General features: G+C 40.7%; 2 protein-coding genes across 3 annotated transcripts; both read right to left on the bottom strand.

Moving 5' to 3' along the window:
• Nucleotides 1-881: 881 nt before the first annotated feature.
• Nucleotides 882-33,787, bottom strand: LOC117259202 (uncharacterized). Its single transcript, XM_078167091.1, has 19 exons — nt 33,748-33,787; nt 33,617-33,649; nt 31,846-31,882; nt 28,315-28,430; nt 23,969-24,091; nt 22,690-22,866; nt 21,888-21,992; nt 21,591-21,767; nt 20,789-20,893; nt 20,492-20,668; nt 18,225-18,238; nt 16,130-16,152; nt 15,721-15,824; nt 13,120-13,211; nt 12,252-12,478; nt 6,547-6,697; nt 3,315-3,465; nt 3,178-3,231; nt 882-3,072 (listed from the first exon to the last, which is right to left on the bottom strand). The coding sequence occupies exons 1-19, from the start codon at nt 33,770-33,772 to the stop codon at nt 2,816-2,818; spliced, it is 2,148 nt and encodes a 715-aa protein (XP_078023217.1). The 5' UTR covers nt 33,773-33,787; the 3' UTR covers nt 882-2,815.
• Nucleotides 33,788-45,487: 11,700 nt separating this feature from the next.
• LOC117251931 (uncharacterized) lies at nt 45,488-49,248 on the bottom strand. 2 transcript variants are annotated; one of them, XM_078167510.1, is made up of 10 exons: nt 49,075-49,248; nt 48,840-48,964; nt 48,092-48,407; nt 47,905-47,987; nt 47,680-47,732; nt 47,442-47,481; nt 47,297-47,364; nt 47,106-47,198; nt 46,662-46,969; nt 45,488-46,010 (listed from the first exon to the last, which is right to left on the bottom strand). In XM_078167510.1, exons 1-10 carry the CDS (start codon nt 49,214-49,216, stop codon nt 45,775-45,777), a joined length of 1,464 nt encoding a protein of 487 aa, XP_078023636.1. In that variant the 5' UTR covers nt 49,217-49,248; the 3' UTR covers nt 45,488-45,774. The 2 variants fall into 2 exon arrangements, with proteins under 2 accessions (XP_078023636.1, XP_078023637.1); XM_078167511.1 differs by lacking the exon at nt 45,488-46,010 and adding an exon at nt 46,189-46,514.
• Between the last annotated feature and the right edge of the window lie 11,700 nt (nt 49,249-60,948).

The raw sequence follows: 60,948 nt of genomic DNA, 5'->3' as shown, positions 1-60,948 counted from the left end.
ACCTTGTAAGCCAAGACTTAGTTGACAAAAACCTCGCTGAACACAGGACCTGCTGATCTACTGCATCCTTGATCCATTAGTTTGTGTTGTTGTGTGACTTTGGCATTTAAAAGGGTAAGTTCAAATTCAGTTCAGTTCCCAGTTGGAAAGGGCTGTCTGGGAAGTACAGTGCACTTGGCAAATAGTTTTGCTGTTTGAAAAGACAAACCCTTCTGACTTAAATTCATTAACTTTTCTTTTATTTGGATTCTTTGTACATCAGCACAGGCATGCAAAAAATGCTAGATTTTTAATATTTGTAAATTACATGCCATCTCTGCTTTATGTATCTTATTTCTTTGTGTTTACAAGTAAAGGATGGATGAAAACTCTAAAATATCTGATGTTCTGAAAAACATGTCTAATGGGAAGGCCAGGGACATTGTGAATTAAGAGCAATTTATCATCTACATACAGAGAAATCTAGTGTGTGGTGTTACAGGGTCATGGCTAAATTATTGTTGAATGTAAGTGTTGTTGAGAGCTACATGAGAGATATTTTGAGCTGACGTTCTTTGTCAACATCATAGCAGCGGGGCAAAGTTATCAATGCTACCCATGCAGCATATGAGTAACATTGCCCCTCAAAGAAATTAAAAGGTTTGTTTGCATCAAGAGACAGAATGATTTCTATCTAGGCAAGAGCCTACCTGAAGTAGGGGAACAGCTCAATGGATGAGGAAGTCTGGTCTTAATTATTTTATTTTTTTTTAATTTATTTTCTTTTGCAGATTTTCTGTCCAACATAAAACATCAGGCTACTGTGTAGAATAAAATATGCATCCTGCAATTCCAAAGTATTCACCATAAGCCTCCACTAATGGCAACATGACACAACAGCATTCAGTATATATATATATTTTTTATTTAGATAAATGTATAAAGCATAATGCACTCCTGTTACAAAAAAACATGCAATACATTTCTGTTGCTTAAAATACAAAAACTAATAGAAAATATATTGATATAGAAAATGTGCCAGAAAAAGGAAAATAGGCTTTCTAGCTTCAATTTGGCTTATATTAGATATTTTATCTTAAATAAATGTGCAGTACAACAAAAAATTCTATGCAAGTAAGGACAAAAGAATTAGCCATTGAGAAACATAAATTCGATGCATTACAGCTTAATCCTTTGATGATTTGGGTTTTGGTTCTTTGTAGCATATTTTTACACCTGGTATTGCTGCTTATCAATTACTAGCTTTATAGATAATGACATGATAAATCCTGCCATTTCAATGTAAACATACAACTGTATGTGTGAAGGACGTGTGCAAATGGCTGCCATTTGTCATGTAATTGGCACAAAAATAACAATAATTAAGTCGTAATGACAAAGATTAGCATAATATTTCAAAACCTAAATCACAAAGCTGATAGCTGTTTAGCTTATGTTAACAGTCAAGATACATATTAGCATTCTTACATGAGACCAGCTACCGGACAGCAAAGAAGAAAGTAGTGATACAAAGTTACACATTACTGTAATCACATTACATTTGTCTGTAATGCAGTAACGTGACGTGTTACTGTTAATACATTCCGTAATTACATTACAGTTACTAATAAAATAATCACATCGGTCAAGGGCGTGTAGGTAGGTATGTTTAAACATTGAGGGGTGACGTGGGGGCACACAGGAAACTGGGGCTTTGGGGTCAAAGAATCTCGAAGAAAATTGTGGCACGTCTCTGTCTCTGCTACATTCATGTTTTCGGGCAAATATACATGTTCTCACTTTTGAGGGGGATGTGTTCCCTGCATCAAAGCAGTCTTCTGCAGTCTTGTATTGACTCCGTGGAAGAGTCAGCTGTCTTAAACAATTTGAGTTACTTCTTCTCATACACTGCTTTTGGTAATTGAGATGTCAAATAAACTGGATTAGTCTACTATAAAGCCGTGGTTTGGTGAGTCAGTGACTCCAGCAAGTGTGGTTTCCCCATCAAATGGACCTCATGTGCCATTTAAAAATGTTTCTTTCCTCTAATAGAGCTAGGAAGTCTCTTTAATTTTTTTTTTTTTTTTGAGGCCAATGGATATATTATTTAAGGCAATTACCATTTGTAGTATGTAGTGTTATAAAGGCCAACCTCTTTTAGATTGTTTTATAAATTGATGTAGTTTCATTCAGTTTCAGGGAGTTATTAAGTAAAGGAGTGCATTACTTTAAGAGAGTAATGATTAAAGTACAACTTATTTAACAACCCCATCACTAACAGTTAGCTACTTTTCCTGCAGAGCTTTTACTTAAAATGTAAATCTTGAATCATTACAGTATATTTCACAGTGTATAGATGAATGTCACTGAGCACCATGTTGAGCAGTGTTACAGTAATGATTACTATCTTTAGTGGTGATTACAGGTTGAAACCCAGCAAAGCATTGTAGTTAATCCTTATAATGCTCCACTAATAGGACATTTTGACGTCTGTCAGTCAACAGAAGGTGTCAGATGTGTTAACTTATAGAAGAGGCTAGGGGTGGGACATAAGGGCTCACCAACCACCATAGGAGAGGGAATATGCCTTGATTGAAATACACACAATGCACAGAGGGACGTTCAGTAGGGGCAAATAATGGTCAGCGAATACCTCCAAAGTTGCAGGTTGTCATGTTTAACCCTGGTGTCACGTGCTACAGAAGATTAGTTATTAGTAATCTAATTACTTTTTCAGTTACTAATAAATAATGACCGACTGAAAACATTTTCAAGTAATATGATGATGTATACAGGAACTGATTAACTGGTGTTGGTTAGAGCTAAAAGCGGTGACTTAAGGACGGTAGCACCTGGATAAAATGAAATGAAGTGACTGGAGAGTAGAGTCATGGTTGAAATCAGCGAAGACATTAACGTCATCAAAGAAGTAGCTCCGCCAAGGAGTCAGTTTAGGGAAGGTGCAGTGATCATGTTTTTTCAGGATGTAAGGTGAGGCCAGAGATGTCACGGTGGCGTTTCTTCCATGGATCATCAGCACACTGCTGAATACGACGCTGTGTGAAGACACACTCTCCACAATCCCAATATGCGCTAAACAGGAACATAAACACAATAAATTTACAAACCCACACATTTTCAGAAATGGTATTCATTGCCAAAGGAAAAAAAAATCCAAATTGTAAGTTGATATCTTACTTTTGTTGCAAAGATCTGCGTCCTTCACATTGTCCACTGACAGAAGTCTGGATTCTGAAAAAGGAGAGTATCCACACATATTATTGCTAAGATGCAGTATATATGAAGTGAGAAAATGACAATAATCAAACACTAACCTTTACTCATTGTGCTTGGAGGGCGCACTGGACTCAGTTTCCCTGCACAGCATGACCACAGAGAGAGGTTGTAGTAGCGGTGACCACAGCACCGGAAAGCTGTCTTGGCCATGTAGAGCACCTCCTTGTCCTCACTCGAGCAGCAAACATCCTGGTTATACAAAAGATGAATTAGGGATGCACCGATCCACATTTTTTCACTTCCGATCCGATCCCAATACCTGAATTTGGATATCTGCCGATACCGATACTATTCCGATACCAGAGCTCTGTTTGCTTTAATATTATTATTATCATTATTGTTGATTTTACATGAGGCTGTAATAAACTCCTCTCTACAGGCAAGTCTGATATGTACGTATGTATGCATGTATGTCCCAAAAGGCAACTTGAGGTAAGTATAAGGTCAGAAAAGCAGGAAATCCTGTTCACAGGAAAAATCCCATCCTGAAAACAAATATGCAACTGTAAGGGTTTCAAATTTATTGTCAATATTTATTAAATTCCAAGACAGTGTTAAACTACTAGTGCAATATACACTATCAAAAAACAAAAAGTACCTGTCATATTAATCTGAACAGCACAGATACAAATCAAGTAGACACTACTATGTAGTAGTGTTGTCACGGTACCAAAATTGGGACCTACTGTACGATACCAGTGAAAATATCATGGTTCTGAGTAGTATCACGATACCACAGCAAAAATGAGGCAGATGTGCCTTTTGTCATTTATAAAAAGATAAATCACTTTTCTATAATACATCAATGATATTTCAATGGAATAAATTACTTATTGACTTATTCATAATTCAAAAACGGCATCAATAAGTGATTAACATAGGGGGGGATCAAAATAAAATAAATAAATAAAATAAAAATCAACCAGCCACCCTCCTCTCCTGACAAGTTGCTTCATAAGTAACGAACAGTCCCTAAAGTGCGGTGAGGTTTGTGAACCGTTCCCTGCCACAAAGAGAGAAATGTGAATGGCTCGTTTCTCCTCTGACACGCCACATACCTGTGTGCCGCCACAGTTCGGCTGTTCAGGTACTTTTGGGCAGTCATGACGCCAAGAAGAGGACATTATTGGACCTGGAGTCGGACTTCAGAGCTGTCGCCGGTAAGCCCTTCTTGCGTCGCGCAGCACTATGAGCCTCCGCCGTATTTGACAGGAATACATTCCCGTCTGTGTCTGTGACCCCCATTTAACCCACAACCGGCAGGATTTGCCTTTAGTTTCTGCTGCTGGTTGAAATCTGTACTGGCACAGCGTGCTGAATGATTTATTTTGCGCGCACAAAACTATTTTTAGTCGCAAATGCGAGTAAAATGCTCGCACGTAGAGCTCTGTGGAAAACAAATCACTGTAGCATATATAAACAAATCGAACCTACAAGTAAAAAGAAATTAATAATAACTTTCACTGCTTAAAGATATTCAATAGCTCAGTTCATACCTGAAATGTCACTGGATACAAACCACTGCAGCGGCATATCGAGTGCCAGGTGGACAGCGTGCGCTGTTATTGGACACCGCATGGACACTCACGCTCTTGCAATTGGACTTTGATCTTATCCCACAGTAGTGGTACCTGAGGTACCGTAGTACTACAGTACTCCAACATTATGGTATCATATGTACTGTCATGTTTTAGTACCTCGGTCAGTGCAACACTACTATGTAGCAATCATCATATCATTCCACCAGACAACGTGAAAGCACAGACGCGTCTCGTGGATTGGAAATTTCCGATCCGTGAATTACGTTGGTATCGGAACCCGATACCGATACTGGATCGGATCGGCCCCATCCCTAAGATGAATGTGATCTTCTGTTTCCTGTTTTATTTTGAAAGTCTGTTGTTTGTCTCACCATGTCCTGTCAAGTTTCCCGTCGCCCTGATTGTCTGATTGCTTTCACCTGTGACTCATTATCTCCCCTGTCAGAGTGTATAGGCCCTATTTAGATGGTCTATAGCAGACGCATAGCCTGTAAAATGAACTTGTTTTTCCCAGTTGAATTGTGATCATTTTGGCATGTAAATCACAAAATCAAAGATGTGAAAACGTTTGATAAACTTTATTTTGACATAAACACAACAATAACCAGCTTCTATGAACTAAAAACGTAAACTTAGAGCCACGTACAAATGTATATGTAAAAAAAAAGCTTTTAGAACGTAAAACTGAAGATCATCTTGTCAGGAGGAGGAGGAGGATGCACAGCGGCCGCACAGCTGGGGGCACCCGGGGGCACCCGGGGGCACCCGGGGGAAGCTCCACAGCCCGCGCGCAGCCAGACCAGACAGGCCTGGGTGCAGCCACGGGACGCGCGCGCTCTCTCTTTCTCTCTCGCAGTCTCACTCTGTTTCTTTTCTTTTGGCTTTTCTAGGATGACAGATGCTGAATATATACTCCCTATCTGATGCTGTGGCTGTTTGTGGTTGGCTGAGAGGGATGTGAACTTATTAGTTTGCAGCTGTGTTAATCAAATCAGGTTGGGTTTCCATTACGCGTGCCAAACGGTGCCAATCCCCTTTGATCTGACATCAGATGTGATGGGACAGTCGATATAGAGATACATTTATCATCTCCTCAGCTGTAAAACGCTCACTCTTTCCAGTTGGTAGGTCCGCCATCTAACTAGCTCTCCGCTGTGCGCCTCTTTTAAAGGGAATGAGAGGTGACACTCTGATTGGCTTATTGAATGATACGCCCAAAACACACCCATGACTAATTCATAGAGTAAGTCCAACCCTTTTAGACTCTCCGCCATGGCGCACAATCTGAAAACGCGCTGTCTAACTAGCAAGTGACTGGGACACGCCCATGCGCCGCACACCTGGCACTTTGCGTTTTAGACCATCTAAATAGGGCCCTAAAAGTCTATGTTTTCCCTTTGTTCTCCGTTAGATTGTCTTGTCCTTCGTGTGAGCTTTCCGGTGTTCTTCCTAGTGTGTATTCCTCATGAGATTGACCTTTTTTCATATTCAGACCAGTGAATTTTTGCCTGTTGATTTGGTTACCTCTGCCTGTGCTGACTGCCTTTTGTGTACCGACCAGGACTGGATCAAAAACCCTGAACTCTGGATTTCGTTTCAGTCTGCATTTGTGAGTCCACCATTGTGTCTGATAAAAATAAGACTGAGGGAAGCGTACTTTCTCTGTCAAAGGGACATGCAGAAACAAATAATATATTTCATATGTTCTATGCTAAAAAATAAAACCTACCTGTGAGGTTTGCAGAACAGATCCACAGCACTGTTCCTCGTGTCCGGCAGTCAGATTATGCAGTATCCCTCCGCAGCACTTCATCAATGGATCTTGAATGTCATACGCCTTTCCCCCACAGCAGCGGGTGTTTTCTGTTCTGTTTTGATGCCTGTGTGGAGAAACAGAGCTCGTAGTTGATATCAAATCACGTGAGTGATATAATAAGTTATTATTATGATGTTATGAAGACAGATCACTTTATGCATGGGTGTATTACAGAATGGGACGAGGCTTTGACTTTGCATTTCTTTTCAATAACACAACACCAAAAGTCCTGTAAGAAGTAAACTGAAGGAAAAGTCTAAACATTCACTTCAAAGATGCCACAAGAAAAAGAAAACATGATACATTTTAAGTGAGTGTTTCTATCACCTTATCTAAAGGACTTCAGATGTGCTTCAGGGAGGCCTTTTATGCATACGGGCCCCTTGTGTCATAATCCACCCATAGCTGGATGTCAGATTTAAAGATAACTTTTTCAAAACTGTGTCTACTCAGGCTGCAAGGTGGAGGCAGCATGCCAGCAGCGCAGCTTCAGTACTGTGCCACAGTACAACAGAAATCACAGTAGTTATATAGCAAAAGAAAAAAAATAGACTTGAAGCCTGATTGAAATTGAGGAGTATCTGTTCCATCAGATACGCATGAGACTGTAAATGCAACTGATATCTAGGCTGTTAAATGTTATTAGGTTGATCTGGTGTACATGTCAGCAAACACTTGCTGACTTACACATCCAACAGACAAAGGAAGCGTCTGCATGTGTCCAGACATGTGGCAGACATAAATCTGTGTGCCTGCATTTGATTTCCACGAGTGGGCCCAATGTAAACGTAATAGTTGGTGTGTATGGATCAGACTGTTTGTACGATTATAAACACCAATACCAAGCCTATTCAGTTGAAGGCCCGTGGGCCACATCCGGCACACAAGCTCCAAGTAGCCCAGCTAGGGACTGGTACCAAGTTTTTGTTTCATTTATAATCGTGGAGCAGCTTCTTTCCTGCTGTCTGCATGTCGGGGCTGACCTCCACTCACACACATACACATATAAACACAAACACGACTCAGAGGGAAGTGAGTGACCAGTGGAGAGGCCGCGGTGCAGATGAAGTGAATGTCACTTGAAGATTACGCAACAGCGGTTGAGGAAAACTACGCTTGTTACTGTAAGTAAGAGCAATAAAACCTTTGCCAGTGAAAAAGCCAATACTTCATCAATACGCGTGTTCAGCATGTAAAAAGCGATACTTCAATCTGCTCAGTCCACAGTCTCTCATCCTCTGCTGCTATGTTTTACACAAGCACGGCATGCTTGCACGCCTAATAGTGATTTGTTAACCTTTCTAACTCCGCCAGGATGCCAACGTCCTCGCTCCCCTCCTCCTCTGTTATATGGTATCTCCCGGGCGCACTACGTCATCAAACCATGTGATGTTTGGTATTGCCGGATTCAGGAAACTCTCAACTTTTCATTTATTATGTATTTCACACCAGAGCAGCCTAAACACACATAGTCCAAAATCACTATGTGTCAATCATGAGTGGTGACAAGCCATGTCATGCCGTTTTTCGACGGAAAAAGTTAAAGGATTACTCGCGATCTTATGCGGAGCTGTTAGCGGGGACTTAGCTGGTGTATAAAAGGTAAGAGTCTCACTCCTACCACTATTTTTGGCTGAGATATACCGCCTAGAAAGTGGGATCATAACTTTCATGTTTCATGTGGCTTTATTTGGTGATATTTTATGGTGTTTCTGTGTCAAAAACAACATCAGCTATCATAATCACACCTGATTTCAATAAGGTACAATGTTTGAAGCTGGCTGAGTGTTGTTTGATCACTGACAGTACTGTTTTGAAGCCGAGTGACCATCTTTTCATGGAAAAAACACTGTAGAATGGTCATACTTTGTGCAATCTTCTTCAAATTTGGTATAACTGTTCATTGATAGTGTGCCTACAGTCCCATAGTGTCATTTACCTGCTCATATGAAGCCACAGACAGTTATTCATCCTGAAAATCATTTTATATTTAATTTTAGGCAAAATCTTCAATTTTTTTACTGACTTAAGAGGCCCATTACTCTGTCTCTGTATCACCTAGAGTGTTTCTGACACTTTCACAAGAAACTTCAGGGAATTTTCTTTCTGGAAAGACCTCATGCATGCATGTAGTCAGAGCGGTTCAGAAGCTACAGTCATTTTAATTTGGGTATGTCATTTTAGGTGTTTTTGCTACAAAATGGGGGTGGAGTACAAGATTAAAAAGTCCTAAACATTTGACCTGGTAGTACTGGTGGTACTGGTGGATCAAGATAGAGTATGTTATTGGTTGTTAATGCCTCCTGTCGTGGTTCTGTGCATTTAATAGTGATAGCTCTTTTTTGTTCTGCATTTAGTGACATGCCTGGGTCAGATATGTGACTAAAAACATTTTTTTTTATTTCAAAAGTGAGACGCTAAACATTGCTATTTTCCCGCGCTCGCGTGCGCGCATGCACAAGCGAACACTCCCACACACTCATTCCCACTCATTGTGCTAATTGTTGTTGTTGTTCTTTTGTGTTTTAGTGTAACTATGTCTTATTTCATGCTTTTGTTAACTGTTTTCCCTTCTCATATACATTTTTTGGGCACATGTATGTCTATAATATGCTCACATATGATACATGTCACAGGAAGCAAAGGAGGGGACTGGCAGAGATTTAATTATTAACAAACCACATCATTCTCAATGTCATCCTTAAAGTTCATCAGCTGGAACATCCGGGGCATTAGGTCGCCAGCAAAACGTACTAAAGTTCTTAACCACCTGGCTAAAATAAAACCCAGTTTCTGCCTACTACAGGAAACACATCTCACAACATTAGAACATATAAAACTTAAGACCAAATGGATAGATCAAATCTTATTTGCTTCTTACAGCTCCAAAAAACAAGGAACTGCTATCTTGATAAATAAAAATATCCCATATCACAATGAAACTACAATCACAGGTGGCCATTTTGTTATCATTAAAGGACACATCAGAAATGTTAAAATAACAATTGCAAATATTTACGGACCCAATGAAGACAACCCACATTTTTTTTCATACAGTATTCTCTCATCTCAATAATCTTTCTGATTCAGCAATTATAGTAGGGGGGGGGGGGGATTTTAATACAATCCTCGAACCAAATCTTGACAGATCAAATCCTGGAACCACTCACAGATCATGGCACTCATCTGATATTATCAAAAAATACATGGAAGGCCTTGGACTTAGCGATTGTTGGCGAACCAAAAACCCACTTCATAAAGAATACACTTACTACTCACCCCCTCACAAAAGTTACTCCCGCATTGACTACTTTCTAGTAAGCAATTCTATTATACCTCAAATTAACAACTCAGAAATTCATCCAATAATCATCTCAGACCATGGCCCAATCAGCTTTGATATAGTGCAAGAACCTACACAAACCCCTTCAAGTAGATGGCGGTTCAACACTTCACTCCTAGCAGACACAGATTTTAATAACCTTCTCAAGAGAGAGTGGACATCCTTCATAGAGCTGAACGACTCCCCAGAAATATCTCCATCCATTCTTTGGGAAACAGCAAAAGCAGTCGTCAGGGGCCATATCATCTCATACTCTACCCACAAGAAGAAAAAGGAACAAGAAAAACAACAAGAACTGGAACATAAAGTGAAACATCTCCATTCTCAACAATCCTGCAACCCCACTGAACATACTCAAAATGAAATACAGAAAGTTAAAACACAGCTTGATAACACAATACATTAGCAAACTCAATTTCTCATGCAAAGAACGAGACTGAATTATTTTGAACATAATGAAAAATCAAGTAAATTTCTCACGAAACAACTGAAAAGAAACAAAGAAAAATCACTTATTACAACTATCCAAGACCCACAGGGAAACTTAATATACAACCCAATAGAAATAAACACAATATTTTGTAACTACTATCAAACTCTCTACCGCTCAGACAATGTAACAAATATCTCCGACATCCACTCCTTCCTCAACAATATTGAACTACCAAAAATAACAGAAGAACAAGCAACCATATTAGACTGACCCTTGAACTCAGAAGAACTCAGGAAATCCATTTTCTCCATGCCCAACAACAAATCACGTGGTTCAGATGGTTACCCAATAGAATTTTATAAACACCACTGGCACCTCATATCTCCCCTTTTCAACAGAATGGTCAATGAAATCAAATCATCAGGAACCATACCCACACACATGAATTCAGCTCATATCTCAGTTCTGCTCAAACCTGATAAAGATCCAACTCTCACCTCCAGCTACAGACCAATAAGCCTGATCAACTGTGACTTAAAAATAATAAGCAAAGCTTTAACTAACAGATTAGAAACAGTCATACCCACAATAATTCATCCACATATTCCACACATAACACATATTCTTTAAGGTCACAGTGAACTTGACTTTCGGCCACAAAATTCTCATCAGTTAATTCCTCAGTCCAAGTGGATGTTTGTGCCAAATTTGAAGAAATTCCCTCAAAGTGTTCCTGAGATATCGCATTCAAGAGAATGAGACAGTTATGGTGGCAATGACCTTGGCCTTTGACCCTTGACTACCAAACTCTAATCTTATCCTTGAGTCTTAGAGAACGTTTGTGCCAAATTTGAAGAAATTCCCTCAAGGCGTTCTTGACATAGCGCATTCACGAGAATGAGACAGACAAGGTCACAGAGACCTTGACCTTTGACCCACGACCACCAAAAAATAATCAGTTCATCACTCAGTAAAAGTGGACAATTGTGCCAAATTTGAAGAAATTCCCTTGAGGCATTCTCGACATTTTGCGTTACAAAGATGGGATGAATGAATGGATGGATGGACAGACGGAAAACACGATGCCTCCAGCCACGGCTACCATCGGCGTGGAAGCATAAAAAATCATGTCCCTCCACCTCCTTCTATTGCCTCTGATGGCATTTGCCCCAAAAACAACCAGTCGAGGAGTCTCCACAGCAGCTTGTGAACATCCATTAGAAGCAATGAAAGGAGGCAGAAGATTATGGTTTTGTTTTTACAGATTGTCTGTTTCATGTGCTACCGTGTGAATATAGCAACAGTTTCAGCAAATAAGTTACCAACTGTGGCTTTAACCAACATGCCAGACTGAAATATGCTCTGACTCTTAAATATCAGGGCCCTATTAAGACATCCTAAACCCCAGAAACATGAAAAGGCATATCTGTAAGTCAAAACAAGCACAAGCACATGCATGTGACAAACATACAGACAGGCAGAGTGGATGTTTGTCAGGGCGGCTGCACACCCACACAGACATTCCTTGGCTCAGCAGCCAAGGAATGTCTGGTACATTTAAAGTATGGCAAAAACAAAGCCCGGCTGCTGGAATGTCTGCCTGTCTCGGAGACAGTGCAAAGGAGCCAAAGAGTTTTTCCATGTCACCCCTGTCTGAGTTTGTCTCCAAGAGACATAGAAAGCAAGTGCTTCTCACACAGTCTACATCATTATCTATGAAGACACACTGTCAGCAAGCAGCACACAGAACACATACCAAACTGATTAAAAAAGGTTTTACCATCTAATTGAATTTCAAGTATTTTCATGGATAAGCGTGAATACACATGCACACATAATCACCTGTGGCCATCGCAGCAGATCTCAGTTTTAGGATGATATTTTTCTGTACCGCAGCAGTGTCTTCCAGGTGAGCCATGAAACTTAGAACTACACATAGTCTCTTTAGCTGGGTTGAAGGGAACACCAAGCGCTGAACATTCCTCTCCATCTTCTCTGCCCTTGAATAAGGTGTTATTACAACACAGAACTCCAGGTTGTGCAAAGCTGTATGCCGTCTCTCCACAGCACTTGAAGAATCAGAGAAAATACAGGTAAGTGTGCAGCAAAAAAGACACAAGCAGGCACAGTCATCCAAATGCTCACATGGGAACACATTCTGACAAAAAAACATACAGACCCAAATCAAAAAAAGGTAATATCATCCTTTTGCATATGCAGTTAGCGTACCCAACCCCAACATTAGCAGTGCGTTTTATGCATTACAGTCAAAACACGCTTGCTATATAAAAGGAGCTGGGTGGAGCTTCGGCCCTCTCAGCGAAGCTGCACAAAAACAGTTTTCTTTTTCTTTTTTTAAAGTAATAACTGGGATGCACTGCAGTCCATTCTAAAACTGATAATATTATTATTTTCATAGATTACATTCAATAAATATGCTGTTTTTCCTCAAAACAGCATTTTATTTGACTTAAAGTGCTGTCATAAGACACATGAGGCAGCCACAAGTCACAACTTTTTTTTTTTTTTTTTTTCCAGGGAGGAGTGATGAGAACCATGCATCTACAAGCCCTCAAACCCCTTAGGAAAGGGTGGTTTATGTTTCCAACAGAAAAAGACACAGAAATACCATTGACCTCTACAGGAAAAATGCTCCACCCAGCTGAGTAGATCAGAAACAGTAACAGTAACAGTAACAGTAGCACATTACTTGATCCAACCAAGGCTTCCACTCAGATACACAGCCATCACAGCAGATATGTGTATGCGGGTTATACCGCTGGGGGGCATCTTCACATCGACCTAAACAGGAGTTTGGGGAGGGGGTACAGGAAAGAGCATTTACAATGTGTGTGGGAAGAATTACATGTGTAAAAGGTCACTCAGAGGTTTGAGAGAGACAAGAAAATAAGACATTAAAACTGAGAAGCATGTGGCAAAAACCAGCCCATATTTTCCTGGTGTTCACTAGCACGCGTAAGAGCCTGTCCTCTATCCTCCAGTTTGAAAAGGGTGGGAAACTACATGTGAGTGGTTTCTCATCATTCTTTTTTTTGCATTGAGTAAATGAAAAAACTTAAGGTAAGCAGCAGAGAGCTGTAGACAGGGAAATGGGTGGATCCCACATCTGTGGGACCAACACCCAGTAGACTCTCATCTGATCCTAATGCTGCTTCTCTGCCTGTGTTATTTCCCAGCTATATGAATGAATAACAAACTGACAATGATGGGTTTTCCCACTCTTTCTCCCACCAGTAAAAACTGGCCCATGTTTCCAGGATCCAGGTCTGAACAAGACAATGACAGGAGGTGATCTACAGTCCTGAGAAAAAGCACTTTTATGTGGCACTGGGAGAATTACCCTCTCTGATAAGATGATAGTCACCTCAGGGGAGGGTGGGGCTCCTCTGTGGTTTACATTACACATTCTAATGTTTGACATTACTATAATTATAAAACTTGATCTCTCAAAATGGGTTACTGCTTAACAATTATGAGCTTTTTGTATAACCTAAATGTTTTGTATGACCTAGCTTACAGAATTTTATTTTCCTGGGCTTGTTTCCAACCAGACATCTCCGGTAACAAGTCAACCCATTCTGTCTCCACAAAGGAGTGTTTTAATTTGTGACTAGACATTCTTAAAGGTTTGGGAACATCTCTGGCTGGAACCTCAGCAAAGGGAAGGCGTCAGCCAGTACAGTACGAGGGAAAAAAACCCTTAATTTTCCATTCATCCTTCCAAAAGAAAAGAACACAAAGAGTTCACACACCCGAGATCAGAGTGCTGTTTTTATAAGACGTTTCAGATCTTTGTGTTCTTGCTTCAGTAGTGTCATTTAGCTTCAGGTCTGAGGCTCAACCTTAAACAAGCAGTTTTTGTGCCTAAACCTAACCAGATGTATTGCTGTTGCAGATCAGCACTTATACAAATTAGTTTTGTAACAGTCATACAAAATGTAGGCTAAGACTCACAGAAGGAGTTTCTTAAACTTTATGCAGGTGAGTTATAGTATACTACACACACCCTCCTCCTGCAGCACTGCCCTCTCCGTCCTCCATACACTGATTTATTTAATCTTATTTCATTGTAGAGTTGTGTGGAGCGCATTTGCTCTGCCCGTCTGTCTTTCTCTCTGTTTATCAGACCGCAAATGAGAAGAATAAGGTGGTCCACAGTGATTGCTTCACCAGGAAGAGAGCTGGCAGCAGCTCAAATTCAGCCAGCGCAAACACCTCTGCACTGGGTGTCACAGTAGGTTGCTGGTCAGAGGCAGCCCCCAGTCTAACCTGTGTAACTGGAAGAATAGAAAGTTTGCAGATGCAGCAGGGAGTCAGGGCTGTCTAGTCCCCTGGAGCTGGAGTTTGAGCTGGCTGGATTTGAGTTGCTGTGGCCGCTGAGTGAGGATCAGTCTCCAGAGCTGCTGCCTGCCCCTCTCCCGGCGAGGTGGTCTGCAGCAGCGGTGGAGGACACAGTGTCATTTTAGCTATACAACATGAGCTTGAAGCCGTAGCTGTGAGCCTTTAGCTCCAGTTATCAAAAGGCCAAACTACTGGCAAAATTTTCTCTCCATCTCTGAAAACCTTTGCCAGTACTGACACGTTTTATTGTCAGACTTTGTTTCAGACACTCTTAAATTCATCTTCCTTTTTGGGTTGCTTTGCAGTGTAGGCAGTTCTCTGCAGGATTCTCTGCCACTGAATCAGGCTTTCGCCAAAGGGACGTGCACATGCATAGTCTCCTGTCACCAGCTAAAGCCTGCAAATAGAGCCAAGAGAAGGTGCAGAAGTCTAGTGTTTTCTCAGATCACTTGAACGACATTATGCTTTTTACAATGGGATTTTTGCCCACTGTTGCCAAAATAAAATTGCCAAACCCAGCTTAAAATTCAAATGACTGCCTCTGCGATCTAACCACTCCTCACACCTCCACCCCTCCCCAGAAAGACCCCAAGTATGTACTTACACATGTAATCTGATCTTTATCATCTTAACCTTTCACAATCACGTGTCGGAGATTTTATCTTTTGCTGCAGAGCCTTTTACAGATACTAGATCCAAAGTGAAATCAGCCACTCCTGCTGGGTTTCCATCTACATCATCAACCGACAGTTTAGCATAACGACAACAACGTCTCCTGGCACAGTATTATGTGAAGTCTATCCCCGAGGGTTTTTCTGTGTGCCACTGAAATGAGCTAATATCTAGTAGAATGTGGGGGAATTTGTGGTGAAAGATGTTCCGGCATTCACCCAAGAAGACGTGACATCCCATCAGATAACGCCCAAAACAAACACACCCACAGTCATACCTGGAGCGCAGCACCACAGAGAGTTTTCCTGGTTTTTCTCACAGCAGCGGAAACGATTTGGATTGTAACATGATGACCCACAGGGAACTGAGTCTGGCTCAGTGCTGTGGATGTGCAAAGATAAAGCAAAACTAAAAACTCTCATGAACACTATCATACAACATGGTTGAATGCAATCACCTTAAGTCGCTTAGGATAAAAGTGTTAACGAAATAAATGCAATGTCAAAAGCATGGACACAATTCTTTGTACAGCAAAATGACCAAAAGTGTGCAATTGCTAACTCTAATGAAACTCTTTATTGGAACAAGATTTTTACTGTAAATGATGTTTTGATGATTGTCAGTGTGTAGCACAAATAAAGTTTTGTTGGTGTCAGTACGACCGGTAAAACCTTTGGTTGACTTACCAGATGGGTTGAGATGCAGGACTCTAAAAAACACAAAAAATAAAACACAAAAATGTTAGTATCTCCAACTACTACACCGCTCATTCCTTGTTCTTAACATACCAATGCAAAGCAACAATATCACCACCACCGAGCACACCAAGCAGCTGCAAAGTGCGGCGTGCAACAAGCTGCCATGCAATGTGTGTGGAAAGCTGTGGTGGTTCGATTCTGCAGTGAGCAACTTAAACTTAAAGTTGAGGATAGTTTAACTTTTGGCAGCAAATTGTGGCCAGAGAATGCCCGCAGCTCTTCAGAAAACGGAGTTCTGTGGCTCCTGTGACATGTTGAACTATGTTACAAAGTCACAGGGATCTATTTGCTGATTCATTGTGGGTAGTCTCTGGCCGCAATTCGATACTAAATGTTAAACCAACCCCAACTGTTAAATTAGCCGTACTCAACCACTGAATTAAACAGTCACAGCTTGGAGCTTGATAGAAATAGCATGGCAGCATGCCACAGGCCGCATCTCATGACTTCATGGTGTGTTTTTGATGTAAACTTGATCCATCTGAATCGATACACCCTCTAAACAACCTCTGACAGTCTTTCCCCGTCTGACTTCATTCTCAACCTACATTAGAAAATTGCTCGCTATAAAATAAACTCCGCAACATACCTTGAAATATGTATGTAGTCATTAGGGCTGAGAATGTGTTACTGATTTACCGTACTTCCTTTATATAATACTATTACTATATATTGCTATTACTGAAGTCTGCTGCTAAATTCAGCATCATGTTTCACTCAGAACAGTTTTTAACAAATCAGAAGTTAACACCGTTGTTAACCCAGATGAGCGGAGGATTAGCTGGGAAACATCACATTAATTTATTTTACATGGAGCTACAATTGATACTGAATTATGTTAACTGTTTGCCGAATGTGTTAGTATCTCTTAATAAGTCAACAAAAATCATTAGAAGGCGCAGATGTTTATCTTAAGCTAGCTCGAGCCATGTTAAAGTCAACAATATTTTCAACTGAACATAGCAAGCTAATTGCTGACATGCTCAATTGAAAAGGAAAAAAAACAATGCTTTGAGATGGCAGAGGTATGATCACATAATCCCGTTTGAGCTATAACAGGTGGCGTGTTCAACGTTTTATTTCCCAGTTGCTTTTGAAAAGTACTTTTGTAGAGTACTGTAAACAAACTGTTGCTAATGGAAATAGCCTTGGTTCAACGGGAACTGCCCATTGGTCCGACATCTCATTGTTCCGACCATATTAAACTCATTGTTCCGAAGTCCTGTTGTTCCGAAATCATCATGATGCCTGTGGTTAAGGTCTGGTTAGGTTCAGGCACAAAAACCACTTGGTTAGGGTCAGGAAAAGATCATGGTGTGGGTTAAAATGAAAAAAAAAGTGGCAAACACATAAGCTGTGAGCCTGCTTCGCTTCAAGCCTTTCCCAGCTGACCCAGAGCGCACCATCAAGGCAGAAATACACCCGCCGGGAGCCATTCAGCACCACAGACAGCTTCCCACACAACCCGGACCCCAGAGTTAATAACAGGAGGTTATGGTGTTTCACTCTCTCCTCTCTATGACACTTGTATCTCGACCAGTAGCCTACTTTTGTTGTGTTTGCTGATCCTCTATGGTACACAAATACAGTATAGCCTAGTATAGTCACATATCGGAACAACGGGACGTCGGACTAATGGGATGTCGGACCAATGGGCTGTTGGACTAATGACATGAACCCGGTTCAACGCCGGAAGTTGCACCCATAATTCACGCACAGTATCATGGGGGCTAGGAATAAGGTGGATAGTCTGTTTCAAATTTCACATTATAAACATTATACAAGGGTCCAAGTGTATTTCTTGTTCGAGTGTTTGTAAATGAAGTAACTGACGGTAAGTAAACAGCACCCAGAGCTGTTGACCTAGCTACAGAATAACAGTGAAATTGTATCTGTGCATGAGGTCATTGTTATGGTGCGTGCAACTTTAGGCAGCTTCGACATGGGTGTAACCTAAATAGTTTTTGTCTCCCGTGACAAAGAGGTGAATCACATCAACTGAAGACAGCAAATTGTTTCTTACCTGTTGCGGTGCACCTGCGGAGATAAAGCACATAAAATAGTTTGAGAGCACTTGCAGGGTAAAAAACAACAAACATAAGCAGAGATGTCAACAAACTGTGCGTATCTTAGCAGAGCTCTGGCTCAAGTGTCAGTGACTCATCCTGCATGTTCAAACATTTGCCGTAAATCCTCTCTAGCTTCTGGAGATGAAAACGTCAAAAAGTGTTTCAAGTTGCAGTTATAGTTTACATCCATGTCTGTGAAAACACAAATGCTTCACACACATCTTCCCCCTGGCAGCACAGAAGATTTATACAATCAGCAAAGTTTCCACCAAGCAGTCTGGTACAGCTCAAGTTGTGGATGGTACCAATGGAACCGTTCCGTACCGTCCCTATTTTTGGTCAACCCTCTGTTGGGGTACCTAGCACACAGATCTGGTACTAAAAGGTGGAGCTGTGAACACTGCAGTCTGTCGGTCAATAGCGGATGGTCTCTCTGCTCAGGGCTGAGTTGTGGCTTGTTTTGAGGCTCATGTAACCACTGTTCATACTGTGGAGAGTTTTATTAGTAAACTGTAACTAGAAAATAAAAGGATGTTTTGCTGCCTCATGTAAAAATAATTAATTGGACCGACTGACAACTTTTAAGATGGGACATTTACTTGTAAAATTCCTAAACACATGAGTCAACGACATGAATCTATCAGCACATCTTAAATTTCAATATGACATCTTTGATCATTACTTTACTTTTTACTGTAAGCGCTAAGAGTGGTCGGATGACTAGAAAGGCACTATACAAATGCAGGTCCATTTACCATCCTGGATGACATACACTTTTAGTAATAAGTGGATTGCCAAGCATTTAAAAATATATATGAATTTCACCAGATTATATAAACTGCATATATTCTAATTCTTACTTGGAGAAAAAAAAATATTACGAAGCGTTGTTCCTGTGGGCTTCGACAACACTAAACCCTTAAGCTTGCCTAAGAAGGACTAAATGCACAAATTCGCTATTTTTAAGTATCGTATTGAGAGAAACTCTCACTCAGCCTTTTTTATTTTGTTCTGAAAATGTCAGTGTGCAACCTTGTTCTGTGGATGATAAACAAGGTGCAGATTGATAAAGGAGGAAATACAGTGAGTGCTGGATGGAGCAGAGAGTGACAACAACCCAACCTGCCCACATAAAAGGGTACTGTTTGCAGTGGAAACACTAAGCAGACCTAAGGTCTAGGTACCATGTCTGAAGGATTACCTTTGGTTCCGAAGGTACCATACTGAAAGTGTTTGGTGAGTATCTGACCAAATGTCTCCCCTTCTGTTCCTGAGATGTGATGTTAAGTAATGGCCACAAAAGTGTTTTGCAGAACATTATAATGACACAGTGAAGTTGATCTTTGACCTTTTGGGGATAAAATGTCATCATCTCATCATTTTATCCCATTAGCCATTTTTCTGGTGAAATTTTGTCATAATTAGCGCATGGATTATTGAGTTGTGGCCAGAAACATGTTTTGTGAGGTCACCGTGACCTTTGACCTTCAATCACCAAATTCTAATCAGTTCATTGTCGAGTCCAAATGGATGTTTGCGCCAAATTTGAAGTAATTCCTTTGAGGCAATCTTGAGTTATCGCCTTCACAAGAATGGGACATACATATGTACAGATGGACAGATGGATGAATGCCTCCAATGCGGAGGCTTGAAAAACATGCCTCATATAACCACCTCAATCGGAAGAGACTGGCCCGATCTGTAGGAAATTTCAGTCGAGTTGAGAGGGGTGGTGTTTAACTTTGATAATCCTTTCAAGAGGAAAACATAAGCACCTAATAACCACGTAAAGACCTCGTTCAATCATTTCTCTCTGATTGGAACAATCATATTTTTTCGTGCATGTTTGCCCCTCATGGGAGTAACATTAGGAGTTGTAGCTGGTGTGTGGGTAGCGACATGCTGCAACTGTGGGGGGAACCACTTTACAATGTGGATGTGTTAGTGCATGTGAACGCACGTCTTCTCACATCACTCTCTTTAGTATTCAAGTAAGCAGCTAAATTGGATTCTGTGGACTGAATGATTTCAATCAGATTGAAGAAATATTGTCTTTGTAATTATTCAAAACATTTTCTTATTTCATGAGGGTGGATTGCAGTGGGCAGATAAACTTCAAAAGTTCAATAATAAACATAAGCCTGAGGTAACAATCATCAACAGATTTTAAAGGTTTGCATAAAAATGCATCAGACAGGTGAGGGACGATGTTCAAACGCACCTGACTGCTTCATACAGCAGTTGGAATGTTTGGATTGTATCTCAAGATTGTCTTGACAGCAGCACTCAGTCTTCTTGTCGTACTGTTTCTGTCCACAGCACTCATGGTCAATGGAATTTCTCTTCAGGATGATCCTGCTCTTACTGCAACACAACTGTGTGGTGCTATCAAAAGCCTCTGTGGAATAGATCAAGAAGATGATTTAAACTCTATCACTTTCACCTCAGACACAACACAGTTGACATGAGTTAGAGTTTTTTTCACTAAGATACTGTGCTTGGATTCAGCTCTACTCACTATTACCACAGCATACGGCATTTGGTGCAGGGAAGGCTAGAGCAGTTGACTGACTGCAATCAATCTGTTTGCTGGGTGTGTTGTTAGGGTTCGTTCCATGGAGACCTACAAAGACAAAGTCAACAGACGGACACCATGCCCATTAATTACCATGAACTAATAGTTCCCTCTGCTATAATAACAATCAGAATTTTTAGGGCATAGAAATGAGTGATGAGTGGTGCACGCAATCATTTTTATATTCTAAGCACCATGTAGTTAGAAAACACAAAAGCTTATCTCCTGTAGCATTTTCTAAAATATGACAGTGGGATGAATTTATCGACGAGTCTCTGCTTGCATATTTGTTTTTCTATTTATATCTAATGTTGAATGATAAACATAAACCCTAGGGCTGCCCCTTGAAAGTCAGACATCTGAATGATCAGTTGGAGGCCCCTTAGTCAACTGAGACTGCTTCAAGTCAAGCAGTCTTTGGTCCCCAGATCTCACTGCGGAGTAAGCACTCTTGACTTTCACAATACAATGTACTTTGGTACAGAGCTGCAGACATGATGCAGCGGCACAAAGGAAGTGGTGAATTTACTGTTCACAGGTACTTATTACTTTGTTTACTATTGTACAGTGACCTTGAGTGTTTTGAAAGGCACTTTTCAAATAAAATGTATTATAATAATTATTATTATCAATGCAATGTAAAATGTTCAATAATAAACATAAACCTGAGGTAACAATCGTCAACAGATTTTAAAGGTTTGCATAAAAATGCATCAGACAGGTGAGGGACGATGTTCAAACGCACCTGACTGCTTCATACAGCAGTTGGAATGTTTGGATTGTATCTCAAGATTGTCTTGACAGCAGCACTCAGTCTTCTTGTCGTACTGTTTCTGTCCACAGCACTCATGGTCAATGGAATTTCTCTTCAGGATGATCCTGCTCTTACTGCAACACAGCTGTGTGGTGCTATCAAAAGCCTCTGTGGAATAGATCAAGAAGATGATTTAAACTCTATCACTTTCACCTCAGACACAACACAGTTGACATGAGTTAGAGTTTTTTTCACTAAGATACTGTGCTTGGATTCAGCTCTACTCACTATTACCACAGCATACGGCATTTGGTGCAGGGAAGGCTAGAGCAGTTGACTGACTGCAATCAATCTGTTTGCTGGGTGTGTTGTTAGGGTTCGTTCCATGGAGACCTACAAAGACAAAGTCAACAGATGGACACCATGCCCATTAATTACCATGAACTAATAGTTCCCTCTGCTATGATAACAATCAGAATTTTTAGGGCATAGAAATGAGTGATGAGTGGTGCACGCAATCATTTTTATATGCTAAGCACCATGTAGTTAGAAAACACAAAAGCTTATCTCCAGTAGCATTTTCTAAAATATGACAGTGGGATGAATTTATCGACGAGTCTCTGCTTGCATATTTGTTTTTCTATTTATATCTAATGTTGAATGATAAACATAAACCCTAGGGCTGCCCCTTGAAAGTCAGACATCTGAATGATCAGTTGGAGGCCCCTTAGTCAACTGAGACTGCTTCAAGTCAAGCAGTCTTTGGTCCCCAGATCTCACTGCGGAGTAAGCACTCTTGACTTTCACAGCACAATGTACTTTGGTACAGAGCTGCAGACATGATGCAGCGGCACAAAGGAAGTGGTGAATTTACTGTTCACAGGTACTTATTACTTTGTTTACTATTGTACAGTGACCTTGAGTGTTTTGAAAGGCACTTTTCAAATAAAATGTATTATAATAATTATTATTATCAATGCAATGTAAAATGTTCAATAATAAACATAAACCTGAGGTAACAATCGTCAACAGATTTTAAAGGTTTGCATAAAAATGCATCAGACAGGTGAGGGACGATGTTCAAACGCACCTGACTGCTTCATACAGCAGTTGGAATGTTTGGATTGTATTTCAAGATTGTCTTGACAGCAGCACTCAGTCTTCTTGTCGTACTGTTTCTGTCCACAGCACTCATGGTCAATGGAATTTCTCTCCAGGATGATCCTGCTCTTACTGCAACACAACTGTGTGTCTTCATCATAAGCCTCTGTGGAATAGATCAAGAAGATGATTAAAACTGTATCATTTTTACCTTAGCCACAACTGAGGTGACAAGCCTCTATATGTCCTGCAGACCACAAGTGTTTGGATAGAATGCTATAAAACACAACATAATATGCGTTAAATGTACCATTGTGAAAGACTGAGGGGAAACAGTTGCAACATCATATCAGCAGAATCATTCATTTTCCGTAATCTACTTCTGTAATTTTGAATCGGATTATCATTACATTTATATGTGTAGAATACCTGACAGGGTGCATGTATTTGTGGTAAGGCTCTAAGGCCCTGTGTCCACCAAGGCCTTTTGTTCGTAGCTAAAAAAAACACCAGGTGCTTCTCAGGAAATGCCAAGCTCAGAGCTTAAGAGCAATTTGGAGGCGCAGTGTTTTCTCAGCTGAGATGCTTTGGTTGCATCTGGTTGCAATGATAAGGAATATCTGTGGGAGTAAGACTTTTGGCGCAAGGAAGAGCACTTGCTCTGGGTGAAGGGAAGGCTGAAGCACGTAGGGAGACACACCAGTCTGGGTTCATGAGAAGAAGTACACATATATATGCATATATAAATGTATTTCTCCTCCATTGTTGCTGTTGTTGGTCAACACTTGTAAGATCTGACAGTTGGTCTTTGTGGTATTTGTCCCTCCTCCACTGTGATTGAACGGCTGGGTGAAAAGTGACAGGGAAGAGTGCAGCGTTTAAACTAAAGTTGGTCATTTTTCAGCTCTCTGCACTCTGCTGGCGTTTGTAGTGTAGCGTAAATATGCAGTGCCCCATTGAATACAGTTACAAAAATACGCTGGCCTCAGGTAAAAATGATTTGGTGAACACGGCCCCTAAGCTCTTTAGCTCAGCCTTACAGTTGCTGTCCTTATACAGAGTTCAATATGCTCTTAACAAACATCTGTACTTGTCTGGTTGTTGTTCAGTCACTAAAAATTAATGGACAACTTAGTGAACAATTGGGAATTTTTAGTGGGAATGGTACACATTACAATAACAGAACCTAAAGAAATTATACTTTGTAAATGTATACTGTATGTTTATACGATGCCTTATGTCCATCAATTGTGTCCAGTTCTTCTCACCTTTCCCACAACATCGGGCCTTTGGCACAGGTTTGGCTACGACGCTTAAGTGACAACATATTTCATTGAGTTTGTCGTAGGCCTTCAGTCCACAGCAAACTGACACCTTTTGACTGAGACCATCTGTAACATACAAACACAGACATCAGCACCACAGTCACAGCTGGAAGTGCTGTATGTTAGAGTGGAGCAAAAACAGTGCTGGGAAGTTCCCATTTGCGATGACATGCAATATTCAGACAGACAGTACAACAGTATAATGCAAAACACAAGGCTTTGTATTACAGCTGCTTTTCCATCTTTTTGTTCTTGAACTGGAAGCAGCACAGAAGACGGTCAGAGAGGAGCTAATGGAAACAAGATACTTGTGTGTTCCATTAAAGTGCGTCATCTGAACTATGTGTTATGTGCATCATGCTGAGTGAAAGACAAAAATTCACAGAGCAGACAAAAACAGCTCCAGCAATGTTTTTTGATTGTGCCGAAACACCTAAAATAATATTATAAATAATATTACACTATAAAAGCTTTTTTTTTATCCTATCATTTTATCATGCTGGCACACAGATATGGTATAACATTTGGTATTTATTTGGATTTATTATTGATTTATCAGCCAGAAGGTGTAATGGTGCAATAATGAGTAGTGATGTTAGCAGTAGTGACGCACTCAGTTTCCAGTTTTTTTAGCTACACCTTTCAGTCTAAGGCAATAAAATTTAACAACATTACAAACTACAGCCTCAAAAACTGCTGCACAGTTGAATCAAGATCTCAATAAACCCTGAACATTATAATGTTCATAAAGATAGAATATATCACAGGACCATTTTATTAGACTGCACTAGTTATGCCTCTACACTGGCAATAGCCATTGCCCGAGGCATAATGTTTTGGGGTTTTCCGTCTGTACTTCCCTTGTTCATGAAGCGATATCTCAAGAACATCTTGTGGAAATTTCAAATTTGGTACAAACGTCCACTTGGACGCCATGATGAACTGATTAGATTTTGGGAGCCCATAAGTCAAAGGTCAAGGTCACTGTGACTTTATCTGTCTGATTCACGCAAGTGCCCTATCTCAGGAACACCTTGAGGGAATTTCTTCAAATTTGGCACAGGCACAAATGTCCGCTTGGACTCAGTGATGGACTGTTTACAATTTGGTGGTCAAAGGTCAGTGTCACTGTGACCTTGTGCCCATCTTGTTCTCTTGAATGTGGTATGTCAAGAACACTTTGAGGGAATTTCTTCAAATATGGCACTAATGTCCACTAAGACTAAGGAATGAACTGATTACATTTTGGTGGTTGAACATCAAAGGTCAAGGTCACTGTGACCTTGTTTGTCTCATTCTCCTGAATGTGATATGTCAAGAATGCCTTGTGGGAATTTATTTAAATTTGGCACAAACATTCACTAGGACTCAAGGATAAACTGACTAGATTAGACTTTGGTAATCAAGGGTCATGAAACATGTTTTTGGCCATAACTCAAGAATTCATATGATATTTAACAACATTTTCCACAAATGTCTATACTGAAGAAGTGATGACACTTTATGTATGTTATATATACATAATATATATATGTATGTTATATATATATATATATATATATACATATATATATATATATATTTGCAAATATATATATTTGCATATATATTTGCAAAAATGGGAGGGGTGTACTCACTTATGCCCAAAAGGGTTAAGGCAGTGCTAGATAATAATGGTTAGCACACAAAATATTGACACTTTAGGCACAATTTGGACATGTTCACTGTTGGGTGTACTCACTTATGCTGCCAGCTGTTTAGATGTTGATGGCTGTGTTTTGAGTAATATTCAGAGGAAGGTAAATCTATACTACTATACAAGCTGTACACTGACTACTTTAAGTTATATCAGAGTGTCATTTCTATAGTGTTGTCCAATGAAAAGATATAATGAAATATTTGCAAAAATGGGAGGGGTGTACTCACTTACGTGAGATACTGTATATATATACACAGTACAGGCCAAAAGTTTGGACACACCTTCTCATTCAATGCGTTTTCTTTATTTTCATGACTATTTACATTGTAGATTCTCACTGAAGGCATCAAAACTATGAATGAACACATGTGGAGTTATGTACTTAACAAAAAAAGGTGAAATAACTGAAAACATGTTTTATATTCTAGTTTCTTCAAAATAGCCACCCTTTGCTCTGATTACTGCTTTGCACACTCTTGGCATTCTCTCCATGAGCTTCAAGAGGTAGTCACCTGAAATGGTTTTCCAACAGTCTTGAAGGAGTTCCCAGAGGTGTTTAGGACTTGTTGGCCCCTTTGCCTTCACTCTGCGGTCCAGCTCACCCCAAACCATCTGGATTGGGTTCAGGTCCGGTGACTGTGGAGGCCAGGTCATCTGCCGCAGCACTCCATCACTCTCCTTCTTGGTCAAATAGCCCTTACACAGCCTGGAGGTGTGTTTGGGGTCATTGTCCTGTTGAAAAATAAATGATGGTCCAACTAAACGCAAACCGGATGGGATGGCATGTCACTGCAGGATGCTGTGGTAGCCATGCTGGTTCAGTGTGCCTTCAATTTTGAATAAATCCCCAACAGTGTCACCAGCAAAACACCCCCACACCATCACACCTCCTCCTCCATGCTTCACAGTGGGAACCAGGCATGTGGAATCCATCCGTTCACCTTTTCTGCGTCTCACAAAGACACAGCGGTTGGAATCAAAGATCTCAAATTTGGACTCATCAGACCAAAGCACAGATTTCCACTGGTCTAATGTCCATTCCTTGTGTTTCTTGGCCCAAACAAATCTCTTCTGCTTGTTGCCTCTCCTTAGCAGTGGTTTCCTAGCAGCTATTTGACCATGAAGGCCTGATTGGCGCAGTCTCCTCTTAACAGTTGTTCTAGAGATGGGTCTGCTGCTAGAACTCTGTGTGGCATTCATCTGGTCTCTGATCTGAGCTGCTGTTAACTTGCGATTTCTGAGGCTGGTGACTCGAATGAACTTATCCTCAGAAGCAGAGGTGACTCTTGGTCTTCCTTTCCTGGGTCGGTCCTCATGTGTGCCAGTTTCATTGTAGCGCTTGATGGTTTTTGCGACTCCACTTGGGGACACATTTAAAGTTTTTGCAATTTTGCGGACTGACTGACCTTCATTTCTTAAAGTAATGATGGCCACTCGTTTTTCTTTAGTTAGCTGATTGGTTCTTGCCATAATATGAATTTTAACAGTTGTCCAATAGGGCTGTCGGCTGTGTATTAACCTGACTTCTGCACAACACAACTGATGGTCCCAACCCCATTGATAAAGCAAGAAATTCCACTAATTAACCCTGATAAGGCACACCTGTGAAGTGGAAACCATTTCAGGTGACTACCTCTTGAAGCTCATCCAGAGAATGCCAAGAGTGTGCAAAGCAGTAATCAGAGCAAAGGGTGGCTATTTTGAAGAAACTAGAATATAAAACATGTTTTCAGTTATTTCACCTTTTTTGTTAAGTACATAACTCCACATGTGTTCATTCATAGTTTTGATGCCTTCAGTGAGAATCTACAATGTAAATAGTCATGAAAATAAAGAAAACGCATTGAATGAGAAGGTGTGTCCAAACTTTTGGCCTGTACTGTATATATATATATATATATATATATATATATATATATATATATATACATGTATATGACATGATTGTAAACTGAAACTACAACTTGACTGGTTCACAGAGTCATATAACCACGAGGCGGTAGTTCTAGTTTTAGCTAGGTGTATCTAAAAAAACTGGCAATTGTTAGTATATATTGAGTTAAATATACAGATTTTTTATAGCGTAGGTATTAAATAAACCTCTTTAAACATGACATAGAATTCAGCATACAGTAATGTGTTGCTCTGTTTTCCTTGAGTGTTCATTTAGGTGACAAAATGCATATTTAATTACAATGCGAAAATCATCCAACTACTTATTACCCACATGGATGAGTAATATCACAATCATCAATCATCAAGTCGTCATACAGCCAGAGGAGACGCTGTGCCTAGACTAGGAGACAGTGGGTCTTTACTCTTTACACTGCTTTACAGGTGCCAGGTTATGGTGCAATCATCACCTGTGATCACATACCTGAGGTAGAGCACTGAGGTTTTAAACAAGCTGAAATACAGGGTAGCTACCACATGAAGCCGTTTAAAGTTTGTTGTGCCATTATATGTCTTTAATAATATCATTAAATTCTCTTATCATGTACAACAGCTCCTCTCCATGTTTTTTTAGCTGAAATCACAAAAACTTTCATTCCAAGTTCTTGTCCGTTTGACACGAATGTGTGGCCATTACCTGTTTGGTTGTATCTATCTTCTGCTTTACAACAAGTGGCTTTTTCAGGGTTGAAAGCATTCCCTCCACAACATGACAGCCCTACCCCTGGATGAAGTTGATTCTTGCAGGTTTTTCTGCGTTAACATCACAGTGAATAGACAATAAAGTTATTTTACACATGAACTGAGCCTCCTTTCATTCTATGCACATTTCATCCTTGTCCTTTGTAACACTGCCCTCTGATGGACTTTTGTGAAAACACTCTAGAACAAGTACACGCATTTCCACCCTTGCTCTTGCATTTAAAACATATTATGCAGGAAAAAGAGAAGACCCACGGTAAAAGATCACATTTTAAGGCTCCAGCAGGGAAGGATTTGGCTTTCAACAGGAACAAACAGTTGCTGGGCTCTTCAACAGGGTGTGCAACGAAGAGAACGCAGGGTGGGAGATCACAGTCAAAGTCAGAATCAGTGTACACATGCGAGGAATTCAACTCTGGTTTTCCATTGGATTGCTCTATTTGTTAAAATTTGCTATTGTTGTCATAACAAGTAGCTATTCTCAGAGAATTACGTGTAGAGCAGAGTAAAAACCAGACTGTCAATGCAACTGTCATCATTCAACTGTTACTCATCCATTATTAATTCATCTTGGGACCATTATTGTGCTCAGTAAAAGTGATGATACACTAAAGAAAAGCTCATAGGGTCACGGGTAACCATAGGATGGATTGCTTAAGAATCATTGTTATACAAGAGTAAATGTCAATCCAGTTTTAAGCTTTTGATATAATAGCCCAAGCTGTCGGTGAGACTTTGACATGCGCCGTGTCACCGAAATCATTAGGGAATTGTTCTATGGGAATTTGACCAGTCGTTGGCATCAGACCATGGTTTCATCTCCAAAATAGCGTATCAGTGACTACAGCATAGCCAAATTATCCCTCCCTCTATCCTTCTGTCATGACACACATTTGTACATCTGTACTTGTGGGGAAGTTCAGACACATGCCCTTAAAAAGATAGCTGAGATCATATGAAGTGGGGTTGTATAGGGTACTTATCCATAGTCAGCGTTTCACCTACAGAAGATGTCTGCAGGCAGTGGTGTAGTGGAGGGTATACTCAGGTATACGAGGTATACCCACTTCTTTTTCTATCCAGTTACAGTATACCCACCTATCAGCTAAAAAGCCATTGTAATACATAGGAGAATATGCCCACTTCCTCATCGGTAACCTACCTATCTACCTAGTAGTACACCCACCTCATCAATTACCACTACACCACTGTCTGCAGGCACACTCCCAGTTTGGAGAAGTGGGGGGTGTGCAGAGCCGACGCAACGTACTGCTGTGGATGGAGGAAAGCAGCTAAACATTTTAGCCACCTCAAAATGCTCTAACCCAAAAAAGTCTACAACAGTTTATGTTGTGTATTTACACCACTTTACCTTCCCATCAGACAGCCCTCTCAGATGAGGAAGCCATTAACGGCTTCAGCTCCCCATCTATGCTTTGGACAAAGCCTAAAGACTCCCTTGACAAAAAAAAAAATAAATAAAAAATTGGGTCACTGAACGCGATTGCTGCTGTTCTCCCACTACCTTGACCAGTTACTTAGTTTGTGATATTGTGTGACTTTGGTGAATCAAAACGAACCACTTTAAATGCCAAATTCACACAGTAACCCTGATGGTAGACCAGCAGCTCCTGTTCAGTAAAGTTAAATCCCTGTTTTTCTTACTGGAATTTGGCACTGAAGAGAGCAATATAACATTTTCAGTTACCCATCAGAAATTGCTGTCTGACAGTATAGCAAAGAAAATCATCTGAATGTAGTGTACACTTAAACTGATAATTTTTTCAGGTGGCTAAAATTCAGCGATCATACAAAACATTAAAACCACTGACAGGTGAAGTGAACAACATTGACCATCTTGTTACAATGCAATGTTCTGCTGGGAAACCATGGGTTCTGGCATTCATGTGGATGCCACCTGACATGCTCTGACATTTAACGGCGATGCAGCTGGGCGTGCACGACGATGGAGACATTTTAAACGGGCAATGCTTGCTTGTTTTCGGCACCCCCGAGGCATGGATACTAATGACGTCAGATTCTGGGTGAGTCATTGATCTCTACTGATTGGTTAGGGAAAAATCAAATTCTCTCCCCCTTGTAAATCGCCTTCAATGGAGGTGATGTCAGACTGAAGGTTCTGGGAGCTTCAGTCTGACACTCAGGCTATTGACAGGTCAGAGCCAAGTCCAGTCCAAGGAGCAACCACCATGGATCGGGGGTACCACTGGGGTACCAGCACATCCCTCAGATGTTCGCTGAGATTGGGATCTGAGGTATTTGGAGGCAAGGTCAACACCTTGCGCTCTTTGTCCCATTCCTGGGGTCATTCCTGAGCAGTTTTTGTGAAGTCGCATGGTGCAATGTCCCGGTGGGGGGCCACTGCCATTGACCAGTGACGTTGCCATGAGGGGGGGCCCTTGGTCTGCAACAGTGTTTGGGTGGGTGAGCACATCATGTAGCATCCACATGAATGCCAGGATGCAAGGTTTCAAAGCAGAACATTGCACTGTACCAAGATGATCAATGTTACTTCACCAGTGGTTTTAATGTTTTGGCTGATCAGTGAATGTTTTGTTATTTACCCCTCCACAGCAGTAAGCTACATTGCTTAGCTTCCCTGCCTGCTTCTCTAAACTGGGGTGTGCCAATTGACTAACCTGGTAAGACTTTCCTGGTGACATGAGCTCAACATTCTGTTTCGCTCTCTCTGTCAGTCTGCATTCATGCAACACTAAACACTTTCAGTGGGTGGGAGTAGTCACCTTGACAGACAAACTCCTTCAGCCCACATGTAACGAAATACCAGGGAACATCGTATTCATTGCCATCGGAGCCATTTGATAAATCAAGCTTTTGCAAAATCCAATCAGAGAAATGGGGAAAACGACTCTTCCCGCAAGAAACTCTGCGTGTGCATACTCTGGTTCTTGTTTAATTGTCGTTATTGGCTCTATTTCTGCATATTTATTGCTGTGTTTACTTTGCTAACATTAAAGTTGGCGCTTGTGGCTTTGGGAGGTGCCATTCCTGTTGTGCAAGCGTTTACGTGATCGACCACAGTGCAGTCCCAGACTGCCTGCTTACATTGTCAGCTACAGTACGGATCCTTGATTCATTTATTTGGACTTTGATTCCTGGAAGTGTTTGGGGCGGCATCGAGTCCAGACTGATACAGAGAGTGGAAAAGAATTTGGAACTCACGTCATCAGGATGGTCTTATCAGGCCACTGACTGACATCTACTGTAGGTAATACACTGACTGTGTGTAAGCAGCTACCTCATACACATCACCTCAAAAAATCCAAAACGATCCCTTTAACCTCTGAAAGACCAGCCAAAATGTCTTCAACTTTGCTAAAATGCTTTCACTCCCAAAGCACTGGAAATGCATAATGGTCCTCACAAACACACACACACACACACACACACACACACACACACACACACACAGTGAGAAACTCACTCGTTGCTGTTGCTCTTCAAGGCTGCTGGAGCTCCCTCTGTCCACAAACACAAAGGTTAGAAGTGCTGGGTCAGTGGACAAATTCCAGACTAAATGTGTAATTGTTTGGAGATGAGCAATACATTCTGTTGAAAATAAGCTCTTTCGTCCTGTGTGAAATGCAATAGCACCCTTCTTGACACTATGATCAATATATAATGTAATAATATTCACATATGCACATAGAATTTAAAAAAAATATATGTAATTTTACTTTTACTTAAATATGTATGTGTCATGTTTTGTAACTGTTCATTTCAAGTCACACCCATGAGAATGAGAACAAAAGTCACATGGGAAAGCTCCGACGAACTGTGAGAATGTTAGCAGACTCAGCAGGGACGTTTGCTCAGAGATACTATAGATACTCATTCCATCCCAACATATTGGCATCTAAGATAAGAGACATGCATACACAGACTGCACCTTGTCAGCTTTCCCTTGCTCAAAAACCTGCCCAATTCTCCAGGGTCAAATCAGAGGCACACGCTTATCCACCTCCTCAGTTTACACCCTCTGGCTTCACTGTCAATGATTACTCATCACAACATGCTGCGAAATGCTGCGTGACTACAATGCAGTCTGTGCCGTCTTTTTTTTCCGACTCCAGCCCACATGGAAAAGTAGACACATCTCACGTTTAATGGCATGCAACAGAAAAATGTCATTAAAATTTACACGCACTTTTCATGAGCTTGAGGCGTGCTGGGACAATAGAATTTTAATTAATTAATTTTAATGCTTTATGATTTGATGTCAGTGATTATCTCCTCTCAAACCACAAGACTATAGATCATTACAGCCCGCAGGATAATCGCGCCACTTCTGCGACACAGTTGCGCACATCCAAAAACCGTTTAAGGCAGGTGCTGGACCAGTTAAACATGCTGAAAGGTCCGCACACTGCAGCTCCCTAACATTCATTTTGAGCACATTCACACTAGGGCTGTCAGACCGAACTTCGCTATTCGAAAACAATTCGAATTATTGTAAAAGTAAGCATATTCAAAGTTGGAAACTAAGGTTCGAATATTTTGAAAAAAAAAAACGGCGCTCTATCGTGCATTAAGAGATGTTTTTTTGGGGAAATACATGACTGTCAGAGAAGCCCCGTTTACAAACAGACCTACAATCCATCTCTCCTCTCCTTTCCTCTCATCTCTCTCTTCTCAGCGGAGGGTGCCCTGTCAGCCCTGCGCTGACAGTGACAGGGCGCATCTCTTTGATCCGAAGTGACACAGCCCGTTTGCTCATGCTTCGGGGTAGTTCAATAGAGTAATTGCAAATAAATATTGTTTTAATGTGTAACTATTGAAATGTTGTAGCCTATACCAAGGAAAGATTCGAATATTATTCGAATTTTTAACATAAAAAACATTAAAAATTCGAATCTGATTTTGGGGGAAGATTGACAGCCCTACTTCACACGTCTGGAGGACACTGAAGAAGAACACACACTCAAAACGCCCCTTGTGGATTAACTGCACTTAAAGAAGCATTTGTTCCAGATTTATTGCCACTTGGGCAACGCGCCTCACACATGCACATACCTGTCTCCCACCCCCAACCCCTTGACTCTCATTCTCACACGCTCACTGACACTTTAATTTAAAATACCATCCCAGCTTGGACGTGGAAAAAACCCTGAACACATACATGACACTGAGAGAAGAATAAATGATCTCTGGGATGGCTCACTGAACATGCTGTGTAATTAATCAGGTCTACTTACCACAGCCAATAGAAAAGCCGCAAATCAGCCAAACTGGAAAAATGCAACCAGATGCATGAGTATATTGGAAACAAACTGTCACTGCCATAAATCCAAAATGTACTTGTGAAAAAGATGCGCCCATAGCCTACCCAGTCCGAGAGCCCAGCAGATCATCTTGCTGCTGACCTGCTGTACCGCAGAATGAGATGCGCTATGATGCTGAGACAGGCCTGCTTTAAAACACTGCCAATGGGCCACTCCTACCACGCAATACACACCTAAAAATATGTCACCCATAAAGCTTCTGAGTTAAGACGTTCTCTATCGACAGCGCTCACCAGTGTAGATGTGACTCATGATTGAAACTTCCTCTTTTTTATCAAAGGTACGAAAATGAGGTGTTGCATCAGGTGGAATAGGCTAAACTTCACATGACGCCACTCTGTATGCACATAGTTTACTGATGGACAAAGGGACAGCTGGTGAAAAATTACACGAGTGATTCAGGCTGTTTGCTTACAGTGCGTAAGCTTATTTTTCCCAATTTATATTGACGCCCAAATTGTGGAATGTTGCATGTGCAGGCATGTGTCTGGTGAAGCTGGGGGGGTCCTCCGGGAAGATGATCTCGAAGCTGATGTAAGGAGGTGGACACCACTTCGTGAAGGCGTAGGTTTTTAGATGGAGGGGAGTCCCTGGTGAATTTTTATGCATGAATTTGTGCCTTGTCTGCATCAATTTATGGTGTAAATGCCGTTAATTATGCTAAAACAAAAGTCCTGTACCTTTATGGTTTTATTGGGGTTGGGGGTGGGGGGGGGGCGGGGGGGGGGGGGTATAAGGATGTAAGTTGTGGTAAGGATCAAAGCCCACAAGACAACACTCATGGTCCAGCTGTCAGCTGTGTGAGAGACTCCGCATTTGTCTTTCCTTAACTGGCCACAGTGACCAAAAGATGGTCAGAACAGACTAAAACGTGTTTGTTTTTTCACTGACTAATCTCATATTTCACCAGGCCTGTTGTTATTTCGGAGCCTGAGAACTCAGATTCAGATTTCTCAGTTGAATGTTAATATTGTAAACCCCAGAGAAATAAGGTCGAAGTGTAACCGTTCAAGTAGCCTATCTTCAAATAGTCTAGTTGGTGGGAAAGGGATGGATAAGACAGCCCAGGCTGGACTCAAGCCCGGCCGCTGCGGCAACACCCCCGTATATGGGGCGCCCGCTCCATCCACCAAGCCATCGACGCCCCACTATCACCATTTTTAAACGTCTTTTAAACTGCAAAATGCTCACTGTAATACAAAACTGTAACAGTGGCTCTATCATCAGCATCTAAGGTAGCTACACATGTCATGTTGACACATTTATTTAAAGATAAAGATGACCACGTCACATATTGCAATACAGTTTGTAAGCGATAATTTAATGGACAATTCAACACAGTGATGCAGTGGTTAGCGTTGTTGCCTCACAGCAGGAGGGTTCCTGGTTTTGAACCCAAGGTGGAGGAGCCATTATGTGCAGAAGTGTATGTTCTCACTGTGTCAGCGTGGGTTTTTTTCCAGGTACTCCAGCTTCCTCTGACAGCAAAGACGTGCAGGTTAACTGGTGAATGAATTGGCCGAAGGTGTGAATGTGAGCATGAATGGTTGTCTGTCTCTATGTGTCAGAGCTGTGATAGCCTTCTTGACTTTGACAACAGACAATATTACTGATGTATTAAATAACGTTGCGGAGCACTTTTTTTATTCCGACGCCACACAGTCACATCTACAGTACACGCATGAACATGAACACATGCTTGCTCAGATTACCACTCTAACATTCACACACAACAGGCCAAGTCTATTTACACATAAACGCACAGATGAAACTATAGCAAACAACAAAGTACATCCAGTCCACAACCACAACCAAAACTCATCTTGCTGCCTTGAATCTAAATCAACATCATATTCATTATCATCACAAGTCAGCACTCATATCAGACTGATGTGCAGAGCCGCACACACACACACACACACACACACACACACACACACACAACAACAACAAAACAAGCGCAGCTGTGCAGTTACTGAAAAGTAACCGGAACGCTGAATTTCTGACCATTACCGCCCGCAACCGCAATGTGTATGTCCACTCCTGCCCACTCCCGCAAAACTCTGAGAATTTATGCCCGCACAATAATAGAGATGCATTGATTTTGTGTCTTCTCCCATCCCGCAGGAAAAAACACGTCATTTTATAGGCTATTACTGTAATAAATACAGTCAGGTCCATAATTATTTGGACAATGATACAGTTGTCATCATTTTGGCTCTGTACACCACCACAATGGGTTTTAAATGAAACAATGAATACCTGCTTAAAGTGCAGACTCTCAGCTTTCATTTAAGGCTTTTTTCAAAAATGTAGTATGAACCATGTAGGAATTACAACCATTTCTTCACACAGTCCCCCGACTTTAAGGGCTCATAAGTATTTGGACAAACTAACATAATCATCAATTAAACAGTCAGTTTTAATACTTGGTTGCAAATCCTTTACAGTCAATGACTGCCTGAAGTGTTGGACACATAGGCATCATCAGATGCTGGGTTTCTTCCCTGGTTATGCTCTGCCAGCCCTTTACTGTAGCCGTCTGCACTTTCTGCTTGTGTTTTGGGTGTTTTGCCCTCAGTTTTGGCTTCAGCAAGAGAAACGCATGCTCAATTGGATTCAGGTCAGATGATATGACTTGGTCATTGCAGAACATTCCACTTCTTTGCCTTAAAAATGTCTTTGGTTGCTTTTGCAGTATGCTTCAGGTCAATGTCCAACTGCACTGTGAAGCATCGTCCAATGAGTTTTGAAGCATTTGGTTGAATCTGAGCAGATAATGGTGCCCCAAACACTTCAGCTTTCATCCTGCTGCTCTTGTAAGCAAGACAAGACTTCACTAGAATAAATACAGAGGGTTTATCACAAGATGCAAACCATTGGTTAGCCTTAAAAATGGAAGGCCAGATTAGAGTTTGTCAAAAACCATCTAAAAAGCCTGTACAGTTGTGGAACAGCATACTATGGACAGATAAAACAAATATCAACTACCAGAATGATGGGAAGACAAGAGAAAGAAGAAGGGAAGGAACTGCTCATGATCCAAAGCACACCACCTCATCAGTGAAGCATGGTGGAGGTACTGTTATGTCATGGCCATGTATGGCTGCCAGTGGAACTGGTTCTCTTGTATTTATTGATGATGTGACTGCTGACAAGAGCAGCAGGATGAAAGCTGAAGTGTTTGGGGCACCATTATCTGCTCAGATTCAACCAAATGCTTCAAAACTCATTGGACGATGCTTCACAGTGCAGTTGGACAATGACCTGAAGCATACTGCAAAAGCAACCAAAGACATTTTTAAGGCAAAGAAGTGGAATGTTCTGCAATGGCCAAGTCATATCATCTGACCTGAATCCAATTGAGCATGCGTTTCTCTTGCTGAAGCCAAAACTGAGGGCAAAACACCCAAAACACAAGCAGAAAGTGCAGACGGCTATAGTAAAGGGCTGGCAGAGCATCACCAGGGAAGAAACCCAGCATCTGGTGATGCCTATGTGTCCAACACTTCAGGCAGTCATTGACTGTAAAGGATTTGCAACCAAGTATTAAAACTGACTGTTTAATTGATGATTATGTTAGTTTGTCCAAATACTTATGAGCCCTTAAAGTCGGGGGACTGTGTGAAGAAATGGTTGTAATTCCTACACGGTTCATACTACATTTTTGAAAAAAGCCTTAAATGAAAGCTGAGAGTCTGCACTTTAAGCAGGTATTCATTGTTTCATTTAAAACCCATTGTGGTGGTGTACAGAGCCAAAATGATGACAACTGTATCATTGTCCAAATAATTATGGACCTGACTGTAGACTCATGGGGTTGTTTGTTTCATTTCCCTGGCCTGCATGTCTTTTGACACACTGGTCAGGAATAGCGCTCCTATTTCGTTGTTTTCATTTAGTTTTTAATGAAATAAAGGCTGTTTCATATTCTATTCTCCTCCTCTGTATTTTATTTATTTTTCTACCTTTATATAATCACGCAGTGATTGAGGTTAAGGCAAGCCCAGCGCCAGGATGAAGTTACTGAGGAGGCGGTTAAAAATTACGAGGGGGCAAATCTTTATTATACAACATAGGTTCACACAGTGAGTTATAAAGAGCGCGCAGACGTGCGAATAGTCGCTCGTAATGACAGCTCGTCGCCGGTGAAACACAATAAACTGCACGTCTTCTTTTATGTTTGTCTCATGACAGATGGAGCTGACAGACAGACAGACAGACAGACAGACAGACAGGTGGAGCAAGCGGTAAATTGGTATGAAAGCTGGTTCAGGGCATATTTGTCCATTTATGAATAAATATGGAGTGGAAACGCTCATGCATGTGCACCAAGTTCCTGTGTTGACATCCTGCCGCTAGGCTACATCTTCTTCTTCTTCTTTTTCTTCTTCTTCTACTGTTTAATGGGGACCCGCGGCGGGACCCAATCCCAATGCAGCCCTCTAAGTCAGAGTACAAAAGTTACCCGGGCCATAGCCCCCCTGGCCCCCCCGGTTCCGCGGTCTATATTCACACTAATCAGTATTGTCTCTCTTTTAACCTGCAACTGGACAAATTATCAAAGCAAGTAAACAAATTTGTAATCGTGACACAATGACAAACCGCATGTTAGGTGTTTGAAAGAGGGTGAAAACAGGTCATAGACGTTCAGCCTGAATATCATCCTGCTGCTGCCTCATGACCAGGGTCCCACGGTTGGCCTGGACCAACCCCTGCTGGGCAAGAGGCAAAGTCTCCAGTAACAGATATGATGGAGCTCCCTCCTGTGAGCCTTAATTCACAGTTTAGAACAATTCATCATCTTTTATATGCTCAAATTGACCCTACATGGAGATTGAGCTGACTGTAAATGACATGTACCGGATATGATGCTTTTTAAAAAAAAAAAAAAATTACAGAGAGGTACCTGCCAATTTTTGAATATCATAGTGTCGGTATTTCAACACAGACGTCAGTCGGGTTTGGTCTTGTCTTTGCGCTACTTCAAGTCTCACTGGTGGAGCTGAAATGATGAAATCAGGAAGGAAAAAAAACAACGGTAAAAAAAATATTGCCGGGCATGGGGCCTTTATAACGCACATCCTGACTAATGATGTGGGTGTTGCGTTTCCCAAAAGCTTCTTCGTTTATGCGTGGCGTGCAGACATCTCTGTCAGCGAGATGTGTTATATATATAGATGAGTTAGACAAATGTATTAACCTCCCATTGTGTCTGCCTGTTCATTTTCTGTCCAGCCTGACATTTTAAAAAAACTCCCCTGAGCAGGGCTTCACTTCTATGGATATCCTAACCATATTATTATTATTAGTATTATTATTATTATATTTTTCGTTGTATATATTTTTTTTCTCCATAAGAATAAAGTCTAAAATATTATAAATGGAAACAAAACATGACCAACCCTGATATGAAAGTGAAAGTAAGGCCCCGACGTCCTCAGCAGAGGCCATAAGATCGAAATGAGGCGCTTGTCACGCTCAGCTAAAACGCTGATATGAAAGCAAAATCAGAGCCATATATTTAACAAACAAAAGCCGTGTGTTTGTTTTCAGATGGTCGTTAACTGCGCGTTTAATTCAGAGACACTTTCAAATAAATCCCACACCCCACATGTGGCTGGGTTTGAAATCTTGTCCAGACCAAAAGATCTATCGCATCTTCTATCGCTGCAAATTCATCTTATACTTATGTTTAATGCATTCAAACATATAATCTGCTTCAGGGTCTACTATGCCAAGTGTGCGCTGACTGTGTGTGCGGGGAAAATATAGCGAAAATATATATTCACAGATCGGCTTACCACTCTTCCTCGCACACCGGAGGAAAGTAGATGGATGGAGATAGATAGATAGATAGATAGATAGATAGATAGATAGATAGATAGATAGATAGATAGATAGATGTGTGCACATGCACCAACACACTCATGACACATTCTCACGAGCACATATCCATATTTTTAAGATACATGATAAATAAGTAAGCAAAACAATAAACAGTTATTGCACAGAGTCCATTGTGCAGCCGGAGTACCACACAGAGCAGCAGTATATTATACGCGCGTAACGGTGCAGTGGTAAAAACGGATCAAAAGCTCTTTTGGTGATGTGGGGGGTGTCCAGACTCCAGGTCAGGTCCTCAGCTACGTGCACCCTCGGGAACTTAAAGCTTGCAACCCTCTCAGCCTCTTCCCCGTTCATGTACAGTCGTACATGTACTGTGATGAGTTTTTCTGCTTTTCCTAAAGTCGATTAAAATTTCTTTTTTTCCCCGATGAGGTCGTAGTCCTTGCTCCATGCGGATAGGGTCTAGACTTCTTCCCTGTAAGCGGTTTTATTATAGTTTGATATGAGTCCCACTGTGGCTGTGGGAGAGCAGCCGTGGGTGAAAAGCGAGTGGAGAGCTGGACTGAGAACCCACAGAATTCCAACTATTTTCCAACTATTTTAACGAACACGAGTCGTTTTGACAAACTCTCCCCATTATGGTTTCAAATATGTAGCTAAAGGCCTGAAGAAAATATACAGAAATCTAGATGAATGTTTCTGTGCAATTTCTGAAGCTGTTTAACTTCATGAGAAGACCGAATTTTCTAATGTCAGTTTTCCGATGCTGTTGCCCCTGACTGCATGACTTCACAAGCTTCCATTTATTGTTGGAGGAAAAATAATTGGTCATTAATAATAAGTCGATTCATAGTGCTAAAGTTAAAATCAAAAATGCCATGTATTGTTGCAGCTATATTTTTCCTACATTATAGGCTACAGCACACAGTGCACACCTGTAGGCATACGTTTTAAAATGAGTGAAGCAGTTTAGATGTGTTTGACAAGCAAATGCGGAACCACATCACCGCTTTCGTTTGTGTCTTCTGATAACTTAGAGGATTTCAACCCCAGCGTTACAAAAAAAAAATCACACACGGTGGATGTGTGATTGAGTTGAAAATGTCTCTGAAATACACGTATAATTAACGATCAATTTAAAACAAATAGCTATTTTTTTATTCTTATATAATTTTTGTATTAACATTCATAACAGTGTTTTAACGGAGCGCAATGAAGCGCCTCGAGCTCGATCCTGTGGAGTCTGCTGAGGACATGGTGCATTCACTGTCCTAACTGGGTGCATACGCACACCACTGCTACCTCCATTACTACTGCTAATAATAATAATAATGATAATAATTATAATAGTAATAACAAGCAATAATGATAATGTCAGCGTGGTTTTTCTCCGGGTCATCCGGGTACCTCTCACAGTGCAGACAGCATACTCATAAACGTGATTTAAATTTCTGTCTACGTGTGTGTCTGCCCCTGTCATCGTTTGGCGACCTTTTGAGCCTGGCCTGAAAAAATGATTAATCTTCATCATCATAATGGATAGGAAATGAGCGCGATTCCACACATGTGTAGCCTATTGTGTTAACGTCGATATGTCATCTGGTTTTTCTTTATAGGTGCTTTAATGATGTTCCTTGTAAATCCACCGCTTTTTGCACCCAAGGAAAAAAAACATGAGGTCAGGGAAGTGTTTGTTTTTTTTTGCAAATTTCAAGCAGGGCACATGAAGCTGTCACACATAATTAATGGAAGATAAACACATAATTTGCCAAACCTACCTCAGCTGCTGTTAAACTAGACGGAGATCTCTGATTGTCTGGTGGCGAGACTACTGTTAAACTTACTCTTGGGCCTGAAGCGGAATGATCACGTCATAATCAGAGTAATCAGGAGCATCAAAAACAAAAACAAAAAACTATTGCTGCATGCAACCTACACACGTCATTCATCAGAACCTCAGCTGTAGTCTCAGTTTGTCCTCAAGCAACAAACTAATAAAACACTGAGTGAGACAAGACCAGACAGAGGTTCATGTTGAAATAGTTATCTGCCATATTGGCAGTTTGCCTTCATGAAGTAGGTAAACAAGGTTAAAAAGTTCATTAAATCCAGTATGTCTGCTCTCTTTAATATGATCAGCAAGCCAGCTCCATTCACAACCCAGACTCAGGTGTGGCTCTGATGTCAGTTTTCCTAAACTGTTAGACAGTCCTCACATTGTCAGGCAACTTGACTCTGACATTTACGTTTACTCTCCATTGTTGGAGAGATAAATCATAAATATTATGACTTCATCAGCATCACCACTTTTGCTTCCTGATACCGATGCCTGAACCTTAGATATCTGCCGATACCAAGTAATAAAAATGGATGAATTGTTGTAGCCTATGTCTCATCTCCTAAAACTCTATATAAAATATTAAGAAATACATACTTAACAGTAGAATGAATGCCACCATCCAACCTGATAGACTGCTTAAATGACATAAACACTTGGATGACCTGCAACTACCTCAAACGTAACCAGGATAAATCAGAAGCCATCATCATTGCCTCCCCATCTACACTCCATACACTGTTAGCCTTTGCTGTGAAACCTACAGTTTTGGCATGTCTCTCACCCCCTCCCCCCGCCACCCCCGCTGCTGAAAAAAATCCTAGAGGAATCACACGCACACACACACACACACACACATATATATATATATATATATATATATATACTGTATATATACATATGTGTGTGTGTGCGCATGTGAAATATGTGTATGTGTATGTATGAAATTGAAGAGCCACACAGTGGTGATATTTTATGCTTATTAGTAGCAACATCATGAGTCAAAACATTTTTATAAAATTCATTTATACAAGTATAATGTGAAACTTGAAGCCTCCAGTGCACATTACACTTGTTTAAAGGTGAAAATTGGACCAGGCTTAGTCAAATAATCAAGTTACACATAATTTGTGATGTCACAAATTATGCTTTGAGGAACCTGCATTTTATGTATTGTTATTGTATCAAACTCTGCACATACATTATTCTCCACAGTGAAGCTCAAACATCCAAGTGTAGGAAAAAGAGCTAAAATGTACATACTGAACAAAACTATAAACACAATACTTTTGTTTTTGCTACCGTTTTTTACAAAAAAAATTTTCCACAACTTTTTGTCTCAAATTTAATTCACAAATTACTGTGAATCTGTGTCAAGAGAGCACTCCTTTGACCAGATAACCCATCCATGTAGCATGCTGACCGCAGTAACATCCACCAGGAGGTCTCTGTCTCTCCCTTTGACATAAATAAGCCTTTTGTGTGTACAGAATGTCTTGCAAAAAAAAAATGCAAGCAAATACAAAGTGCTGTGTTGATGTATATTTTTTTTTCTTCATATTTTTGTTTCAACATATCATTTTTTTAAACTTGGGTTTGTATATTTCAGGCAGGACACTACTGTCTGCTGACCAGTGGATGGTCAGCATTGAGGGAAAAGTGGCATATGCACTGGAGCACCAACACAGTTTTGCTGCTGCCATGGCTGTGTCCTTCGGTTGCTTCTACATCTACAACGTTGAGTACGAGGAGTCGGCTTGCGCAACACTGGAGTTGATCCAAAGGTGAGCATGGGATAATGACGTGGGAAGAACTAAAATGCGCTTCAGCCAAGCTCACAAGGGCAAATCTTCTTGGTGTTAGTAAGGCAAGGCAACCATGTTAAAGGAAAACTTTAGAAGCCTGAGTCCAAGGACATGACATGAAGGAAAATGAATTTGAATTTATTGTGTGACTATCGTTTCATCAAGAGTCTCGACTCTGATGAAGACACACCTCTGTGTCAAAATGTTAGTTACACAATAAATTAATATTTTGCCTTTATTCCATGTGCTTCGGTGTCTTTGGACTCAGGGTTCCAAAGTTTTCCTTTCACGTGAGCATGGTATATCTTTTATGAATCTTGAAACTCTTGCTATACTATTATGTACGGTGGCCGAGAGGTGCAAACCAACTTTACAAAATGTGAAACACTTTTACAAAGCTTGAGACAAATTTACATTTTGGAAAACATTTTTACATATAAAACAAAATTACATTACCATAACACATTTACAAGTCCCGAAACAAACTTACATTTCAGAAAACAAATTAACAAGACGCGAAACACTTTTACAAGCGCCGAGACAAATTAACAAGAGGCGAAACAAATTTACAAATACAATCTACCGGAAAGGGAACGTCCCAAATCTGGGGTTGACCTGGAAGTGATAATGGGAGCGGGTCAATTCGAGTTGTTGATGTCAATGCACGGAGATGGACAGCGACCGAGTCATGTTTTGCCCGTTTTATGGACAACAACCGATTAACGCGGTTTTGTTTTTCGTGTGGTCGGTCTCTACAATGCTTAAGGGGCATGGACCAGACCGGCGGACCAGATATGTTACAGCAGTGCATACAGTATTTTAATGAGGGCCACTCGTACGCTGTAATCGTGGACATGATGTCATGTTTACACAGTGTACACATCAGCTTGAGGTCACTGAAAAGTAAACTGAATGAAGCCGGGTTATATCGCAGAAAGGATTACTCCTCTACAAATGCGATAATTAGGGCCATCCGATTGAAACTTCGTGGACCTGGACAGCTGTTTGGCTACCGCATGATGTGGCAGGTACTCAAACAAAAGTACAGTCTGCGAGTGAAGAGGGATCATGTGATGAATTTGCTTCGGGACCTTAATCCTCGAGGGAGCGAGAGGAGAGCACGCAGAAGGTTTATAAGAAGAACCTACCACTCCATGGGACCGAACTATATGTGGCACGCGGATGGTTATGATAAACTCAAGCCATTCGGTTTGGCCCTTTCAGGGTGCATCGATGGATTTTCACGTAAAGTACTGTGGCTTGCATGTGGACCAACAAATAATGACCCATCAGTGATCGCTCACTATTTCCTGTCATGTGTGCGACACCTCGGCGTCATCCCCATGAGACTGAGGACTGATTGTGGCACGGAGAACGGGACCATGGCTGCAATTCAGTGCACCCTACGCCACCACCACAATGACTACTACTCTGGAGCATCCAGCCACATGTATGGCTCATCCACGAACAACCAGAGGATTGAGTCCTGGTGGTCCATATTCAGAAAGGGAAGGTAAGGGCCTTCATAAAGTCATTTAATTATATATAACCTTTGATTTCATTCTTCAAACATGCGTATATGCTTAGAAATTATAATTTATTATTATTATTATTATTATTATTATTATTATTATTAATAAAATTATTATATCAATTTCTATAGGTGTCAGTTCTGGATGGAGCTATTTGCAGACCTTAGAGATGCCGGATACTTCAACGGGAGTCACGAGCATCAGAGTCTGTTGAGATACTGCTTTGGTGATGTTATTCAGAAGGACTTGGATGAGTGTGTGAGACTGTGGAACAGTCACAGGATTCGCCCCTCCAGAACAGCATCATGTCCAGGAGGAGTGCCCAATGAACTCTACTACTTACCTCACAGGTAATACATTGGTAGCAGATAAATATTTGTATTTATTTTACTTTTGTCTTTAATTTAAATAAATGCAATTATGTCTTCTGTTTAACATAGGTTTGGCTCCAGAGACTGTGGATTTAAAATTGAACAGGCTGAACTGGATGCCTTTCCTGAGGCTCACCTGTTAAGAGCTCCATGTGGGGACCCAAACATGCAGGAGTACTTGGACTTTGCCATGGAGCACAATCAATTACAGAAGCCAGAGTGCTGGCAGTCTGCAACTCAACTGTATCTGAAACTAAAAGAAATTGCTCAGCTATGAATTGAAATTGATCAAAAAGGGAGGTTTATTGTAATGGTAGAACATAGTGTCTGAATCTGTCACCCACAGCTTCATTATTTTAAATTGGGAAATAAATGAATAAAAAATAAAGTAATGTAATGAGTAATGTTTATTTATTACATTACATTTTTGTATTATAGAAAACAGAATCTCTTGAAATACATGTTTGCCTTATTTTATCTAAAACAACGATTCATAAACAGACCACAGCTTGAGCTAACACAGTCTGGAGCTAAAATAACTGTCAAAATGCTGAGAAAACTGACAAAAAAAATATATATATCTCACATATCTTTACATGATAAAAACCACCTTTAACAACAAAGAACAAACCCCATTTTTAAAGTCTGGGCTCTAGGGGTCATCTAGTCATATGGCTTAGAAACAGCCAAATCCTGGACTAATTTGAATTCCAAAGTCCATGTGTGACTTAAACACACTGTATGAGTCTAGGAGTGGTAATTTCAACAAGTTTGAACATGTATTTGCCATTGGGAATGGAGAATCATCCAGGAACTCTATCCGTGGCAATGGTTCCAAGCCAGATGGGGGAAGTGATGTCAGCCCAGTTGCAAACATCAAAACATCCTCCACAGACACAGCAGCCTGACCTTCTGCAAGGAAAAAAAATGTTTAGATACACCATGTCTCATGATGCATTCCTGTAGAGCATCCAATGAAGCAGCATTCTCAATCTGAAAGATATATAAAAAAAAAAAAAAGGGGGGGGGGGGGGGGCATAAACACTCCAGTAAATAACTGTATGTACTGTATATCCTTGCCTATTTTTTATTCAGTGACATACATAGCATGTTGTAACCCTACCCTATGAAAAACTAATAAATGAAGCCAATTCTGTGTATGCAATATTGGAAGTAAACATTATCTTAAATCTGTAAAACTCTGCCCTACCACACTGTAGCCTTATGCTATTCTCACCTCTTGCAAAGCTTTCCCTATTTCTTCATCAGTTATTAAATTAACTGTTGATTTGAACGAAGGCTGGCCGACAAGATAATGTACAAGATCTTCTGACAGGAAATGGGGTCCTGGACCTCCATGTACAACTGACACTGCGATCATCTTTTCTGCCAGGTAGTATTCATCCTCCCTAACAGCTGTGAATGAATTCATATTGCAAAATTAAAATATACAATACATTATATACTTTAAGATATTGCAGAAAAAGCATATGCCATGGGAAATATATGTTTAATGATCATTAACCAACCATTAGTATAGTACACATCTAACCCTATGCATACCATTTGCATTGTAGACCAAGAACCGATGTCCTTCTGGTCCATCAAAAATGGGCCGGTCTTTCAGGTGTTTCATTAGCAGAGTTAAAAACTCTCGTCTTGGACCACCTGTGTCAATTCCCTCCTCAGGAACTCCAGCATCATCAGTAAATCTGACCAGCATGTCACAGGTTTCAGAATATGTTGTACGCTTGAAACCTCTGACTGCTCCATCCCAAACATTAGCTCTTGAGATGTTGAACCTGCTGACTCTTTTGTGATCAATAGGAAGTGACAAGTTTGCAACAATGTCAGGTAATGTCATCTCCTCCCTGTAATGACAAAAGTGATCTAATTAATAGATATTCCAGACAGTGCACAATTTGCCACTTTTACAAAAATTATTTAAATGCCAGAAATATTGCACAATGAAAACACTAGAATGCCATAGTCAAAAGCTAATTTTACACTGCTGTGTGTTGGAAATTCTCCACATTGACTGCAACCAGCTCCTCCTCCTCCTCTTCCTCCACACCTGGTGCATACAGGTCTGTGTATTTACTGTTGGGAACAATTTCCATGTCAAAACATCTTACTAACAAATTTCTTCCCCATGAGTTAAATTAAAATTATGTGAGTCACTGATTTTTTTTTCTTACCTGTAGCAAGAAGTCTTGTCTGGATTTGTTTCAGGTGGATCCATATCATCAGTATCAGATATTACTATCTGAAAAACAAATTAAAATGTCAAAACAACAATATTGAAAGTCAGAAACATCAGGCTGCTGTAGTCTGCCTTATTACCTGTCCAGACTGAATTGTTGCTGAATGTCCTGGTGCATCTCTGAAACATGATAAAAATTATAAAATTATTAAATTAATTAGTACTGTCCTTCAGGCCTACAACAGTCATCTAAGAATGTAGACATTACGAATACAGCCAAGATTCCTATTGGTTGATTACCACTAGAAAAGACCTCTCATTAAATCTGTTATTTATTTATTTGTTCCTGACAAATGCTAGATGCCAAAATGTACCTACCTTTCTTCTTTAGGTTTGTGTTTGGGAGTACTCTGGTTTTGTGGTTCAAAAACCTGAGAGGAAATGCATAAATTGTAATAAAATTTTTAATAGCTTCCATAATTGTTCCCTTACCACATACAGTATATATCAATGGTGAAAGGTTGTCAGTATTGTCATAGATAAATCAATAAATACATTCATACATAAATAAGTATTAAAAAAATAAATAAATAATTGATGTACCACAGTGTCAGCTCGATTGAATTCAGCTGTGCTCCTGGATGCAATGACAATTTCAGAATCAGAGTCTGAGGTATCATCCACTGCTGTAAGAACAAAAAATTCAACAGATTATGTAGATACTGTACATGTATCCTACAGTAAAGTATCTAAAATATGTAAAAAATATTGAATCATGAGATCCACTAACCTCCTTTAAAGTGTGTTTCTAGGCAAATGAAAAAGGTAATCCTGGAATATGGCTTTCCTAGTTCCTTTTTATACTCTGCCAATTTGAATCGCTTTTCTGACCCAGGCACATGGACCACCTCTGAGCAGTCTGGATACAAAAGGACGTACGGTCCTTCTTGCATGTCCTTGTTAAACTGTCTCATTTTCTGGACAGCTTGTTTCAGTACATCAGATGCTGCTACCTCTGGGTCCACAAATAACGGGAGTGTTTTCCCTCTTAGAGGTTTTAAAGCAGTTTCATCAGTTCCATCTGGCTCCATCAATCCAATGTTTATCTAGCAAAATAACACAGATAAGATTAATTTCATGTATTATGCACAGGTAAAATAAAAGATTATACATACATACATATACATACATCTGTGTTTCCCATAAATTATGTAGAATGTGGTGTCCCTCCATGGTCTAATTTGTGCTACCAGTTTCACAGTGAGTCGAATATGTCTATACACTCAGATGCCTGCGTCAAAGATATATATATATATATATATATATATATATATATATATATATATGTATATATATATATATATATATATATGTGTATGTATATATATATATATATATATATATATATATATATATATATATATATATTAATTTACTTTAATCTGTACGATGAATCAACTATGATACTGATACACTTCTGAGTCATCTCATGTCAGATAGTCGAGTACTGATAAGCTAAGACAGTCAGTACAACTTACCTGGACGTGTTTTCTTTCCTTAGCCCTGTGTCTTCCTTTCGGCCCATAGTTAAAAGACTGACACTCTTTTGACTTTGGGCTTCTGTACTCCAGGAACTGTTTGTAAGATGGGCAAGGTTTTTCTGCTGAAATAAACAAAGTTCTGTTTCAAAATAGAAACTTAGCAGCCGCTAACCAATAGCACTATTCACTTTCATTCACAGACTTAAGATAGCTAGCATTATGCTGCACTTACTTTGTTTAGGGTTGTCCGGCTGTTGAGATGTCCCCTGTCCTTCCGTCTGGTCGGTGCCATTTAAAAACTCTAACGACCGACCACACGAAAAACAAAACCGTGTTAATCGGCTCATGTGTTTGCCACAAAACGGGCAAAACATGACTCGGTCGCTGTCCACCTCCGTCCATTGACATCAACAACTCGAATTGACCCACTCCCATTATCACTTCCAGGTCAACCCCGGATTTGGGACGTTCCCTTTCCGGTAGATTGTATTTGTGAATTTGTTTCGCCTCTTGTTAATTTGTCTCGGCGCTTGTAAAAGTGTTTCACGTCTTGTTAATTTGTTTTCTGAAATGTAAGTTTGTTTCGGGACTTGTAAATGTGTTATGGTAATGCAATTTTGTTTTATGATATGTAAAAATGTTTTCCAAAATGTAAATTTGTCTCAAGCTTTGTAAAAGTGTTTCACATTTTGTAAAGTTGGTTTGCACCTCCCGGCCACCGTAATTATGTGTACAATGTACTGTACTTTTAAGTGGTTCAGATTTTTATTTGAACTTGATTCCTTGTGGTGTTCCATTGTGGAGTACTAGGACACATGTATTGTATCAGTTCAGAAAAAAAGCAAAATCAATGAAGAGGGTCAAGAAATATTTGAAGAACTAATTTATTGTTTTGTTTTTTGTCTTAAAGATTCTTTGTGAGAATCAACCCAGAGGAGGGAAGCAAATGCATGGCTAAAGTTGGCACAAGCAGGAGGACAGGAGCGGTGGTGAAAAGAAAGACGTCAGCTATGAATTCTCGCGTCACAACCTTTCTCCGACACCTCACAGAATTCGAATGTAAGACCTCGAACTAGGTAAGTATACTGTGCACGCACACACACACACACACACACACACACACACACACACACACACACACACTTGAATGCTATCTATAAATTTCATAGGTAGGAACTAGGGATGGGCATCAATTTTCGATTATCGATGATTGATTGTTAAGGCTTTTGATCGATCACAAATAATTTTGATCAATAGTCGCGGCAGGGCCTCGTAGTCGTGGCCGCCATGACTACGAGACCCCCTGCCGACTATGCCAGGCAAAAAGTCATAAACAGACGGAGGCTCTCATCGCTCTCCAAAGCCTCAGCGGCTTCCCTTTAGGCGTCTGAAAAAAATACGCCACTGAAAGACGGAGGTTTTGCTGAAAACTGAAGCCTGTAACCTCTGGCTGACAACGGTTGTAAACACCCAAGGGTGAACTGCGCATGTGCGCCATTCTTCCTCTTTGGCCTGGGCGGTTGAAGCTCAAAACCGGGGCAGCTGCGCTCTCTTGCGGCGACAGTCTACACTGCACTCTTTTGTTTTCTCTCTGTTGAAGTACTCGCTTATCAATTAATCGATAATTGATCGTTAATTTTTGATGATCGAATAATGTATGCCCATCCCTAGTAGGAACACTGCCAACCATCTCACGCATTCTGAAATGTGTGGTTGTGAAGAACAATCTTCATCTATACAGTGATGTGACCTTGTTAACAGGGGAAAGATGTCTGTTTGTCTAAATCATATTGAACACCAGACAAAATCTTCAAAACAAAAACAACTTTTTATGTGATTTTTAAACACATCTTCTCCATCTAACTCTCTCCTTCATTTACATCAGAAAGACACTCTCCACTGAAGTCCTTCCAACATCCTGCTAACCGCTCCCCCAATTGTTTGAGGTATTTTTCAACCTTTCCGAGTTCCGAGTTTGTTAGAGCAGAGGTGCATCTGTTAATGTCGTATGTTTTTAAAGTTATGTTGACTTTTATATTATTGTTCATATTTTATGACCCTATGAATTTTATTGTTGTACTATTTCAGTACAATTAATTCAGTACAACTGTTTTAAGTGAAACTGAATTGTATACTCTTATTGAGAAATTTGTACTATTTTTTTCTTAATGTTTTAAATAAAGAATTTGAATTTACTGCATATCACTGTAAATATTTTTTTCTACAGTAATCTACAGGCCACAGCATTTCAATAATATACATCAATATTTTCAGTAATACATTTCTTACTGTAAAACTGTATAACAGTAAGGATACTGTAAGTATTTAGTTACACAGTAACTTATTGGCAGCACTGTTGCCTGCTTAATACTGTAGCAGCTGTTTACTGTAACTTACTGGGAGCACGATTACCTGCTTACTACTGTAGCAGCCGTTTACAGTAACATACTGGCAGCACTGTTGCCTGCTTAATACTGTAGCAGCCATTTACAATAACTACTGTAACAGTCGTTTACAATATTAAGCAGGCAACGGTGCTGCCAGTATGTTACTGTAAAAAAGCAAGGAAAAGGCTAACAGTGAAGGTCTCCCACCTCTACTTTAACATCCCTGGGTTCATCACTTCCTCTGTCACTGATGTCAGAAATCTTGGTGTTATGTTCGACTCCACCCTCTCCTTTGACACACACATCAAGAACATCACCAAAACTGCTTTCTTTCACCTGAAAAACATTTCTTGTCTACGCCCCTCTCTCTCCCAATCTGTTGCAGAAACTCTCATCCATTCATTTGTTACATCCCAGTTAGATTATTGCAATTCACTTCTCATTGGTCTACCCATCCACAGGTTAAACAGACTTCAGTATGCTCAGAATTCAGCCGCCAGACTTCTTTGCCACACACGGCCCAGGGATCACATTTCACCTACTCTTCAACAACTGCATTGGCTCCCAATAAAATATCGCATCCATTTCAAACTACTCCTTCTGGTTTTCAAATCTGTCCACGGCTTGGCCCCTCCTTATCTGTCTGGCTGCTTCTTCCACACAAATCCATTCCTCAGATACACATCTTCTCACCATTCCCCCCTCCAGACTCTGCACTATGGGTGGCATGGCATTCAGTGTTGCTGGCCCCCATCTCTGGAATGCTCTGCCCCTTGTCCTGCGCCAGTGCACTTCCCTGGTTTCTTTTAAATGTCAACTGAAAGCGCAACTTTCTAAATTAGTCTTCCCTGTTTTGTAATTTTATTGTTAACTCAGTGTTTTATACTTTTGTGCTGTTACGTTGTTATCTTGATTGAACACTGTTGATGTTTTATTGTCTTTGACTGTAAAGTGTCCTTGGGTGTCAAGAAAGGCGCTTTTAAATAAAATTTATTATTATTATTATTATTATTATTATTATTATTATTATAAAACTTTTTTTTATTATTATTATCCAGTGTTGACAGAGATTGAGACACAGGTTAAAGTGCAGCCACACAATTTGGTAAAAAAAAAAAAGACATTTTAACGGCTACAGTAGAATGCATTTTAAACTCCGCTCCGTTCCGTTTCGTTTGCCTGTAGCGTGTGTATGTGTAATGACCTGAGGCATTACGAGGTACCGGATTGGTCATAGGCTGTACTCGCCGATACCCAATGCCGCATTTTAGGCAGTATTGGAGGCATTTCTGATACTGGTATCGGTATTGGTACAACTCTAATTAAGAGTGGAAAGCTATGTCATGATGGAGGCACTTATTACTGTAATTTTGAAAAGTGGTAAAGACCCAATGGTGTAGTGGAGGGGTATACTCAGGTATACGGGGTATACCCACTTCTTTTTCTATCCCCACCTATCAGCTAAAAAGCCATTGTAATATACAGGAGAGTATGCCCACTTCCTCATCAGTAACCTACCTATCTACCTAGTAGTACACCCACCTCATCAATTACCACTACACCACTGTAAAGACCCAATGGATTGTAAAAGTTACAGGCCTGTCTCATTGCTTGGCTATGATGAGAAGGTGTTGTCCAAGCTTCTGTCTAACAGACTTATTAAAGTTGTCACAACCCTGATCCACCCTGATCAGGTTGGTTTTATCCCCAAACACATCTATGCTGACAATATCAGATGCCTAATTAACATTATGTGGACCAGCCGTAATGGTAATTCCCCAGCAGCTGCCATCTCTCTGGATGCAGAAAAGCATTTGACAGGGTTGAGTGGCTCTATCTATTTCTCACCCTGGAGTCATTTGGTTTTAGCGATAAATTTATTACTTGGATACAACTCCTGTATACCCATCCCAAAGCTGCAGGGTTAACTAATGGGCTGGTCTGAACTGGGAAGGGGGACCTTGCAAGGTGACAGTATTTCCCCATGTCTGTTCACACTGGCCCTCGAACCCCTGGCGACAGCCATCTGCCTGGATCTGTCAATTCCTGGGATACGAATTGGTCAGTCAAACCACAAGCTTATGTTATACACAGACAATATCGTTATTTTTGTCTCTGAGCCTGAGCACTCACTGCCTGCATTATTTCAATTTTTACATACATTTTCTCACCGTTCAGGTTACAAAGTTAATTGGCTGAAATCCAAAGCCCTCCCTTTAACCTTACATTGCCCAAGGACCATGTTCCAGAGAGGAGACTTTTCCTGGCCTCGTAATGGCATCAAACACCTGTGTGTCATTACCCCCCCTAAATTACCAGACCTAGTAAAGGTCAATATTGAACCTGTGTTTAACCAATTTTCAGCAGATATTGAAAGATGGACCCCTCTTTTCTTATCACTGTGGGGGAAAGCCAATGTGAAAATGGCCTGTGCACCCAAGTTTAATTATATTCTCCAGGCACTCCCGGTTAGAATTCCACTTAAATATTTTAAACAATTTGATAAGCTTTGCAACAGATTTCTTTTATAAAGCAAGCAACCATTCCTTTGGCAACAGTGGGTTGAAAGGAGTATTCTTGTACTGGGTGATTTATATGATGGCGGGTAGCATACTGAAATCATTCACAGCACTGGTACAGCAATTCGGCCTCCCTCAGTAACAGTTTTGGAGATATCTTCAGATTAGACATTTCCTATCCCAAACCTTTGGCTCTACTATAACAGCCCCTCCAAGCTCCGATGTGTACTCCTTTGTGATTAAGGTATTTGGTTCAGGTCATAAGGCCTCAAAATATTACTCCCTGTTGCCTAAAGGCTCAAATAGCAAGGGCTCCAATTTGAAGTCAGCCTGGGAGACAGATCTCAATCTTTCATATTATATACAGAGGAGAAATGGAACAACATCTTTAAGAACTATAAGAAGATATCAAGGGAACTTAGAACAAGACTAGTGCAGTTTAAAATAATGAACAGAGTGGGTTTGTCCCAATACCCACACTTCCCCTAGAAATACCCACTTGCACTTGGTTGTGTGTGTTCACGTTTAGGCGAGTGGTGTCCCAAAACAGAACTGAGGTAGTGGAAGTGGTTTCCAACACTTAAAACCCGCTCTAGATTCTAAGGGAGCCCTGACCCACACTTACAACGAAGTGGAAGATGAAGTCAGTAATTTCAGCAAGTTTTGGAAAATGCTGTGGTCCTGCACAGTTGTACAAAAATTCTGGTCAGCCATACATGGGTGGCCCTCTCCCTCTTAAAGCTCTCCCTGCAGCTCAGGCAGACTGGGTCCAGACAGTCCTTATGCTGGGAAGGAAGCTACAGGAAGTTACAGACTGGAAGGCAATCACCCTCCCACCAGCTAGTGTGGTTCTCCCAGCTGGGTATTGTGGCAGCATACGAGGGCCTTTCTTTTAGGCTCACCAACCAGGTGGAGAAATATCACGCTAAGTGGAAAATACATCTCTTTTATTCATGGACCCTGACAAATATATATGTTAACATTTTGGCTCATATCCCAGGGAATCATTTAGACCTTTGTTAATAACCACGTAACAACCTAAGTATCTGCCAGTGAAACTTCTTATATGCCTTGCGTATCATCTTTGTGCTTTTGTTTATTTTATGTTAGTTTGTATTTTCCTTTTGCTAGTCTCAGTGTTGTCTGCTCCGTAGCTATATTACACTGCCATATGATGCATTCTCGGAACCCATCGGCTGTATCGCCGTCTGACTTCCGGCAGACAGCAATACAGCCTCTGGGGGCAGACCCCCGATTTTTTGGCATTCCGGTTTGATTTGGGCAGAGGAGGTGAATTTCCATTTCCGACTTCCATTTATATATAAGTAAATATGCTGAACCATTGCGATGGATTCAGAGTTTGCAGTGACGCCAATTATGTTCCGCCTCGTTAGTTCACCGCACAGACAGTTTAACCTGGCAACAACTGCAGCCGGCTCAAACGTGATTGGTCAATATCACGCGGACTACAAACAGCCTGCAACCGGAAACCAGGGCTCTTCCGCTCTTCTTCCGGAGGCAAGATCTCCGGGGTTTGCCTACAGACTCTACATTCACTGAATGTAGAGTCTGTATATAGAGACTACATACTGTATGATGTAATGATGTGTTGTTTTGCCTTGTTCAACAATAAAAACTACTGATCACAAAAAAAGAGTGGAAGGCTATTTCAAAGCTTTGGAGCAGCTACCGCAAAGGCGCTATCTCCCTTCCCCACTAGTCTCATTCTTTGGACAGTAAAAAGACATTGTTCTGAGGATCTAAGTGGTCTAGTAGTCTTTATCAGCAGCATCTCTGTGTCCTCACAGAGCAGCAACTAATCCATCAACATGTGGACATGAGGACATAATTACAGGAAAAATGTGTGTGCTGATTCTAAGGACAGACAGGATGGATTGAAGCAGTGCGAAATTTACAGCCAACAGGCTAAATCTGGCCTGTGATAGGGTGCCAGGTTTTTTTTTTGGTACCTTGAATGTAAATAAGGTGCCAGAGTGCATTTAAAACATCAAAGGAGCTTGTTGGGGTTATCATTTATATACAAGTCATCAGTGGAGGGATTATATATCTCATCTGGCCTGGGAACACCTTGGGGTCCCCCAGTAGGAGCTGGAAAGCGTTGCTGGGGAGAGGGATGTCTGGGGTGCTTTGCTTGGCCTGCTGCCCTTGTGATCTGGCATGATTGTATATTTACTGGCTCCTGGCCTCCTGTCATTTTGCAAAAGTGGCTCCCAGGCAAAACAAGCTAAGCATCTCTAGCCTACAGTGTCTGAGAAAGATTACTGGCCAAAATCAGCACATGGGTTGCAGGCTGATAGCCACAGTCTGATGAGTCAGACTAAAGCTGACATGACTAAGAATAAAAAATGGGTCAGGGACTGGGGCATTCACCAAAACCATTAAGAACTGTCTGCATCCTTCACTGAAGGAAATGAAGCAAAAACCATTATGTGAAATACTTAACATGTAAAATCATTTTTTATTATTTTTGGAGTGCTTGAGTTGGCTTCCTGTGTATCCTGATGTTTCCTGCTCTCCGTGAGCATCTGGCACATGCTTTTGATCTAAGTTTGATTACAGAGAGCAACCAGTCATCTCTCTTTTTTTAAGTAAAAGTATGTCTTAAAACATCCTGTAAACGCGGATGATTATTATAAGCAACATGTAATGAAAGTATCAAAAATGAAAGTACTCAGTCAGCAGGCAGGTTATTGGATTTTTATGATTTGTCAAGGTGGGGCTCTAAATAAAAAGTGTTAATGGAGAATGCATCCTATTTCTATACGAGAATTTTAATCATACTAGCAGTGTGTCTCTGGTTTGCTCGTTGTTTAAGCCATTCAATTTCTCCCAGATGATGACATGACTTTAATAATCCCCCAACCTTTAATGCAGCGCCACCATGAGGCACACATTTGAGGCAATACGTGAAATGTGTTAACAACTGTTTGATGGATTGCCATGAAATTCTTTGCAGACATTCATGTTGCCATCAGGATGAAATGTAATCACGTTGGTGACTGTCTGACTTTGTGTTGTTCCATAATCTTAAAATCAAAAGTCATTTGTCCAGTACTTTGGTTTATGACCACATACCTGCAAAAATAATGGCATTCCCATAAGCCTCAGCTATACGATATGTAAAAGTTTGGGCACCCCTGGTCAACATTTTATGCAATATTAGTGTGTTACATTGGTTTGTACAATTTTTGAGCGAAATAAAAGGATAGCACCATGCAAAAGTTTGGGCACCCCAAGACATTTGAGCTATAAGACAACTTTTATCAGGGTCTCAGACCTGAATTAGCTTATTAGGTGGTTCACAAAAGTATGATAAAGAATAGGACACGCACATCACAAAGTATCAAAAGCATGAAAAAAGAAAAAAGCGATCCGCACACCAAAAGAGCTCCCGTATGCAATTTTTATTTTGCATGACGTTTCGAGCGTGATGCTCTTCCTCAGGTGGTTCACAGTCATCATTAGGAAAGGCCGGGTGATTCAAATTTTAAAGCTTTATAAACACCCTGACTCCTTAAAGTTGGTCCCAACAATCAGCTGCCATGGACTCCTCTAAACAGCTGCCTAGTAGCCTGGTAAGACCATCCTGAAGTAACAAACACTTTCCAGAAATTACAGTCCAACTGGGCCAATCAGGGATGGGGTTGTAGGTGATGATGTCGAATGCAGGCCAATTGCTTGCAGAACAGTAATGGCAGCTCCCATAGTAGCAAGTGCTAACTCTAACATTAGCAAACACAGTGATAAGTGAAGTTATTGCAGAAATAGTCAACAACAAAAGTCAAATAAGAGCATGAGTATGCACTTGCAGAGTTTTTCACCGTTCTTCCGACTAATTAGTGCTTCTGTCAAAGAAGTCTGGTGACTAATTTTAGCCACACAAGATTAAGACCATCTACAACAAAGCAAAAAAATGAGACAAACCAGCTGCTTGGTCTTTCAGTGTAAAGTATTCAACTTTCCACCGCTGCTGAAAGTGGCAGCCCTTGCTGTCTACTACTGTCTGCTGTTTGCTGACTCTTTGTCTGCTTTTTGTTTATGGAAACACATTAGTTCCTCCTGAGTAGTTCCCACTTGGGGTGGGGTATGTCTACAAACTGTATGATGCCATCATGAAGTGAATGGAAAAAAGTGATCTTGTTTTATTAACCAATATTATGTGGTGGGCCACGTGTACTTTGAGACGCCATGGGCCATTTAAAATCAGTCTACGGGCCACGATTGGCCCCTGGGCCTGACTTTGGACATGCCTGATGTAAAGGCTCAGTAAAAACAGGTTTGGATCCAATATCATGACTCTGTGAACATAAATAGAATAAAAAGTTTAAGTTTACTCAAGCTCGAAAACAGTCAAAAGTCAAAACCAGGGACAGGTGGAAGTGGCATGGCTGGGGGGGAAGCAGGTGAAAAAATGTGAGATTAGGAACTGGCTGATATTGTGACAACTTAAGCAAGCCTAGTTTACATTACACGATTTTCACCCCACAAAATGCGTCGCAGAGACTATCGTAATCTTTTCAGTGTTCATACCTGGCGACAAGTGTTTCTGTCATCGGGAGTCTCGCCAACTGCGTTACGACCTGTGTGTGCACACCACAAGATTTCTCCACCGAGCCCTCACCGACAGAGGCCCACATAACGCGGTGATGTCACCAAAACTACGTTTTTTAACTTGGAGACGACACATTGTAAAGACATGGATATTATTCCCAGTGTTGAATCAGATCTGCCTCCAGGGCCTGGGTCCAAACACAACGCGCTCCCCATGATCCTGTGGACGCCACCATTGTTGTTGTTGCTTGCCGGCTTGTCAGTGTTGACAGATCTTGGGAGAGAAACAAGCAACCAGGGCTATGGAAACAAGCCCAAAAGAAGTGATGGATATAGAGAAAGGCGATGTTTAGAGAGCAAGCCCAAATAAGCAACTCCACTTTAGAATCAAGCCCAAAAAAACGCAGCCCGCAACTACCAATATTTGTAAGCAACTTTACAAAAAAACAAGCCCAAAGTCGCGGCTAATAAGCGGACCTGGCAACCCTGCGGCTTGTCCTCCTTACATTTCTTCCGTCCTCTTGCGTGCTGACGTGGGACATCTCTTATTGGCTGATGCTCTTTGTCAGTCGTGTCAGACTTCTCCAGTTTTCTAGCATGCCAGATATCCAGTCCCAGTCGTAGATGAGGGGGCGGCTTGCTTGTTCACTCACGAGGACTCGTCGAGTCAGACTATCTGCCAATTCATTCATTCTCCTACCCAAGGTGACTCTCAAGATCCTCTGTGACATCAAAATCGCGGTGAAAATTGTGTAATGTGAACTAGGCTTTAAGTGTTGAGTGCTGATTAATAAATGTCGACTTCCTAACATGCTCAGATGGTGAACCAATAAAGACGAACAATGAGTCTCCACTTCCTATCACTGTACAAAAATGGAGACAAAGTGGAGTTGACAAAAAGTTATATATTAATTAAAATTTCAAATTTTTAGCTGTAGTAAGAAGTCATCTTATTTTCCAAAGCTGCTTAGAGTTCTCTTAATGCTAATCAAAATACTCATTTTTAAATTCTTATTTAGTTTTGATTTAGAACGGCTACGGAGTTAACATGTTATGGTTGAGACACACTCGATAGTTTCATTTAATGAGTACATCAAAAAAATATGCTTACCAGTATTTCAGCAACATCCCTGCCTTTTTGAAAACCAGGAAGTAAGACAGGAGTCCTTAAGATATTGCCAACTCCTTTCATGCCTGATTCTGTGTTTTTGTAGAAATCTGACGGAGCTAACAAACATCTGAGACACATCTTTAAAGGGCTAACATTTTCACAAAAATACATAAAAAAAAGATAATTATAGCAGTACATTTTTACTCCAAAGTTTTAAGTACCTACTGTTAGTTTGAGAATTTAAAGGATTTCAACACATTTTTTATTCAAAGTTTGCTTCTTTGCTAGCAAAAGTGTGTTTTCTGGCACGGGGCAAGTTTACAAGTCAAAACAGATAGCAGATCAAAAGATTTTATAAATTATGTTTATTAATATAAATATAGAAATAGGATTTCACCCCATGAACAGAATAAGTGTATTGATAAGTTATAATTTTAGGGCTTTATGTTTTTGGTATGATGTTATTTGTCCCAGTTGTCAAAAATGGGTGACTAGGTAAACGTTAGCATGCTATCATTGTCATTGTTAGCATGCTGACATTTAGCTCAAGCAGCGGACGCGGGTACGCGTGGGACATATCCCCCGTACTTCGCGTATCTGTGCCCTCTGTCCCCCGCACTTTCTACAGCTGTTACAACCGTTCAATTCATTTTGAACATGTAGTAACGTGTTTTTCCAAGCCGTCTTTAAATGCACAATGAGTAGAGGGCACCAGGCAAATTAAGCAAGTTAACAGGGTCAGGGAGGAGACAGTGGACCAGAGGCCAGCAAGGATGATCATGCAGGGTCTTCACAGGTGAGGAGAGAATATAACTGGCTGAGAAAATATATCCATAGCATAAAAGTGACTTTGAGCTTAATTTCCACAGCTATGTCACCACTACTATCCATCCATCCATTTTCTAACCGCTTCATCCTCTTGAGGGTAGCGGGGGGCTGGAGCCTATCCCAGCTGACATTGGGCGAGAGGCAGGGTACATCCTGGACAGGTCGCCAGACTATGTCAGGGCTGACACATAGAGACAGACAACCTTTCACACTCACATTCACACCTACGGACAATTTAGAGTTATCAGTTAACCTAATCCCCAATCTGCATGTCTTTTGACTGTGGGAGGAAGCCGGAGTGCCCCGGAGAGAACCCACGCTGACACGGGGAGAATATGCAAACTCCGCACAGAGGGGCTCCCACACCCGGAATCGAACAGGGAACCCTCTTGCTGTGAGGCCACAGTGCTAGCTACCACACCACCGTGCTGCCCATCACTACTATTCTTAATTCTATTTATAAATTTTGCTTTGCACATTTTTTTTTTAATCTTTATTGCCACAATATAAAGAGCAGGATCAGTGAGGAGACAGTGGACCAGAGGCCAACAAGGATGATCATGCAGGGTCTTCACAGGTGAGAAGAGAATGTAACTGGCTGAGAGAAAATGGCCGCGTTTCCCAGATCGCTCTTAGCGCTAAGAAGATCTTTCACTAAGAAAGAGTTGTAAGATCAAGCTGACCCACTC

The sequence above is a fragment of the Epinephelus lanceolatus genome, chromosome 4, assembly GCF_041903045.1.
Source record: "Epinephelus lanceolatus isolate andai-2023 chromosome 4, ASM4190304v1, whole genome shotgun sequence".
Classification (NCBI taxonomy): Eukaryota; Metazoa; Chordata; class Actinopteri; order Perciformes; family Serranidae; genus Epinephelus; species Epinephelus lanceolatus.
The sequence above is the reverse complement of the archived record's forward strand: the minus strand, read 5'-3'. Positions and strand labels throughout refer to the sequence as shown.

Excerpts from the sequence above, each read along its gene's own strand:
- LOC117259202 (XM_078167091.1), bottom strand. The coding sequence starts at position 33,772 with ATGATCTGCTGGGCTCTCGGACTGG. Across the intron at positions 28,431-31,845 it reads TTGAAGAGCAACAGCAACGA|AAAAACCTGCAAGAATCAAC; the intron begins GTGAGTTTCTCA and ends ATGTTAACGCAG. Across the intron at positions 3,466-6,546 it reads CTGTTCTGCAAACCTCACAG|GATGTTTGCTGCTCGAGTGA; the intron begins GTAGGTTTTATT and ends TTGTATAACCAG.
- LOC117251931 (XM_078167510.1), bottom strand. The coding sequence starts at position 49,216 with ATGTTTTGCCCGTTTTGTGGCAAACACATGAGCCGATTAACACGGTTT. Across the intron at positions 48,408-48,839 it reads AGGAAAGAAAACACGTCCAG|ATAAACATTGGATTGATGGA; the intron begins GTAAGTTGTACT and ends TTATTTTGCTAG. Across the intron at positions 46,011-46,661 it reads CTTGGTCTACAATGCAAATG|AAGGTCAGGCTGCTGTGTCT; the intron begins GTATGCATAGGG and ends TTTTCCTTGCAG.